At 48.0% G+C, this 71,930-nt stretch overlaps 3 protein-coding genes and 1 long non-coding RNA gene across 5 annotated transcripts; 1 reads left to right on the top strand and 3 right to left on the bottom strand.

Moving 5' to 3' along the window:
* Nucleotides 1-24,509: 24,509 nt before the first annotated feature.
* Nucleotides 24,510-26,037, bottom strand: LOC141026206 (uncharacterized). Its single transcript, XM_073502200.1, has 2 exons — nucleotides 25,276-26,037; nucleotides 24,510-24,569 (listed from the first exon to the last, which is right to left on the bottom strand). The coding sequence occupies exons 1-2, from the start codon at nucleotides 26,035-26,037 to the stop codon at nucleotides 24,510-24,512; spliced, it is 822 nt and encodes a 273-aa protein (XP_073358301.1).
* Nucleotides 26,038-27,448: 1,411 nt separating this feature from the next.
* LOC109742709 (uncharacterized) lies at nucleotides 27,449-31,366 on the top strand. Of its 2 annotated transcripts, XR_002227928.4 has the most exons (5): nucleotides 27,714-27,904; nucleotides 28,664-28,774; nucleotides 28,860-29,034; nucleotides 29,149-29,505; nucleotides 31,153-31,366. It is a non-coding gene; the product is annotated as an uncharacterized lncRNA (long non-coding RNA). The 2 variants fall into 2 exon arrangements; XR_005760825.3 differs by having other exon boundaries at nucleotides 27,449-28,774.
* A 592-nt stretch (nucleotides 31,367-31,958) lies between these two features.
* LOC109742708 (uncharacterized) lies at nucleotides 31,959-33,030 on the bottom strand. The gene has a single exon (XM_020301809.4). The coding sequence runs from the start codon at nucleotides 32,965-32,967 to the stop codon at nucleotides 32,563-32,565; it is 405 nt and encodes a 134-aa protein (XP_020157398.1). The 5' UTR covers nucleotides 32,968-33,030; the 3' UTR covers nucleotides 31,959-32,562.
* A 19,098-nt stretch (nucleotides 33,031-52,128) lies between these two features.
* On the bottom strand, nucleotides 52,129-53,149 carry LOC109742706 (uncharacterized). The gene has a single exon (XM_020301807.4). It carries the CDS (start codon nucleotides 53,138-53,140, stop codon nucleotides 52,343-52,345), a length of 798 nt encoding a protein of 265 aa, XP_020157396.2. The 5' UTR covers nucleotides 53,141-53,149; the 3' UTR covers nucleotides 52,129-52,342.
* Nucleotides 53,150-71,930: the final 18,781 nt, after the last annotated feature.

Here is a 71,930-nt window from a genome sequence, read left to right as displayed (position 1 = left end):
ATAGGCAAATTCATCACTGTAACGTTGGTCAGTACAGTCAAAGATAATATCATCAACATATATTTGGCACACAAACAGTTCACCATCATAAGATTTAGTGAAAAGAGTAGGGTTGAGTGAACCGGGTTTGAAGCCTTTCTTCATGAGGAATTCCTTCAAAGTATCATACCACGCCCGAGCGGCCTGCTTGAGGCCATAGAGGGCCTTATTAAGTCTGAAGACTTTGTCAGGATGCTTTGGATCTTCAAAACCTGGGGATTGAGCAACATATACTTCTTCTTCAAGCTTACCATTGAGGAATGCACTTTTCACATCCATTTGATATAGAGTGATATCATGATGGTTAGCATAAGCAAGTAATATTCGAATAGCCTCAAGTCTAGCAACAGGTGTAAAAGTTTCATCGAAGTCAATTCCTTCAACCTGTGTGTAGCCTTGAGCTACAAGCCGTGCCTTATTCCTCACCACAAGGCCATTTTCATCTTGCTTGTTGTGGTAGATCCACTTTGTGCCAATGATATTGTGCTTCCGAGGATCTGGACGTTTGACCAGTTCCCAGATGTTGTTGAGCTTGAACTGATGTAATTCTTCTTGCATAGCTTGAATCCACTCAGGCTCCAGAAATGCTTCATCTACCTTAGCGGGCTCTGTGATAGAGACAAAAGCAAAGTGCCCACAAAAGTTAGATAAATGTGAAGCTCTTGAGCGTGTGAGAGGACTTGGTGCTTTAATGTCATCGATGATTTTCTCAATCTGCACTTCTTTTGCCACGCGAGGATGAGAGGGTTGTCGTCGTGGAATTTGATCAGTATTTTCTTCAGCACCATTTTCTTCAGCATTTTCTTCAGGTGCATTAGCTCGACGTTCTTCTCGTTCTTGAATGAATTCTTCAGGAGATTCTTCGGTAGGAATGACATCCTCAGTAGCCTTGAACTTGATAGTTTCCTCAGGTGTTGGTTCATCTATCACAGAAGGTAGGAGCTCTCTTTGCGAGCCATTAGTTTCATCGAACCGCACATCTACAGTTTCAACAACCTTGTGAAGAACGTTGTTGAAGACTCTGTAGGTGTGCGAGTCCTTTCCGTAACCAAGCATAAAACCTTCATGTGCTTTCGGTGCAAATTTTGAGTTGTGATGAGGATCTCTAATCCAACATTTAGCACCGAAGACTTTAAAATAACTCACATTGGGTTTCTTGCAGTGAGGAGTTCATAGGCAGTCTTCTTGAAGAATTTGTGAAGATATACTCTGTTGATGATGTGGCATGCAGTATAAATTGCCTCAATCCAGAAGTGACGAGGCGCGTCTTGTACTCATCAAGCATAGTGCGAGCCATCTCAACGAGAGTCCTGTTCTTGCGCTCCACGACGCCATTCTGTTGAGGAGTCTAAGGAGCAGATAACTCATGAGTAATACCAAGTTCATCAAGATAGTCATCAAGACCAGAATTCTTGAACTCAGTTCCATTGTCACTTTTGATGTGCTTGATCTTCACACCAAAGTTGGTTGAAGCCCTCGGGGAAAATCGTTTGAAGACTTCCTACACTTCGTGTTTGTAATTGACAATATGTACCCATGTGTAACGAGAGTAATCATCAACAATAACAAAGCCATATAGAGATGCATCATTTGTAACTGCAGAATAATGGTTAGGACCGAAGAGATCCATATGAAGCAATTCAAATGGTCGAGTGGTAGTCATGATTTTCTTTGCTGGATGTTTGGCCTTGGTCATCTTTCCAGCTTCACAGGCTCCACATAAGTGATCCTTGAGGAATTTGACATTCTCAATGCCGATGACATGCTTCTTCTTCGCAAGCGTGTGCAAATTCCTCATGCCTGCATGACCAAGTCATCGATGCCATAGCCAGCCTTCTGAAGCTTTTGCAAGTAGGCACACGGCTGGTTGTGGTCCTGTAGAGAAATCAACAATATACAAGTATCCTCTCCTAAAGCCTTCGAAGACTTTGGAATTGTCAGCTTCCATGATCACAACACAACGATACTTGCCAAAGACAACAACCATATCAAGATCGCAAAGCATTGAGACAGACATGAGGTTGTATCTTAAGGACTCGACAAACATGACTTTTTCCATGTGTCGATCCTTTGAGATAGCAACCTTACCTAGACCCAATACCTAACTTTTGCCTTTGTCACCGAAGATGATATGCTTCAGATGCGATGGAGATAAGGGAGCATCCATCAATAGATTCTTGTCACCAGTCATGTGATTTGTACATCCACTATCGAGGACCCACTCATGGGCTTTGGGTTGATCATCCTGCAGATGAATTAGTGCAGCTTACGAACTCATATACTTCATCAGTGAAGAATATGACATCAATTCATCAGATCAATTTCATCAAGCAATAGAACAGATAAAGCGGTGTGAGGACGTGAGAAATGAGGGTTCATTTCTTCATGATTAGCCTGCGTCCTTTCAGGCAATTTCAGGTCTCCAGCAAATTCTTCAGACGTTTACGCACGTCTGGAGACCTGACCCTGCAGAAGAGATTAGTTCTTTTTCTTCACCACCCACATCTAAAGGGGTGGCAAAGAGTTCATCACTCTGTGAGCTCCATACGAAAAAGGTGGCATAGAAGCCAGTCCATTTCGTTTCACATGATGGGAGTTAGGATAAGCATATGAATAAGCAGAGAAATTCTTCGAGGACTTATGAACATAATGGTTTGAAGAATAATGCACATATTCATAGCCCTTAGCTCTTCCCTGCGAAACAGAGGGGTTAGCACGATGATGTTCATATGAGGACTTGGATCCTTTTGAGGAATTTGATCCATATGAAGAATTTTATCTGGGGTTCCTATTCTTCACAGGTGGTGTCATGAGGACATTCACCTGAAGACTTTCAAGGCACCGTTTGGGAACCCAGATTTTCTTCATAGGGGAACCGTTCCTGCAGTTAGTGCCAACATATCTAGCAAATACTTCACCATTCTGATTTTTGAACAGTTTATAGTTGGAGTCAAATGACTCATCAGCAGAATGAGGAGAATCACATGTAAAGCCAGATAAATTAGATGGATCAACTGGAGGTCCCTTTGCAGCAACCCATGAGGTTTTGGGGTACTGCTCAGGCTTCCAATAAGTACCATCAGCATTGAGTTTTCTTTCAAAGGCAATACCCTCTTTCCTAGGGTTCCTGTTGAGGATCTGCTTTTTAAACACATCACAAAGAGTCTGATGCCCTTTGAGGCTTTTGTACATGCCTGTCATGTACAATTCCTTCAGCCCTGCATCATCAGTGATACTAGTAATGTCCTCAGATGAGGAATTAGTGATAGCATAGACAGTTGAAGAACTTGTAGCATTAGAAGCATTTGAACATTCAGGTGAAGAATTAGCAGATTCACGTTCAATGCATTTCAAACATGGAGGAACAAATTCTTCCTGAGAAGCGCTGATTTGTTGAGCAAGTAATGAATCGCGCTCCTTCTGAAGATCTCCATAACTCACTCTTAGCTTTTCAAGATCTTGCTTTCTTTGAAGAAATTCATAAGAAAGCTTCTCATGATCAGCTAAGAGAGTGTTATGATGACCTTGAAGGGTGTCAAACTTAGACTGAAGTCTCTGAAGACTCTCAGCCAAAGCTTTCGACTGATCCATTTCTTCACCCAATGTATCATCACTCTTATTTAGCATGTATTGAACTTTTTCCAAAGCTCTTTGTTGTTTAGTGGCAAGGGAAGCAAGTTTGACATAGCTGGGTCCAAACTCATCACCAGATTCATCATCACTGGATTCAGATAGATAGCATTCAGTTACCTTTGCATCTTTTGCCATAAGGCATGGTGTAGAAGATGATGATTCTGGTTCAAATGGAATCTCTTTGAGAGATTCCTTGAAGTCCTCAAACCAAGGATCATGACGGGTTCGATGACCTTCATAGACCTCAGAGAGACGGTCCCAGATAAGCTTCGCATGATCGAGATGCATGATGTTCCTGAACTGATTTTGAGACAGACAGGAGCAGATGACGTCCTTCGCCGTGAGGTTGAGAAGAGTGTACTTGGGAATGTCATCATCTTCCGCCATCTTGCACAGATCGGTCAGACCAATCTTAGTGGCGGTCCATAGCTCGCTGTTCATCGCCATGAGGCGCTTCTTCATCATGGCCTTCCACTTGGGATACTCGTGACCGTCAAACATGGGGCATGACACAGTCTTCATTCCTGTGGTCGACATAACTAAAACTCCATGCGGTTAAACCAAAATCACACAGAACAAGGGAGTACCTTCCTCTGATACCAATTGAAAGTGCGTTATATCGACTAGAGGGGGGTGAATAGGCGATTTTTATGAATTCTTCACTGAGGAATTTGCGGGTGAGGAAATTCCTTAGCGAAGAACTACTTGCAGCGGAATAAGTACTCAAAAGTAAACATAGCAGAATACAAGCATGGTCATCATGATGAAATGAAGACGAGCACAGAGTACAGAAAGCGTAAACACAGGATAGCACAGGATGAAGACAAACAGACTAAAGAAATTGAACTGGGGAAATTGAGAAAGTCTTCAGTCAAAGTCTTCAAACACAGATATGAATAAGTGCACAACACAGTTATGAGGAAATGAAAGAGTTGAGGAAATAGAACCAGTAAGCTTGGTGAAGATAATGATTTGGTAGACCAGTTCCAACTGTTGTCTCAGTTGTACATCTGGTTGGAGCGGCTAGGTATTTAAATCTGAGGACACACAGTCCCGGACACACAGTCCTCTCCGTATTCTCCTTGAGCTAAGGTCACACAGACCTCACCCAATTACTCGTGGTAAGTCTTCAGGTGACTTCCAAACCTTCACAAACTCGGTCACTCGGCAATCCACAATTCCTCTAGGATGCTCTAGACCATGACGCCTAACTGTCTGGAAGAAGCACAGTCTTCAAAGGTAACAAGAGTCGGATCCACGCAGGATCAATCTCTTCAGTGATGCTCAATCACTTTGGGTTTGTAGGTGTTTGGGTTTGGGTTTTCCTCACTTGATGATTTTCGCTCAAAGTCCTCGGAGGATGGGATGCTCTCAAATGACAAGTGTCAGTTTCACTCGGAGCAGCCAACCAGCTAGTGGTTGTAGGGGGCGGCTATTTATAGCCTAGGGAGCAGCCCGACATGATAAGACATAAATGCCCTTCAATAATATGACCGTTAGGTGGGTAGATATGTTGGGACAGCTGGCGCATAGCACAGCAACGGTCGGATATTTGAGGCTCAAATTCCTCAGGGCTATCATGTTCCTCACTGTGTAGGCAATCCGCACTGGCGAATTCCTAACTCCTCAGTCAGAACAAATTCCTCAGAGACCAGAAGAACTTCGTCTCTGTCACTGAAGAATATGACTGAAATGTATGAGATTGCCAATGGCTTCACTCGAAGGGATTGGTAGGTGTAGGATTTTGAGTTGAGCATCACATGGAAACTTTTCCTTAGTATTTCCTCGACCCCCTTTAACAGTACGGTGTTTCCTATGACTCAAAAAAGAGAAAATGAAACTACGAAAACAAAAGTCTTCACACTTCATGTTCCTCGAATGAATACCAAGTCTTCAAGGTCACACCAATTTCTTCACTTTCAAAGTCTTCAGAAAGTCTTCAGAAATCCAAAGTCTTCAGTTGAAGAACTTCATTTTTAGGGGTCGACTTTCTCTGTAAATATCAAACTCCTCATAGACTTATAGGCCTGTGTACACTCATAAACACATTAGTCCCTTAACCTATAAGTCTTCAATACACCAAAATCACTAAGGGGCACTAGATGCACTTACAGCTCTCCAATTTAGCATTCAAAGTAGGAGTACTTTTCCAGTTTCAGTATTCAATAAGCAAAACCAAATCGTAAAATAAAGTAGTATTCAAATTAGCATGCATTCAATTATAAGCAAGACTACATCATCTCTTGCGTCCGTACACCGTCGAATATTATCACTAATACACCTCGAATACTATCATACATATAGCATCGCTAATACAGATAGAACCGTAGCGCCCGACGGGTATCGGCGCGGGCGGTGGACACCCAAAGAAAAGGAACCATCAAAGGATCATAGCTCCAGTGAGATCCCTGAAGAACCTCACATGTATTGTCGAACTTGCCCTCCAACGCAACCATGTAGCGACAAACGTGCTCGTCCTCCTCGCTGACACGGTGACGTACCACCTCCGCGGTGTCCGGAGGCCTCGGCACCGTCACTGGCCCACGTGACCGCCACCAAACAAGGATCGGGTCAACGATGGGCTGCCTCCTCACCAACCTACGCCCCCCCGGAAGGTGGCACCTCCCAATACCAGCCCGGCGGAGCCCAGTCCCGGACATGGCCCCTCTGATCAAGCCGGCCTCCTCCACCGAGTCGACGACGAGGATGCGGGATAGGCATTGTCGACGTCGATGCGGGAATAATTGCTTGAACTAAAAAAATAAACTAGTTCTATTAATTTTCTTGCTAAAAATAAACTACTTCTATATATAGTACAATAAAGTTGTTTTATTAAATCAACTACTTCAACTACTAAGCACTTACTATAACTAAAATAAAGTAGTACTTAGTAAAAATAAACTACTTTGATAGTAAAATAAAGTAGTTTTATTAAATCAACTAGTTCAACTACTAAGAACTTACTATAAATAAAATAAAGTAGTACTTACTAAAAATAAACTACTTCTATAGTAAAATATAGTTCTATTAAATCAACTAGGTCAACTACTAAGCACTAACCTAAAATCAAGTAGTACTTACTAATTTTACTTTTTCCTCTACACTAACCTAAAATGCACTAACCTAAAATCGATATCTACTAACAACCTAAATAAAAAATTAATACATATATGAAAAAAACATATATAAACAAAAAAATGCTATGAACATTATATTCATACATACATAGCCACATCCATTCATCATATAGCTACCACATACATATATACATTATATATATGAAAAAAATGCAATGAACAAAAAAATAATATACATTATATGAAGAAATAAAAGCACTGAACAGAGCCGTGGCGGCGGCGGCTCACATCGGGGGCGGACGGCGAGGGCGACGGCGGGGGCGGCGAGGGCATCGGCGACGGCCACGGTGGGGGGCGCGGGCCGGGGCAGGGGCGTGGCCGACGACGACGGCGTCGGTGGGGGCGAGTCGTGGCGCAGGGGCGCGGCCGGGCGCGCTCAGGGGCGGCAGACGGCGACGGCGTGGGCGGCGGACGGCGTCGGCGTGGGCTCGGGGGCGGCGGACGGCGTCGGCGTGGGCTCGGGAGCACGGGCGATGGCGACGGCGGCGGAGCAGCCTGGAGGCATCGAGGAGGTCGGCGTCGTCGGGGGCAACTGGCGATGAAATTCTGAATTTTTGCCAAGTGTTTCTTACATAGCAAAGGCTTTGGTCCCGGTTCGTCGCACCAACCGGGACCAACGCCCCCTTTAGTCCCGGTTGGTGCCACCAACCGGGACCAAATGTCTCTTTTCAGCAGCCCAAAGGGCGGGAAGCAGAGGCCTTTGGTCCCGGTTGGTGGCACCAACCGGGACTAAAGGGGAGGATTTGGTTCCGGTTGGTTCCTCGAACCGGGACCAAATGTGTGCATTGGTCCCGGTTTGTGGCACCAACCGGGATCAATGTCCTGCGCCTGCCAAAGCCGCGGTGCGGTGGGATGTTTAGTCCCACCTTGCTAGCCGAGGAGTGGCCGGACCTGTTTATAAGCCCTGCCCCGCCATCTCCATTGAACTCCTCTGAACTGCAAGCCTCTGGGCCTAATCTCGCGCTGCTATGCCTGTGGGCCTTCTGCGGGCCTGAATCATGGCCCATGGATGGGTTTGTAGTCGTATTCAGGCCGTGGTGGCCTAGTAGGTGGCATTTTTTTATTTTTTCCCAGTTTTTTCTTTTCTTTTTTGCTTTATTTATTTTATTTTGTTTCTACTTACTACAAAATACTTACTGTTGATATTTTATTTATTTCAGGGAAATTCTTTTTGCTTATAATGTTTTGAGCAGAAAATACTTTGATAATTTTAGGTAAATAAATTTTATTAATGTTATTAAAGTTTATTTTATTTTATTTTATTTTATTTTATTTTGTTTCTACTTATATATTTTATTAAAGTTTATTTTATTTTATTTGGTTTCTACTTACATCATCATTTTTCATCCCTTTCTGACTTCATTTGTTATTTTTCATGCATTTACTGATTATTTTGAGCTATAAGACCCTGAAATTGAAAAGCATTTCAAATGAACTTTGAAAAGGTTGAAAGTTGGCATGGTATCATCATTTCATCCACATAGCATGTGCAAGAAAGTTGAGAGGATTACGGCAAAAACTGGATGCACTTCGTGTACAAAACGGACAATCTCTTTCGAAGTGTCAGGATTTCATTTTTTTAAACTTATTTGAACTCCTGACTTTTTGTGTGTTCAAAATGCACCATTCAAAGCCACATCATTTGTTATTTTTCATGCATTTACTGATTATTTTGAGCTATAAGACCCTGAAATTGAAAAGCATTTCAAATGAACTCTGAAAAGGTTGAAAGTTGGCATGGTATCATCATTTCATCCACATAGCATGTGCAAGAAAGTTGAGAGGGTTACGGCAAAAAGAGGATGCACTTCGTGTACAAAACGGACAATCTCTTTCGAAGTATAAGGATTTCATACGGAAACTCGTCTGTTGCAAAGGGATTTCATTTTTTAAAACTTATTTGAACTCCTTACTTTTTGTGTGTTCAAAATGCACCATTCAAAGCCACATCATCAATTTTCAACCCTTTCTGACTTCATTTGTTATTTTTTATGCATTTACTGATTATTTTGAGCTATAAGACCCTGAAATTGAAAAGCATTTCAAATGAACTCTGAAAAGGTTAAAAGTTGGCATGGTATCATCATTTCACCCACATAACATGTGCAAAAAATTTGAGAGGGTTAGGCAAAAACTGGATGCACTTCGTGTACAAAACGGACAATCTGTTTCGAGATATCAGGGTTTCATACGGAAACTCGTCTGTTACAATAGGCATTTCAAATGAACTACGAAAAGGTTGAAAGTTGGCATGGTATCATCATAATAGTTGTGGAGAGAAAGTCTTCACTTTATCTTCGCTTGTGTCCTTTGCTTATTGTCGGTGTCAAAACCGGCGGATCTCGTAGTAGGGGTCCTAAGCTAGGCGTCTTGTTGCGATGGTAACATGGACACGGGGTTTTACCCAGCTTCGGGCTCTCTTGATGAGATAATACCCTACATGCTGCTTTTGATTATATTCATATGGGTGTAGTACAGAGTACATGTGTCTACCACGAGATTGTAGTAATGAATGAGATTGTCTATTGACTAGCCTGGCCCCGGTTTATATAAGACACCGGAGGCCTAGGGTTTAGGAGAGTCCTTGTCTTGGGCGTCAAGTCTTGTGGAGTCTTCCTTGTATGCGGCAGGGGTTATCCGAACTGGCCCATGAGTATGCGGCCATGGGGTCCTCGGCCCAATCTAACTGATCGGGAGATGACGTGGTGAGTACCCCCTAGTCCAGGACACCGTCACTTATTGCGCCGTAACCAGGGATAATCTTCATCGTTTATCAGGATGCTTGGGTCAGCCTTGACTTTGAAGGGAGAAATTTCATGAAACTTTTCATAATCTTCAAACATGTCTGTCTTGCCCTCCACTCCCACGATGTCCCTTTTTCCTGAAAGAACTATGTGGCGCTTTGGCTCATCGTATGATGTATTCGCTTCCTTATCTTTTCTTTTTCTCGGTTTGGTAGACATGTCCTTCACATAGATAACCTGTGCCACATCATTGGCTAGGACGAACGGTTCGTCAGTGTACCCAAGACTGTTCAGATCCACTGTTGTCATTCCGTACTGTGGGTCTACCTGTACCCCGCCTCCTGACAGATTGACCCATTTGCACTTAAACAAAGGGACCTTAAAATCATGTCCGTAGTCAAGTTCCCATATGTCCACTATGTAACCATAATATGTGTCCTTTCCCCTCTTGGTTGCTGCATCAAAGCGGACATCGCTGTTTTGGTTGGTGCTCTTCTGATCTTGGGCGATCGTGTAAAATGTATTCCCATTTATCTCGTATCCTTTGTAAGTCAATACAGTCGAAGATGGTCCCCTGGACAACGAGAACAGCTCATCACAAACAGTGTTGTCACCTCTGAGACGTGTTTCCAACCAAGTGCTGAAAGTCCTGATGTGTTCACATGTAATCCAGTCGTCGCACTGCTCCGGATGTTTGGAGCGCAGACTGTTCTTGTGTTCATCGACATACGGGGTCACCAAGGTAGAGTTCTGTAGTACTGTGTAGTGTGCTTGAGACCAAGAATGTACGTCCCTGCATATTATTGAGTCCCCTCCAAGCGTGCCTTTTCCAGTCAGTCTCCCCTCATACCTCGATTTAGGGAGACCTATCTTCTTAAGGCCAGGAATGAAGTCAACACAAAACCCAATGACATCCTCTGTTTGATGGACATATTTCTTTAGGACTCCCATGAAACTCTCAAAGGGGTACATATTGTGTAGAAATACGGGGCCCAGAATGACAATCTCGTCAACTAGATGAACTAGGACGTGTGTCATGATATTGAAGAAGGATGGTGGGAACACCAGCTTGAAACTGATAAGACATTGCGCCACATCACTCCTTAGCCTTGGTATGATTTCTGGATCGATCACCTTCTGAGAGATTGCATTGAGGAATGCACATAGCTTCACAATGGCTAATCGGACGTTTTTCGGTAGAAGCCCCCTCAATGCAACCGGAAGCAGTTGCGTCATAATCACGTGGCAGTCATGAGACTTTAGGTTCTGGAACTTTTTCTCTGGCATATTTATTATTCCCTTTATATTCGACGAGAAGCCAGTCGGGACCTTCATACTAAGCAGGCATGCAAAGAAGATTTCATTCCCTTCTTTGGTAAGAGCGTAGCTGGCGGGACCTTCATACTGCTTTGGAGGCATGCTGTCTTTTTCGTGCAAACGTTGCAGGTCCTCCCATGCCTCAGCTGTATCTTTTGTCTTCTCATACACGCCCAAGAAGCCTAGAAGGTGATACGTCTCCAACGTATCTATAATTTTTGATTGTTCCATGCTATTATATTATCTGTTTTGGATGTTTATGGGCTTTATTTTACACTTTTATATTATTTTTGGGACTAACCTATTAACCCAGAGCCCAGTGCCAATTTCAGTTTTTCCCATGTTTTAGTGTTTCGAAGAAAAGGAGTATCAAACGGAGTCCAAACGGAATGAAACCTTCGGAAGAGTTATTTTTGGAACGGAAGCAATCCAGGAGACTTGGAGTGCACATCGGGGAAGCAACGAGGTGGCCACGAGGCAGGGAGGCGCGCCTGCCCCCCTGGGAGCGCCCCCACCCTCGTGGGCCCCTCGTGGCTCCCCTGACCGACTTCTTTCGCCTATATATATCCATATACCCTAAAAACATCGGGGAACATAATAGATCGGGAGTTCCGCCGCCGCAAGCCTCTGTAGCCACCAAAAACCAATCGGGGCCCTGTTCCGGCACCCTGCCGGAGGGGGGATCCCTCACCGGTGGCCATCTTCATCATCCTGGCGCTCTCCATGACGAGGAGGGAGTAGTTCACCCTCGGGGCTGAGGGTATGTACCAGTAGCTATGTGTTTGATCTCTCTCTCTCTCTCTTGTGTTCTTGATTTGGCACGATCTTGATGTATCGCAAGCTTTGCTATTATAGTTGGATATTATGATGTTTCTCCCCCTCTACTCTCTTGTAATGGATTGAGTTTTCCATTTGAAGTTATCTTATCTGATTGAGTCCTTAAGGATTTGAGAACACTTGATGTATGTATTGTCGTGCTTATCTGTGGTGACAATGGGATATCACGTGATCCACTTGATGTATGTTTTGGTGATCAACTTGCGGGTTCCGCTCGTGAACTTATGCATAGGGGTTGGCACACGTTTTCGTCTTGACTCTCCGGTAGAAACTTTGGGGCACTCTTTGAGGTTCTATGTGTTGGTTGAATAGATGAATCTGAGATTGTGTGATGCATATCGTATAATCATACCCACGGATACTTGAGGTGACATTGGAGTATCTAGGTGACATTAGGGTTTTGGTTGATTTGTGTCTTAAGGTGTTATTCTAGTATGAACTCTATGATAGATTGAATGGAAAGAATAGCTTCGTGTTATTTTACTATGGACTCTTGAATAGATCGATCAGAAAGAATAACTTTGAGGCGGTTTCGTACCCACCATAATCTCTTTGTTTGTTCTCCGCTATTAGTGACTTTGGAGTGACTCTTTGTTGCATGTTGAGGGATAGTTATATGGTCCAATTATGTTATTATTGTTGAGAGAACTTGCACTAGTGAAAGTATGAACCTTAGGACTTGTTTCCTAGCATTGCAATACCATTTACGCTCACTTTTATTATTAGTTACCTTGCTTTTTTATATTTTGAGATTACAAAAACCTATATCTACCATCCATATTGCACTTGTATCACCATCTCTTCGCCGAACTAGTGCACCTATACAATTTACCATTGTATTGGGTGTGTTGAGGACACAAGAGACTCTTTGTTATTTGGTTGCAGGGTTGTTTGAGAGAGACCATCTTCATCCTACGCCTCCCACGGATTGATAAACCTTAGGTCATCCACTTGAGGGAAATTTGCTACTGTCCTACAAACCTCTGCACTTGGAGGCCCAACAACGTCTACAAGAAGAAGGTTGTGTAGTAGACATCAGCAGGTTCACGCAAAGGTTCTTCGTCACGTGCATCACGTCGATCGAAGAGCGGGCCTCTAGGTCTTTCCAGTAGGGTAGGTCCCAAAATATAGATTTCTTCTTCCACATGGGTGCGCGTCCCTCAGTGTCATTCGGAACAGCTATTCCGCCGGGACCCTTTCCAAAGATTACGTGTAAATCATTGACCATAGCAAGTACATGATCACCGGTACACATGGCGGGCTTCTTCCGGTGATCTGCCTCGCCTTTGAAATGCTTGCCTTTCTTTTGACATTGATGGTTGGTCGGAAGAAACCGACGATGGCCCAGGTACACATTCTTCCTGCATTTGTCCAGGTATATACTTTCGGTGTCAGCTAAACAGTGCGTGCATGCGTGGTATCCCTTGTTTGTCTGTCCTGAAAGGTTACTGAGAGTGGGCCAATAGTTGATGGTTACAAACAGCAACGCGTGCAGGTTAAATTCCTCATGTTTGTGCTCATCCCACACACATACACCGTTTCCATTCCACAGCTGTAAAAGTTCTTCAACTAATGGCCTTAGGTACACATCAATGTCGTTGCCGGGTTGCTTAGGGCCTTGGATGAGAACTGGCATCATAATGAACTTCCGCTTCATGCACATCCAAGGAGGAAGGTTATACATACATAGTCACGGGCCAGGTGTTGTGATTGCTGCTTTGCTCCCCGAAAGGATTAATGCCATCCGCGCTTAAACCAAACCATACGTTCCTTGGGTCACCTGCAAACTCAGCCCAGTACTTTCTCTCAATTTTTCTCCACTGCGACCCGTCAGCGGGTGCTCTCAACTTCCCGTCTTTCTTACGGTCCTCACTGTGCCATCTCATCAACTTGGCATGCTCTTTGTTTCTGAACAGTCATTTCAACCGTGGTATTATAGGAGCATACCACATCACCTTCGCAGGAACCCTCTTCCTGCGGGGCTCGCCGTCAACATCACCAGGGTCATCTCGTCTGATCTTATACCGCAATGCACCGCATACCGGGCATGCGTTCAAATCCTCGTACGCACCGCGGTAGAGGATGCAGTCATTAGGTCATGCATGTATCTTCTGCACCTCCAATCCAAGAGGGCATACGACCTTCTTTGTTGCGTACGTACTGTCGGGCAATTTGTTATCCTTTGGAAGCTTCTTCTTCAAATTTTTCAGTAGCTTCTCAAATCCTTTGTCAGGCACAACATTCTCTGCCTTCCATTGCAGCAATTCCAGTACGATACCAAGCTTTGTGTTTCCATCTTCGCAATTGGGGTACAACCCTTTTTTGTGATCCTCTAACATGCGATCGAACTTCAGCTTCTCCTTTTGACTTTCGCATTGCGTCCTTGCATCGACAATGACCCGGCGGAGATCATCATCATCGGGCACATCGTCTGGTTCCTCTTGATCTTCAGCAGCTTCCCCCGTTGCAGCATCACCGTATTCAGGGGGCACATAGTTGTCATCGTCCTCTTCTTCTTCATTGTCTTCCATCATAACCCCTATTTTTCCGTGCCTCGTCCAAACATTATAGTGTGGCATGAAACCCTTGTAAAGCAGGTGGGTGTGAAGGATTTTTCGGTCAGAGTAAGACTTCGTATTCCCACATTTAGGACATGGACAACACATAAAACCATTCTGCTTGTTTGCCTCGGCCACTTCGAGAAAATTATGCATGCCCTTAACGTACTCAGAGGTGTGTCTGTCACCGTACATCCATTGTCGGTTCATCTGCGTGCATTATATATAATTATGTGTGTCAAAAGTAAGAAAATTAGACAAGTATCTATGTAAAGTAAGAATTTTTTTCTTTCAGAAAGAAGATAAGAACAAGAGGCTCACCACGGTGGTGCCGGTGACGAGATCGGCGCGGGCGATCGACGGCGGTGAAGACGGGGACGGGGCGTGACGGACCGCTAATATAAACCTAGACAAATCTCGGGAAAAATGGAGCTCGGAGGTCGAGCTTCGAGAGGAGAAAGCTTAACTAGTGTGGCTCGGGCATTTCATCGAACACCTCATGTGCATAGGAGGTGAGCTAGAGCACCCAAATGCCCTCCCCTCGCCGGGCATAAAAAACAGAGCACTGTGAAGTGCTCTACCGCGGCGATGGGGTATATATAGGTAACTTATTTGTCCCGGTTCGTGGCTCGAACCGGGACTAAATCTCCCCCTTCTGTCCCGGTTCTAGTCACGAACCGGGACCAATGGTTGTGGGCTAGGAGCGCGGCCCATTGGTCCCGGTTCGTGCCAAGAACCGGGACAAATGTGTCCAGACGAACCGGGACCAATGCCCACGAGGCCCCGGCCGGCCCCCAGGGCTCATGAGCCGGGACAAATGCCAACCATGGGTCCCGTTTCGTGCAAAACCGGGACTAATGGGCTGGGCAGGCCCGAACCAAAGCCCTGTTTTCTACTAGTGTTGGGGCATCATGCTCCGCCTATGAAAAGATAAAATATGGCGATCTGCCTGAGCGGGAGGAGAAAGAAGGGAAGGATGAGGCAGTAGGGCTATGAGAAAGGATGTCGGGGCACAAAGCGGCAATAAAAAGAGGTGGGGGTGCAAGAAGATTATGCGGAAGGGGGTAGGAAGATTGAGGATGAGTAAGGGAAGACATTCACGCATTGTGCTATTCAATATAGAGACAGATCTTCCCCACGAGTCACCATATCCATCATAGTCATTTTTCATTAGCTCATGATCAAACAATCTCATTATAATAGTTAATTTCATTAGCATGGTTTGTTCAAGAAATTTCCACGGAAATCTGCCGACACTAGTTCCCACGTAGATATCCATTTGATGAAATCACAATGTCAGGACGGTTATGGTGAGAAGAGAGAAAAATATATGTTGTCTTTAATTTTTTTTCTTGAACCATTTTTATTCCCAACCTTATTTCTTTAGCACCAAATGGGATATACATTAAAATGTCAATCATAATGTTAGCACATCAGTGGACGTAGAGGGAGGAGTGCGAAAAGAACAAGGAGGCGATGACATGGAAGGGGAGCGGTGGTGAGAAGACGATGTGGGATGGGGCCCGCGGTAGAAAACTCGATTGTTTGAGTCATTGCCTTTCTTAGCATACATGTGGTTTAAAGGTCCTTATTTTGAAACATGATGTGCTACAAATTGTTTCTCCAAATTAAAAAAAATCACATGGTCATGATATTCCGACGAGAACAAATACTATCTTGTCTCCAATTTATGTGAAACCATTTCAAATAACTTGGTTTCTGTAGCATTGACTACGATGTATATATATGCAACTGACAGCGGCATGTGCTTATAAGTATATATATTGTACTAAAAAATTTTGAACTGGCACTTATTTCAACTTCCAGCGGGGCCCTGGAACTGAAAGGCAGCTGGGAGAATATATCGACACCAACTCAAAGTTAATATTAGAGTATATATTCGGTTTGTATATTTGGTAGTTCAAGTTGTAATCTATCTCTACTATCCTTGGCCCCCAAGTTTTGTATCGTATATAAACAGCCCTTCGAGGCCCTAATACATATACAGAATTCAATAACCTTCATGGTATCCGTCGCCTAGGTTATCTCCTCGACATGGCCTCTCCGCCGGCCCCTCCACCTCTCCCGGCGCGGCCTCTCTTTACCGCGGCTGAGTTCAACGCCGCCAGATCGCCATCCTTCTCTTCTTCCTCCTCCAACCCTAGTTCTCTTACCCACCACCAATACACCCTTCCGCCACCATAAATCTCTCTAGCAGATACAATTGCCGATGTTGCGCCGTTCATACCCATCTCGCTTGATCTCGCTGCCCACAATTACTACCACTGGCGCCATCTCTTCCACATCCACCTTGGTCGCTGCGGTCTACGCCACCATATACATCCATCCTCTGTCCCGCAGCCTGCCAATCCTCGTTGGGTGAAGGACGATCTCACGATCATCCAATGGATTTATACTCGGATCTCAACCGAGCTCTTCAATCTTGTCTCCAATGACGATGCCACCGCAGCCGAGCTTTGGGCCTCTCTTCAACAGTTGTTTCAAGACAATTCCGACGCCCGCATCAACGCTCTCCACACCGAGCTCCGCACCATCACCAAAGGAGACTCCCCGGTCACCGTCTTCTGCCAGCGGATCAAGTCGATCGGTGATGAACTCCGGCAGCTTGGTGATCACGTCGACGACCGTGTCCTCATAAACGCTCTTCTCGTCGGCCTCGGTGAGCAGTTTGAGAAACAGGTGGCCTTCATCCCCATGTTGCGGCCCTACCCTTCCTTCGGCGAGGTTCGCTCTCTCCTTCAGCTCGAGGCTCAGAACCAAGCTCGCAAGGCCACTCGCCCGCAAGTGTTTCACGCCACCACCAAGTCTTCGGCGCCAGCTCCATCCACTCCGTCGCCAGCACCTGCCCAGCCGCCTCCAGGCTGGCGCCCGAGCCCTAACTACCGCGGGAAGAATCCCGTCTATCGGCCGCCCCAGCCTCGCTCCGCCAGCTCTTCAGCGTCGTCGTCATCGTCTACACCGGCATCTACTCCACCGGAATGGCACCCGCAGCAAGATCCCTGGACCGGGTTGGTTCAAGCATGGCCCATGCCTTGGTCTGCTCCGTCTCCTTACGGCGCTCCTCCAGCATACACGGGATCCTGGAGCCCGGGCCATCGTCCTGCCACCGGCTCTCCTGGTCTCCTCAGACCCCGACCGCCGGCTCACGTCTACACCGCCACCACTACACCGACCCCGCCCGGTGCCCCCGTGCTTCCGCCCGGCTACGCCCTGGTTCCCTATGCGCCCGGTGTTCTTTCGGCCCCGTCACCGTACGCATACGGTCAGCATGCACCAATGAACGTGCCTGCCCCTTCTCCTTCGACAACATCGCCAAGCTGGGATCAGGCTGCCTTCATCGCCACCATGAACAATTTCACCCTCAACAACGAAGGTACGGATTGGATTTTCGATTATGGTGCATCCACGCATATGTCTTCAAATATGAAAAAAAAAATCAGCTTGTTTTCCTTCTTCTTTTTCTTCCATTACCATCGGTGATGGTTCCACTATTCCTGTCTCTTGCACAGGTGACTCTTACATCCCCTATTCTTCTAACAATTTTCTTTTACGTAATATTCTTGTAGTCCCATCTTTAATTGCTAATCTTATCTCCGTTCGTCAGTTTACCATCGATAATCAAGTTATTCTTGCCTTTGACCCCTTTGGTTTATCTGTGAAGGATCTGAAAACGGGGGAGGTTCTAGCTTGGTACAATAGCACAGGCGATCTTTATCCTCTTCATGGCGCCCCCACTTCCACTCCTCGCGCCATGCTTGCATCAGTTGATCTATGGCATCGTTGGCTTGGTCATCCTAATAAAGCTACACTATCATCATTACTACAGGAATTTTGTATCCCTAGTTCTAGTGTCTCTCATGATTCCTCTCTTTGTAATGCCTGTCAATGTGGCAAACATGTTAGACTACCTTTTGGTACCTCCTCTACTATTAGTACTTTTCCTTTTGAATTACTACACTGTGATCTATGGACCTCTCCAATTCCTAGTGTTTCTGGTTATAAATACTATCTTGTAATTCTTGATGATTATTCCCATTATGTTTGGACCTTTCCTCTACGAGCCAAGTCCGACGTACACCCAATTTTCCTCAATTTTCGTCAATATATTCTAACCCACTTTGGTCTTCCAATACGCTTTATTCAATGTGACAATGGACGTGAATTTGATAATACTCGCAATCGCACTTTCTTTCTTTCTCACGGCATACTCCTTCGCTTTTCTTGCCCCTATACATCCCCTCAAAACGGTAAAGCAGAACACTCTCTTTGCTCCATCAATGATATTCTTCGCACTTTGCTTATTCAAGCTTCTCTCCCTCCCCGTTTTTGGGTTGAAGCACTACGCACTGCCACACTTCTTCTAAATATTAGACCAACCAAAACATGTCCTCTCTACACTCCTTTTCAATCCCTCTTTCTTTCACATCCCGACTATCTTTCTCTCCGCGTTTTTGGTTGTCTCTGTTTTCCCAACATCACTTCTACGACCTCTCATAAACTAGAGCCTCGATCTTTACCCTGCATCTATCTTGGTCTCTCTGATGATCATAAGGGCTCTCGCTGCTTTGATCCCTCATCCGGTCGTGTCATTATTTCCCGTCACGTCGTCTTTGACGAACACACTTTTCCCTACGCTGCCACAAAATCATCACCTACTCCCCAACCATCCCCTGTCCATTCTTCATCTTCTCTCCTCCCTTGTCTAGCTCCTACCTCTATTGCCGCGGAGCAACAGCCACCACAGCAGCCTCCCATAACTCCACAGCAGCCTTCCGCGCCGCCCACTCCTCCTTCACCATAGCCTTCCGCGCCCCCCACTCCTCCCTTGACGGCAGCTACCTCTCCTCCCACGCCTATCTCCCCTGTTGTCGCTTCTCCTTCTTCCTCCACACCGCCTCTTCCGTCCAATGCTGTTCCTATAATACCTCTAGCCAACGATCATGTCATGTGCACTCGTGGTAAGCGTGGCTTTCACCTCCCTACACGACGTCTTAATCTCATGGCCATTCCCACTGTCTCCCCTATTCCTACCTCTTATAAACGTGCTCTTCTCGATCCTCTCTGGCATTCTGCTATGCGTGATGAGTTTCATGCTCTTCAGCAAAATAACACCTGGACTCTCGTTCCCAAACCACCCGGTGTCAATGTTGTTTCCGGCAAATGGGTTTTCCATCACAAATTTCATGCTGATGGTACTCTTGCTCGTTATAAAGCTCGTTGGGTATGTCGTGGTTTTTCTCACCAACACGGTATTGATTTTGATGAGACCTTTTCTCCGGTTGTAAAACCTAGTACCATTCGTGTTGTTCTCAGTCTTGTTGTCTCCTCCTCTTGGCCGATTCATCAATTAGATGTTAAAAATGCTTTTCTACATGGCACTCTCAATGAAACTGTCTATTGTCAACAACCTTCGGGTTTTGAGAATTCCTCTTCTCCTGATTTTGTTTGTCTTCTTCACAAATCTCTGTACGGTCTTAAACAAGCTCCTCGTACTTGGTTTCATCGCTTCACCACCTTTATTCACACATTAGGTTTTACCTCATCTAAATCCGATTCCTCTCTCTTTATTTTTCGTTCCTCCTCTCATACTCCATATCTTCTCCTATATGTTTACGATATAATTCTCACCGCCTCTTCTGATTCCTTTTTACAACATATTATCTCTTCTCTTAATCGTGAATTTTCCATGACTGATCTTGGTCCTCTTCATCACTTTCTTGGGATCATTGTCTCCCGCACTTCATCTACACTCTTTCTCTCTCAACGCCAGTACCTTCTTGACTTGCTCTCTCGTGCGGGGATGACTGATTGTCAATCCTGTCGTACGCCGGTCGACGTTGGTACCAAGTTGTCGGCCGACGGTAAACCTTTTTCTGATCCTACTCTATATCGCAGTATCACTGGTGCTCTCCAATATGCCACTCTCACTCGTCCTGGTATATCTTATTCTGTTCAACAAGCGTGCTTATATATGCATGATCCCCGTGTTCCTCATTTTTCTCATGTCAAGAGAATACTTCGGTATCTCAAAGGTACTATTGATCATGGTCTTCTTCTTAACTCTTCCTCTCCAACAAGCTTGACAGTTTATTCTGATGCAGACTGGGCGGGTTGTCCAGATACTCGACGATCTACATCCGGCTTTTGTGTTTATTTGGGTGACAATCTTGTTTCTTGGTCTTCTAAAAGGCAGGTTACAGTTTCTAGATCTTCTGCAAAAGCTGAATATAGATCTGTTGCTCATTCTGTGGCCGAGGCGGTGTGGCTCCGTCAGCTTCTGGTTGAGCTCCATCGACCAATTGAGCGTGCAACTATTGTTTATTGTGACAATATTTCTGCAGTCTACATGGCATCCAATCCTGTTCAGCATCGCCGCACAAAACACATCGAGATTGATATTCATTTTGTTCGTGAAAAAGTGGCTCTTGGCGAGGTCCGTGTGCTTCATGTTCCTACCACTGCGCAATTTGCTGATATTTTCACCAAGGGGCTCCCCACTACAGCATTCACTGGCATTCGCTCCAGTCTCAACATCGTTACACCTAATGTTGACACTGCAGGGGGGTATTAGAGTATATATTCGGTTTGTATATTTGGTAGTTCAAGTTGTAATCTATCTCTACTATCCTTGGCCCCCAAGTTTTGTATCTTATATAAACAGCCCTTCGAGGCCCTAATACATATTCAGAATTCAATAATCTTCAGTTAATTAGGATCATGATTGAAATCACGCAAACAATCGGACCGTTCTTCCACTTAGTTCGTAGTATATGCAATCCTCGTAAGAAAAGCGGGGTTTTTTTTGCAGGGAGGAACAGCATACTATTGGCTGTATATAGGTACATGCATCATGATCAGGGCATGTAGGATTTTTTGTTAATTAAGACTAATACATTTGTTTACGGAGAGAGCAAAGTAACCGTGAAAACGAATATGCGTAGTATAGATTGTTTTACATGTACACACACATCAAAAATACAAAATCAATAGATGCATGCCTCTTTTACCCTCTGGGGGGCACTTTCTAGAACATATATTCTGTGACGCACGTTGTGATTAAACCTGCTACCAGACTGCAGTTGATGCTGGATTCTTTGGAGTTCTCGTCCCTGCACTCAACGCTTACCGCAATGCGCAAATAATATCATACATATACGGCTAGTGTCCGAGCCATCCAAAACCCATCCATAGATTAAGCAAGATAATTACATCCACATATGGCTGGTGCCTAATCGATCTAAAACCGTCCACAGATTAAGCTATATGATTAATTCAAAGAAAAACGCCATCAGCAAGACAGCAATGCAGAGTAATTTCATACCGGCTAGAGAGCTTAGCTGTAGAGGTATTACTTTTCCTTTCGTTGTATATATCACAGTCCATTTGATTTGGTCACCAGATGAATTAATTACCACTCTCAATCCTTACGTTGGATTATTCAGTCAAGATTTTGTGTGGAAAATCTGCCGACATTAGTTAATTAATTACTGTCAGGTGAATATATTCTCTCCCACCAAAGATTAAAAATTTAAAATTCGTGCAATTGTAATCAAATTAAAAAAAGTACTCTCTCCGATCTATATTACTTGTCGCTCAAACGGATATATTTAGCACCAAAAGTTGATAGAGATGTTAGGGTACGTACGTGGAGAGTAGTAATCCGGCTGCAGACCAGGAGAATGGTGATCGACCGATCGTGTGCCCATTTTGTCCTAGAAGGCTATGTTGAAGGCAATGCGCGTCACCGTAGGCGACCAGGTCAGTCGAGGGCGAGGCCGTCAACGTAAGACCCAGAGCTGTGGTGCCGCGGATGTACCGAAGAATCCGCTTCACCAGGTTCCAGTGAGTGTCGCGAGGGGCGTGCATGTGGAGACACACCTGCTGGACGGCGTACTGCAAGTCCGGCCGAGTGAGTGTCAAGTACTGGAGAGCGCCGACGATGGAGCGGTAGAACGCTGCATCTGGCGCGGGTGAGCCGTCGAGCGCAGAGACCTTGGCCTTCATGTCGATAGGCGTGGGGACAGGCTTGCAGTTAAGCATGCCTGCCCGCTCGAGAAGGTCCTGTGCATACTGCTGCTGATGAAGAAAGAACCCATCGGCGCGTCGGACCACCTCAATGCCGAGGAAGTAGTGCAACGGGCCGAGGTCCTTAATGGCGAACTCAGCGCTGAGGCGAGCAGTCTGCTGACGAAGGAGCTCGGGCGAGGAAGCCGTCAGGATGATGTCGTCGACGTAGAGGAGCAGGTAAGCGGTCACCGGAGCCTGGTGGTAGACAAACAGCGAGGCGTCGGAGCGAGTAGCCCGGAACCCGAGCTGCTGCAGAAAGCCGGCGATCCGCTGGTACCAGACGCGAGGGGCCTGCTTCAACCCGTACAAAGAGCGTGAGAGCAGGCACACATGGTCAGGCTGAGCCGCGTCGACGAAGCCGGTTGGCTGCTGGCAGAAAACCTGCTCCGAGAGATGGCCATGCAAGAACGCATTCGACACATCCATCTGATGCACCGGCCAGGCGCGAGAGACCGCGAGCTGAAGGACCGCGCGAATCGTGCCCGGTTTGACAACCGGGACGAACGTGTCGGTGAAGTCGACTCCGGCGCATTGCCGAAACCCGCGGACCATGCACCGAGCCTTATAGCGCTCGAGAGACCCGTCAGGGCGAGTCTTATGCCGGAATACCCACTTGCCAGAGATGACGTTGGCATGGGGTGGCCGCGGGACAAGCTGCCAGGTGCGGTTGCGCACCAGCGCGTCAAACTCCTCCTACATCGCCGCGAGCCAATGCGGATCGCGACGGGCAGCTCGAACGGACGACGGGAGAGGTGACGGCGCAGACGTCGAGGCAGCGAGGAGGTACTCATCCGCACAATAACGCGTGCTGGGCCGGTGAATGCCGGCGCGAGCACGGGTGACCATATGGGTGTCCGGGGCGGCCATCGGGGCCGGCGGGGTCGGCGGGGCCGGCAGGGCCGGCGGGGTCGGCGGGGCCGGCAGGGCCGGCGGCACAGCCGGCGAGGCAGGCGGGGCCGGCGACGAGGCGGGCGAAGAGGCCGTCGAGGAGCCAGGGTCAGGCGTGGGAGATGCGCTCGCTGCCCGGGCTACGGACTCAACGGGAGTCGGGGGCGAGGGGTCCGGGTCCGACGTCGCGGACCCAGAGCGGGGCCCAGGCGCGGTGGGGGCGCCGAAGCCAGGGGAGGCCCACGCGCTGCAGGGGGCCCGAAGCCGAGAGGGGGCCCGAGCGCGAGTGAGCGGCCTCCCCGAGGGGCACCGGGAGGCGCGGGTGACGATGGCGAGTCGGCCGGCGGTGGTACCTGGTGAAAAGGAAAAGACCTCTCGTCAAAGTAAACGTGCCGTGAAGTGAAAACTCGGTGGGAAACCGGATCATAGCAACGATAGCCTTTGGTGTTTGGTGGGTATCCGAGAAAGATGCATGCCACGGAACGAGGTGCGAGTTTATGAGGAGTAGTGGAGGCGATGCTAGGATAACAGAGACACCCAAAAACACGAAGATCATCATATGAAGGTGGGCTACCAAAGAGGAGATGGTGTGGTGCAAAGTTCCCACGAGCACGAGTCGGACGAACGTTGATGAGGAGAGAGGCGGTGGAGAGAGCGTCCGGCCAAAACCGGGGCGGGACATTGGCGTGGAAAAGAAGAGTGCGCACACAATCATTGAGGGTGCGAAGGATCCGTTCGGCGCGACCATTTTGTTGCGAGGTATACGGGCAGGTGAGACGAAAAATCATGCCGTGTGTGGCGAGGAGGGTGCGAACCCCGACGTTGTCGAACTCCTTCCCGTTGTCAGTCTGCAAGGCATGAATGGGACGCCCAAACTGTGTGGCGACATAGGAGTAAAAAGTAGTGAGAACGGAGAGTGCATCGGATTTTCTCCGCAGCGGGAAGGTCCACACATTGTGCGAAAAATCATCAAGTATGACAAGATAGTATAAAAAAACCCGTATTACTGGCAACAGGAGATGTCCACAAATCACTATGAATCAACTCAAATGGATACGACGCCACCGATGAGGACGCGCTAAACGGAAGACAGACATGCTTGCCGAGACGACAAGCATGACAAGTATGATCATCGGTTTTATTACACGTGAATGAAAAAGTCCTAAGAATATGACGAAGGGTGGCCAGGTTCGGATGTCCTAGCCGAGCATGCCAAAGGTCCATCGTGGCGGAGAGAGCGACCGGAGCGGATGTGGAAGTGGCAGTGTTCACCGGTAGAGGCCGTCCGGGCTGTCACATCGGTGGAGCACCATTCGGGTACGGGCGTCCTTAACGGAAAAACCCACTTCGTCAAATTCAACAGTTATAGGATTTTCACGTGTAAGAGAACGAACAGAAACAAGATTAGTGACTAACTCAGGTGAAACTAAGACATTAGACATGTGAATAGGTGTAGAGTTAGACGGAAAGGAACCATGACCGACATGAGTAATGGGAAGGGAAGACCCGTCCCCAACAGTGATACGACATGCGGTAGAAACTGGAAATACGGAGTTGAGGTTACCAGGGTTGGAAGTCAGGTGGGTGGTAGCCCCGGGTCCATATACCAGTCGCCGCTTCCGGTGTACGTGTTGGGTGTAGGGGCGGAGTGAAGCGACGCAAGGAGGGCCGGATCCCAAGGGGCCAGCGGGAGTGCGGCGGCCGCGGCCTGAGGGGCGGCGTGGCCAGGTATGGCCGCGGCATAGCCACCCGGGGAGGCGTACGGAGGTGCCGCGACGGAGTAGCCACCCGGGGCGGTGAAGAACGCATGATACGCGCCGGGGCGAGGGCCGAGGATCCCAGCCGGGACGGGCATCGTGTACGCATGGACCACCCCCATCCAAGGGTTGGTCGCGGCGGCCCAGGGGGGCGGGGGCTGCTACTGCGGCTGGCGGGGCGCCCCCCCCCCCCCCCCCGCGTGGTGCTGCTGCTGCTGCTTCTTGCCGCGGCGCCCCCCGCGGTGACGATCAGGGGCAGGGGTGGCGGCTGGTATACGGGCGCCGGTGGCGCCTGGAAGTACGACGCCGGTGGCGGCGGCTGCGGCGCCGTGGGAGGAGCGGCGCGGGAGGTGCCCGCCGCGAGAGCCGTGTGCGTGGCCCGGGACTTCACCATCTTCATCCTCCTCTCCTCCAACCGAAGATAGGCCACGACCCGAGGAAAGGTCGGGTCCGGGAGGAATGTGAGGTTGGAGGCCGCGTTGTCGAACTCCTCGTTCAGACCAGCGGTGAGCGTGCTGAGGAGGAGGTCGTCGGAGACCCGCTCCCCGAGGTCGCGGAGTTCGTCAGCATGTTTCTTAAGGCGCATGCAATAATCGTCAATGGACGAGTCAAGCTGATGGCAGCCAAAAAATTCATGCTGAAGAAACACGCGGCGTTGGAGGGCGTTGTCGGGGAAGAGCCCGTTCAGCTTCGCCCACACCGTCTGCGCATCATCAGTGTCGCAAACGATGGTGTGGAAGATGTCCTTGGAGATGGTTTGGTACAGCCAGCGAGTGATGGTGGCGTCGATGGTCAGCCAGTCGTCGTCCGCGAACATGAGGCCGGAGTCGACGGAGCCATCAACGTGATCGATGAGGTGGTACTCGCGGAAGACGAGGGAGAAGTAGGTTTTCCAGGCGTAGTAGGTGGAGGTGGCGTAGTCAAGAACGACGGGCACGCGGGCGAAGATGTCGAGATCGCGGACGACCTCCACCGGGGGAGGGGCCGGACCTTCGAAAGGATTGGAGGGGAGGGAGGCGGCGGAGTGAGGAGAGGCCATGGGTGCAGCGGCGACCGAGGGGAGAAGTGGCGACGCGGTTGGCGGGGAGATGGGATTGGGTGGGAGGGAGGCGCCATGGAGGGAGGGAGGCGGCGTGGGAGAGGGAGAGGGAGAGGGATGGGGATGGGAAGGCGCGCGCGGCGGCGGGGTGAGGATGCGGCGGCGGCGCAAGGAGATGGCGGCGGCGGCGGCGAGGAACTGCGGCGGCGGCGGCCAGGAGCGGAAGCTAGGGTTGGATCGAAAGGGAAACTGATACCATGTTGAAGGCAATGCAACTCTCGATGTATTGATCGGGTGCACGGTGCACGTATATATGGGTACAAGGCAGCCCTCAGCCTCATCTATACAAAAAAACTAGAGGCGGGGCCGATAGGAAATTATCCTAACAGATACATGCATAAATATGTTCAACAGGCTAGAACTGACAATTTAAAATCTAGCTTGTAGTTTTTCCAGTGGAACCCTTGAAAGTGAGCGGAAGGACCTAGCAAACTAAGCACGCGGTCAATTAATTAAGATGCACCGCAACTATTCCAAAAAAAAAACATGTCGATCGTATGATGAATGCTCTAAGAACTAAAAGATAGTGATTTCGGAAACAAACCAGCAGGTACAAGGTGTGGACGATTCGAGCATCGAAACTTCATGATAATTTGTTTTGCTTTTTGCTTTTCGTAGAGCCGATCAACATTATGGCGGATATTTTCAGAAATATCATGAGGATAATTAGTTAGATCATCTTTATTTCTTATTGAACCATTCTCATTTCCATAGTTTTTGTAGCACAACGATATACATGAACACATGGGCCAAGGAAGCGGCGACCTGGGAGGGGTGCGGTGGCAAGGAGACGTCCGGGCCGGAATGGGGCATGGCTAGAAAATTCAATAGTTTAATGATTGGCCAGTTTTTTGGCATGTGTTATTTCAAAGGTCCGTGCTTTGAACAATACTTGTCTCAGCCAAACTTGTGGCCATATTTGATTTTTTATGCCAAGCAAAGTACTCTAGAAACCAGTTTTACCAAACCAACAACTTAAAACTGGTTTTCCCATAATTCCTCGCAAAACATATCAAGTACTAGCTATCCAGACAGCCACTACTTATCGCACAATCGTTATTATTCAGATGAGAGCGAAAATATATCTTGGTTCGTCTCACATTCCCCTCGAACCGCTTCAAATAACATGGTTTCTTTACCACCGGCTACAATATATGTGTAGCTATCGACTGTGTGTGTACAAATCTTAACAAACAGTGATCCGGCTGGCTAGACATGTGAGTATGACAAATTAATTAGCGCGGGTAACAATCTTTGAATTGACAAATTGTAGTCCTGTAGTTTTTTCGTGGACCCTGATAGGGAGGTGAAGAACTATATATAGACCGAGAAGCTCACTGGAAAAAAAAGCATCTCCATCCCGTGTTATAAGATGATTTTGCCAGAGCACCAACCAGTGTAGAAGCTGTGGCCGATTTGAATCGGACAACACCATATTTGAACAATACTCGTCTCGGTCAAACTTGTGGCCATATTTTACAGCTGAGTGTTTTGCAATTCGTTGACATTCAAATTGTTGTCCGTCCGTTCTTGCGCGGAGATTCGCGCTGTTTTTTGTTTTTCGTCGGGCTTGTTACCGGGTCCGGTTTTTTGTGTGGGTGCAGTTTTCTCTCTGCCCGTTACGGCTGCCCCGGCCTGGTCTGATTTTTGTGTTGTTTTCATTTTCTCCTCTCTGTTTCGATAAGGCTGAGGCGAAGCTCGAGCGGCGGAGCAGAGGAGGAGATTCTCCCTGTCCATGGCGATTTCGTGAACTTCCAGCGCTCGAGCTTCATTTCTGTCCCCTTTCTATTCGCTCCCCGGTGTCGTGGTTGGTTATTCCTCTCTGTCGCTCTGTCGAGTATGATGTTCTGCTTGTGTTTGTTCCATATCTAGGCCAGTTCATGTCACCCTCTCGCCTTCTGATGCAGCCGCTGGTGGGTGTGATTTCTAGGTTTTGTGGTTGTTGTGGTCGTCTCTGGTGGGCTGCTGTTGTAGTTTGTAGATGCAGCGGGGTTTCCCCTTGTTTCTGTAGATGTAGCGTGGGGGTTTCTATAGATGTATCAGTAGCCTGCGGGATTTCTCTTGCTTATGTTCTGCTCATGTGCCTGTACGCGAGGATTATGTAGATTCCTAGGTCTTTCCGTGATGCTACCTGCTCATGTGAAGCTCTTTCTAGTCCCTGATTTCGGCTGCTGATTTTTTGTTGTTAGATGTAGCTGTTTAGTTCCCCTTGGTACATGTTTATGTACTTCTAGAGGCATGATATTTGAGTTTAATTTTAGTGTATTTTGTCTCAACCTTTCAGTGTAATTTACTTAGTATTTCGTCTCTAATTTGTTAGTTGGTTGGTTTGGCTTGACAGTGTCTTTTTTAATGTAATTTCAGTGTAATTTGTCTCAGCTTTGCAGTGTAAGGATTTACTATGTAATTTATCTCAGTATTGCACTGTAATTTGTTTCAGCATTTCAGTGTAAGGATTTACAGTGTAATTTATCTCAGTATTGCAGTGTAATTTGTCCCAGTCTTTCACTGTAATTTACCTGTAATGTTTTCCCGTGTGATTTGTTTGGATCGCTTCTTGTTGTAGCAATCTATTGAGAAATCTTCAGCAAGCAGAGATGGTGATGTTCCCCCTTGCAATGCCTTGCTTTTTGAAATGAATGTGCAGAAATCGTTTGGTGCTCGTTTTGGGTTTGAGGTTTGTGTAGTTTTGGGGATTGTTCTTTGTGCTCTTGCCTTTTATTGCTTGTTGATTATTTTTGTTGTTTTACTGAATTTTTCAGGCTTCCTAGGTAGTTATAGACCTTGTTCAAGCTAGGAACAAAGACAAGCACAAGCTATTTGTTGAATGGTCACAATCCCTTATAATTGATGTTCTAGATTGCTTATCACACTCATCTCTGAATGTCAAATCTGTTCCTACAAGTGAGGTTCATTCTCTTTATAAGTTCTCTTCTGGTTAGTTCCTTCTTGAAGTTATTTTTTTTGTTTCTATTATCTGATTTATGTATTCTTTCTTGTATGATCTTATTTATTTGTTCTTGCGCGCGTTGTTTCTTTGTACTTTTGCAGGTACTAAGTCTATTTTCTATTCACTCTTTCATTGCTGAGAGGAACTTTGAAACTGCTGTTGACAATCCATCTCCTCAAGTCGAGCGGCAAATCCCCAATTTGAGTCCGTGCTTGAGTTCATTTTAGCTACTGCGATACTGGGATCAACATCTTCAGTGTCCTGCAACTTTTAGGGATTTCTTTTAGTTTTTTTTCTGAAATGTTTCTCCTTTTATGTTCTTCAGTTGAAAATTGTTGTGTGTACCTGTTGCAGATTCATGTTGTAGAACAGGTTTGTGTCCCAGGGATTAGATTCTCCTCCACCATCTTCGCTTCGCTGCCTCTTCATGATGCAAGTCTAGCTCCGATGTCTGCAAGGTAGGTTTAATGATTTTTAGTGCGTTTCCTTCACCATTTGTTTGTAATAGTTATTCAGTTGTTGTTTTCCTTACATTGTTATCTCCTGTTGTGATGAAATTGTCCTCTACTTTGCTCCTGTAGTTTTCCTCCTTAGTTTCCCCAATGTTCGTAGATCCATCTCCGGATCGGAATGTACCTTAAGGTTCATCACAAGTTTAATTTTAAGACATTTAGGTATTTTTTGCAGCAGTTAATTGAGATTTTTGATTTTATACCTTGTATATAATGTCGGGATGAAGGAGTGCAGTGAAAGAAAATGATTCTTGCATCATAATTTTGGTTAGCCTTTTACCTTTTTATGTGTTTTAATCATCTTTGCAAAGTTTTAGGTACTGTATCTCACATTTAATATGAGTTCTTTCTGTGTCAATCTCAGTAGATCCTCTTCAGTTACTGTCCTCATCATGCTCCTCTCGTGACACATTTTGAAAAGTAGAATGTCAGTGCTAGCATAATCATCAGCAGCAAAGCTTGTAGAAATAGATGAAAGCAGAATCTCAGTGTTAGCATAATCGCAATCATGCTTGAATGCATTCTGTAGGTTGTATTTTGCGCTTATAGTGTAATAACTAGGTACTTACAGTGTAATTACTTTAGTTTTCTTGAGTTTTTTACATTTGGAAATTGCTAGGTACTTACAGTGTAATTACTTTAGTTTTCTTGATTTACAGTGTAATTATGTGGGTGTTTATAGTGTAATTGTCTTTTGTCTCCATGTTTACACCGTCTTTTGCACTGTAACTTTCTATGATTTACACTGTAATATTCTAGGATTTACTGGGGTTTAATTTGCGCTGTAATTGCAGTGTAATTACACTGTAATTTTCTAGGATTTACAGTGGAAATCCCCTCTAAATTAAAGTAAACTACACCAGTTTTCACTGTAATTTTCTAGGATTTACAATGGAATTTTTACTAGGTACCTTTAGTTTACACTGGAATTTACTAGGTATTTACAGTGTAATTGTCTTTTGTCTCCATGCTTACACCGGTTTTTTCACTGTAACTTTCTATGATTTACACTGTAATTTTCTAGGATTTACTGGGTTTAATTTACACTGTAATTGCAGTGTAATTTCACTGTAATTTCCTAGGATTTACAGTGGAATTTTTACTAGGTGACATGATTTAATTTACACTGGAATTTACTGGGTTTACAGTGTAATCTCTTGTTTACACCGGTTTCTGCACTGTATTCTCTATGATTTACACTGTCATTTGCTAGGATTTACAGACTAGGCACCTACAGTTTAATTTGCTCTGGAATTTACTGGGTATTTAAAGTGTAGTTGCATCTTTTGTCTACATTTTTCACTGGTTTTTGCACTGTAAATTTCTAGGATCCGCACTGTAATTTTCCAGGATTTACTGGCAGTGTAATTACCAGCAGTTACAGTTTGGAATTTATGGTGAATATACACTAGAAATTCTAGGTATTTTGTGTTTTACAAGTATAGTTACATGGGGATTTACACTGGAAATTACTAGGATCCTACACAGTATGTTTTCTGAAATTTTTACTGTCTTTCCCATGGTAATTCCTTGTTGATGTCTCTTTATGCTTTTTCCCAGAATTATAGCTGATGTTGATCTCTCTGTTTGTAGATGAAGCAATTTCTTTGTGATTTGTTCAAGCAAGAGGTGAAGAGGGGTTTGCCCTTTGCGTGCGTTCCACTGTGGGCATGTGATGTGTCGTCCTGGAGATCAGGCGGATGCTGGCCCCTGATTTTCTGGAGGGGTTTGTTGTCCAGGACGAACCGGGTCAAATGTTTAGCCCAACCCGTTTAGGCGTTCTTTTTGTTATCTGTTGATATTTCTGCTATTTACAGGTGCCAGCTGTTGATTGGTGAGGGTATTTGATTGTTTTCGAATTGAAAAACAATCAAATGTCAAATAGACAGCAAATAAAACAAATCAGTTTTAACAAACCAATAACTTAAAACCGGTTTCCTAAAAAACCCTCTTAAAACTCATATTGCAAAACTTATCACAAATACTAGCTACCCAAACAACCACATAGAGTTACGTAATTCGCACAATCGTGATTATTCAGATGATAACGAAAATATATCTTGGATTGTCTCCCATTCCCCTCGAACCGTTTCAAATAACATGGTTTTTTTAGCACCGGCTAAATATATGTGTAGCTATCGACTGTGTGTATACAAACCATACCAAAAAGCGATCCGGCTGGCTAGCCATGTGACTATGAAAAAATAATTCGTGCGGGTAACAATCTTTGAGGCAAAGAAAAAGAAAAGCATCTCCATCCCGTGTTAAAAGATGATTTTGTTCCCCCGAAAAAAAAAGACGATTTTGCGAGAGCATCGACCAGTGTAGAAGCTGTGGACAATTCAAATCGAACAACACCATGAGGCTCATCATGAGCCATCCAACACAAATTTCAGATGGGTTTAGTTGGACCGTTTGATTCGGCACTTGTATGGATGCATTGCCATGGTCTATTTAGCATATGCACTTGTACAGATGGGTTTTGTTAACGGACGAACATTCGCAGCGAAAACAGCAACCAGTATCAATGTTGCATCATTAGTTCAGAGGAAATCTGCGTTAGTCTATGACAAGCTACCTTTTCTTCCATACCCCAGCATCAACATTTTCTCTTGGCAAACACCGTCTCAGGAGGTAACGACTGCTTCTGAACCTGAACTGCTGGCTCATGGCTGTACTGTCTGTTTCTGAATCTTCGTCAGTTCTAGTGCCTCCAAATACCGATTAATAAACCCAAAGGCAGAGACGGGACTCTGAAATCACCAAAACACGAGTAAAAACAGAGTGATTCAAAGTATCCGTTAGCCCAACCAACGATTGCCTGACATCTTGAATCTCAATTAACGCCATTCATGCGCGCTGGAAAAATGCATTCTGTACAGTTACGGACGGGCTCATCAATCGAATTGGTTCTAAAAACTCCAATTCTTCAGGCAACTTCTTTCCTATGTAGTACTAGTACTCTACTATCTTGCTACGGCATGTCGACGCTGTTCGTTTAGCTTACTGGCTGTCGCCGGCCATGGACACGGCGGAGAGCCGGCTGGACCGGGGACGGAACCCGCCCGCGCGCCTCCGGTGCTGCAGCGACTGCTGCGCCGCGGGGGGCGGCGCGAGCGCCCTGCGTGCCCAGTGCCCGCTCCCCATGGGGACGGGCCTGCTGGTGCCGCTGCCGGCGGGGGCCGCCTGCTTGCGCTCCTTGTGGAGGCTGCACCGGAACGAGCCCGGGTGGTTCGTCGGGGAGCACATGCAGGACCGACGGCTCCTGGAGGAGGCGGTGGGAGACGAGACGCTGACGGACTTGCCCGGCGAGCGGGTGGCGAGCTTGACGCGGGTGGGCGAGGCGGAGCGGTAGCTGGGGATCGACAGCACCGGGCCGCTGGGCCGACTCGCGGACGCCGTCGCCATGAGAGATTAGAGTGCGCCGAGGGGAATGTCTGGTTTTGGAGATTTGGGACTTGAGAGTAAACTGAGATGGAGGCGGGTTAGGCAGAATTTATAGAGTCGGGAGGGGTATTCTGGTAAATTCAGGGGTTCGTAACTGAGTTAAGGTCGAGTTAACTAACTAACTGTGGTTAATGGGCATAAAGCAGTGGGCGTCTGTGCCGTGGGCCCGGACGGGTAGCACACCGGAATCGGTTCACAATATTTTAGGACTCTTGCCAACTTGATTTGAATATTTTGAAAAGCTGCGTGCAGGTGCACATCCGACGTTGCTGTCAGAAAACCGGTTCCGGCACGCTGAAAGGACGGACCCAGAAAAAAAGGAACGCTCGGAGCGAGGCAGGTGATGGTCAGGTTGGCACGACTAGGACCTGAACGACGTGACGCGCCAGCAGCCGGACGGCAGCGACCGGACCCCAGCCGTCGGCCATGGGATCGTCCCCGCTTTGCTTGAAACGCGGCCGACCTGTGAACGCTCGACACAGTGGCATCGGCATCAGTCGCCGTAATGGCAGTGTCCATCGATGCTCTCCGAATCTGTTCACTCGCTCCCGCCCATGTACGTTGGTTCGTGGAGTCCGCATGAAGGAAGGGATCATGGAGCCCGCCGGCGATGTGCATGTGATCCGGCCGATTCCGCCGCGAGATAACTGTTGCTACTGCTCTGCGTCCGCTCCCTTCGATTCTGGTCGACCGGACGATCGAACGTGGCCGTCTCTTTCACTGCCGCTCCGGCTCTCTCTTCGTCTTACAGTCTTTTGATCTTCGTTGTTTCACTGTGAACGTCCGTTCCTGGCAACATGCACACTGTTAAACAGAGGTGCATATTCCTCTGTTTTACACGGTGTGCCCAGTGCCCAGTGCCTTTGTAAGTCTGTGGGCATAATCAGTAATCCAGCCAGTGACAACGCAGCAAAGGACAGTCCTGGTGTCGTTCCATTTTTTAACTCAGATGCAGATCTAGTGCTAAAAAAGAAGCACTGTTCATGTCACGGCCCGGCACATGCGCGAGGACACTACATCACGACGCCGCGCGCAACGGCTACACCGGACGTAGGCACATGCATGGTCGACCTCGCGCCACAGACTGGGAGGCTGCGCGTGGCAACGGCCGGCCACACGCACATGGTCGACCTCGCTGCGTGCCAAGGCAAGGATTGGGAGGGCGCGTGGCGACGGCCGGCCACACGCACATGGTCGACCTCGCTGCGTGCCAAGGCAAGGATTGGGAGGGTGCGTGGCGACGGCCGGCCACGGCAGCTGGCGCACGCAGCGCTCTGGGGCGGGCGCTACTAGGGTTCATTTTGTTTACGTTTTCTGGCCACACCTTGTCGTTTGGATTCCGAACAGCTTGCTTAACCGTGCCGACCCGGCCTACTGTTGCCTGGCTCCATGCGCTGCACCACTCACGGCGGTTGACACATACATACCTTGATCACATGGCCTGCTGTTTTGATAGACAATTCCAAAATTTAGATTCGTTTTGTGTAGAACGTTGATCGATCTCCAATCATATCGAACTTGGTGGTGGATCTCCATTTCGTGCCGCGTATTCTTGTACGTATTCTTCGTTTGATCGCGCACAAAATATGTATATATGGTTGTGTCCAGTTTTGAAGAAATCATAAAAATAATATGGGTCTTTCTAGGCTGATGTCCACGCTGTTTTGTGGTCTATTTTTTTCCTAGTTTTTTTTTGTTTCTTGTTGTTGCATTATATATTTGTGGGAGCTTAGATGTGACACCTTTAAAAAACATCTATATGTGAATTAGATAAACTGAAATAATATAGCATCATGTGCTCGGTTTCCAAGTTGATCGTGGAACAAGACCTCGAAAACAAAAGTTGAACGTGGGAAATCCTAAAAGAGAAGAACTAGATTAGTGCACCGGTCCGGGATTAGACCTGAGATGCAATCCGAACACGATGCCGCACTTGGAAGCATCCCGTTGATACGTTTCCAAAGAGGAAGATCTTTGTTAGCCCTTTCCGGCCAAAACATGCGCCTCATGTGTCAAATGGGTCTAAGCCTGGCCCGACCCGATCTCGATGTAGCGTGATCTCCTGAGCCACTGGGTCTGCCACAAGTGAAGCAAGCAAGATCAGACCCCGTCCGCTTGATCAGCACAGCACGGAAAGGCTAGGTTTGGTAACGACGGGGTAGTCGTGCATGAAAGGCACGTAGACACTGGCGTGTGCGGTCAAGCCACCGGCCGGCCAGTGCGGGCGTGCACGTACATGTGGCACGGAACGGGAGGTTTTGACGGCGACGTCGTTCGGTTGGCTGGTTTTTTTTTTTCGAAACGGAGACATAAGATTTACCTCATCTATTAAATAAGGAGAGAATAGAGTTTAGATTTTTACAGGACACCCCATACAAGCGACATGACAATTACTCACACACAATGATAGTCCCTAGCTTCTTGGCGCCGGCAGTAACCCATAACTTTGCCTCACCAATGATGGTTTGGAGGAGAATAGGCGATGGCGCAAATTTTTGCCGAAATACCCTAGCATTTCGCTCGTTCCCAAATGGTCCAAGAGGTGAGCATGACAAGAGAGGACATGGCATGCCAATTCGGGTTTCGGTCATCGGTACGCTTGACCCACCACTCCTTGACGGATTCATCAAGATGCCAATCGGGAATGTTGACGTGAGGTAGCCCAAGCTTCTCGATGATAGATCTCCAAAGCCTAAGAGTGTAACGACACTTGAAGAAGAGGTGTGGCCCCGTTTCTTGCTCTCTGTTGCATAGTGGACAAAGACCACAATTGACCCAACCACGCTTCTCCAGACGATCGGCGGTCCAAATTCGGTCTTGCAGGGCAAGCCACGCAAAGAATTTAACCTTAGGGGGTGCCCAAGCCTTCCAAACCATACGGTCCATGGGAGAGAGAGTCAATCCAAGGAACAGAGCCTTGTACGCAGTGGCCGCCGAGTAGATCCCATCGTTCGCGTGCTTCCAAGTAATGTCGTCTTCGGCTTGGTCGTCAAGGGGGAAGTCATGAACAAGCATCCAAAGAGTGAAGAATTCGCTAATGTGGCGAATGGAGATAACAGTGTTTGGATTGATTTTGAGAATCCATGCATTCTCATTGAGGGCTTCACGCACCTTTCAATTCTTTCTCCTTGATGCCTCGTAGATTAATGGAGCAATATCCATGGGTTTCCGCCCAAATAGCCAAGGGGAGTCCCAGAATGGTGTTTTTGCACCGTCACCCACAGTGATAGTTGTAGAGGCGTAGAAGAACTCGAGGTCCTCGGCGGTGCAAGGGTTACCAAACCCCACCCAAGGCTTGTGGGGCTCCTTCCATTCATACCACAGCCAACGAAGACGTAAAGCCCGCGAAAAAATTTCGGTGTTGAGTACCCCCAGGCCACCATATTCCTTTGGCCTACAGACTATTTTCCAATTGACTTTGCACTTGGCTCCCGTTGTCTTATCCGCACCGGACCATAGGAACGACCTCTCCAACTTATTTAGGTTGCTGAGCGTACTTGGCGGCACAATGAGAGGCGTGATTGAGTAGATCGCTTGGGATGAAATGACCGATTTGACAAGTGGCGTGCGGCCGATGGTAGTGATATTTTGGCCATCCCAAGTGGCCAATTCGCTCGCCGCCTTGTCCTCAAGATATTGGAAATCCACCTTTCTGAGCTGCCAAACAGAGAGAGGCAAGCCAAGATACTTCACCGGGAAAGTAGCACGAGTTGCAGGCAAGCACTGAAGAGTGTGCCCAAGATTAAGATGACTACATCGAATTGGCACAACGGAGCTTTTCTGAAAGTTGGTGCATAGACCTGTCACTTCACCAAAGCCTCTCAAGATGGAAGCAAGATTGTCAACGTCCCTTTTGATAGGAGCCAGAAAAACAGCAGCATCATCCGCATATATGGAGGTTCTCACCGTAGGCCCCCGCCCACGTATCTTGTGAAGAAGGCCTTTCCGGGTTGCCAAATCCAGAATCTTATGCAGCGGATCAATCGTGATGACGAAAAGCAGGGGGGAAATGGGGTCCCCCTGCCGAAACCCCTTCCCATGCTTAATGGGAGGGCCGGGGATGCCATTTAAGAGAACACGAGACGATGACGAGGATAAGAGTGCGGCAATCCAAGCCCGGAACCTATCCGGGAAACCCAAACGCTGAAGGAGATCTAACATGTAGCCCCACTTGACGGAGTCAAAAGCCTTTCTTATGTCCAGCTTGAAAAGGAATGACGGGGTCTTGCACTTGTGTAAGCGCCTAGCAAAATTACGCACGCACATGAAGTTGTCATGTATGCTACGCCTCTTTATGAATGCACTTTGGGCGTTGGAGACAAGGCAGTCCATGTATGGAGCCAGCCGGAGCGAAAGGACCTTGGCAATTATTCTTGCGATGGCGTGGATGAGACTTATAGGTCTGTAATCAGAGATGCCTTCCGCACCCTCCTTTTTGGGCAATAGCACAACATTGGCGGAATTCAACCAATGCAGGTTGGAGGTGTGGAGAGAGTCAAAACACTGGATGACTCTCATGACCGAAAGCTTGATGATGCCCCAACACTTCTTGAAGAAGATCCCTGTGAAGCCATCCGGACCGGGCGCCTTATCACTAGGCATCTCCTTTATGGCCCCCCAAACCTCATCTTCCGTGATGGTGTTGCCCAGGTCGTGCAAGTCATGGGTCTCTATTCGAAGCTCCTCCCAGTTGAAGTCTTTGTTGCTACTGCATCCTGTACCCATGATCTCTGTGAAGTGGGAATGTATGATCTTCTCTTTTTCCTTGTGTTCGGTCACCCACCCATGCACATATTTGATCCGGTGAATGTGATTTTTCCTCCTTCTGGCATTGATGCGTCGGTGGAAGAATTTTGTGTTTGCATCCCCATGCTTCAAATTTGCCAACCGAGCACATTGACTCTTCCTAGACCTCTCAAGTACCGCCAAGCTAATCACCCTCCGCTTGAGTCTCGTGCGCAAGTCTCGCTCCTCTGGAGAGAGAGCCCTTGCCTCTTGCGCGATGTCGAGGTGGAGAATCACAAGCAGGGCCGCATGGAGCTAAACCTTAGCCTTGGAGAACAAGTTCTTGCTCCACTCAGATAGTCGGATCGCAGTTTTTTTAGCTTATGGTACAGCACTTGATACGGCTCCGAGTGCCCGACTCGCTCGTCCCAGGCCTTTTGCACTACCTCCGAGAAGCCAGGCAAAGAAGCCCAGGAGTTTTCAAACTTGAAGGATCGAGGCCTTCTGGGCCCTTTATCATCAGCAAGCAGCAGGGGGCAATGGTCGGAAAGTGAAGATGACAGAGCATGTAGGACATGGGTGCTGAAGGTCATATCCCACTCCGCATTACAGAAGGAGTCAAGCTTGCAGAGAGTTGGGTTGTCCCGCTCGTTGCTCCAGGTGAAGCGCCGATTCTGGAGGTGAATTTCCTTGAGCTCACAAGATTGTAACACAGCCCGAAAGCGATTGATCCTACGCCGGTTGAAGATTCTCTTGTTTTAGTCGCGTGCACGGCAAATTTGGTTGAAATCCCCAAGGGCCAGCCATGCAGTCCCATTAGGAGGCTTGTGGGAGATAAGCTCGGCAAAAAACGCATCTTTGCAGGCGTGGTTAGTTGGCCCATAAACGGAGGTGACCCTAAAACAGACGTCAGTCGCACGGGCACGAACCGTACCAGAGAGGCAATAGGTCGATGCAGTGATATCGGAGATGTCGAGGACCGTGTCATCCCAAAGTAGCAGAATCCCTCCCCTAGTCCCCAGAGCCGGGCGTTGCGCAAAGCCTTGAAGCCTATTACTGTTGGGGAACGTAGTAATTTCAAAAAAATTCCTACGCACACGCAAGATCATGGTGATGCATAGCAACGAGAGGGGAGAGTGTTGTCCACGTACCCTCGTAGACCGATAGCGGAAGCGTTATCACAACGCGGTTGATGTAGTCGTACGTCTTCACGATCCGACCGATCAAGTACCGAACGTACGGCACCTCCGAGTTCTACACACGTTCAGCTCGATGATGTCCCTCGAACTCCGATCCAGCCGAGTGTTGAGGGAGAGTTTCATCAGCACGACAGCGTGGTGACGATGATGATGTTCCACCGACGCAGGGCTTCGCCTAAGCTCCGCAACGGTATTATCGAGGTGTAATATGGTGGAGGGGGGCACCGCACACGGCTAAGAGATCTGAAGGATCAATTGTTGTGTCTATGGGGTGCCCCCTGCCCCCGTATATAAAGGAGCAAGGAGGAGGCAGCCGGCCAAGGGAAGAGGCGCGCCAAAGGGGGGAGTCCTACTCCCACCGGGAGTAGGACTCCTCCTTTCCTTGTGGGAGTAGGAGAAGGGAAGGGGGAAGGAGAAAAAAGGAAGGGTGCGCCCCCCTTCCCTAGTCCAATTCGGACCAGACCATGGGGAGGGGTGCGGCCACCTTTTGAGGCCTTTCTCTCCTTTCCCGTATGGCCCATTAAGGCCCAATACGAATTCCCGTAACTCTCCGGTACTCCCAAAAATACCCGAATCACTCGGAACCTTTCCGAAGTCCGAATATAGTCGTCCAATATATCGATTTTTACGTCTCGACCATTTCGAGACTCCTCGTCATATCCCCGATCTCATCCGGGACTCCGAACTCCTTCGGTACATCAAAACTCAATAAAACTATCATCGTAACGTTAAGCGTGCGGACCCTACGGGTTCGAGAACTATGTAGACATGACCGAGACACGTCTCCGGTCAATAACCAATAGCGGGACCTGGATGCCCATATTGGCTCCCACATATTCTACGAAGATCTTTATCGGTCAGACCGCATAACAACATACGTTGTTCCCTTTGTCACCGGTATGTTACTTGCCCGAGATTTGATCGTCGGTATCTCGATACCTAGTTCAATCTCGTTACCGGCAAGTCTCTTTACTCGTTCCGTAACACATCATCCCGCAACTAACTCATTAGTCACAATGCTTGCAAGGCTTATAGTGATGTGCATTACCGAGTGGGCCCAGAGATACCCCTCGGACAATTGGAGTGACAAATCCTAATCTCGAAATATGCCAACCCAACAAGTACCTTTGGAGACACCTGTAGAGCACCTTTATAATCACCCATTTACGTTGTGACGTTTGGTAGCACACAAAGTGTTACTCCGGTAAACGGGAGTTGCATAATCTCATAGTCATAGGAACATGTATAAGTCATGAAGAAAGCAATAGCAACATAGTAAACGATCGAGTGCTAAGCTAACGGAATGGGTCAAGTCAATCACGTCATTCTCCTAATGAGGTGATCCCGTTAATCAAATGACAACTCATGTCTATGGCTAGGAAACATAACCATCTTTGATTAACGAGCTAGTCAAGTAGAGGCATACTAGTGACACTCTGTTTGTCTATGTATTCACACATGTATTATGTTTCCGGTTAATACAATTCTAGCATGAATAATAAACATTTATCATGATATAAGGAAATATATAATACTTTATTATTGCCTCTAGGGCATATTTCCTTCAGTCTCCCACTTGCACTAGAGTCAATAATCTAGTTCACTTCGCCATGTGATTAACATCAATAATTCACATCACCATGTGATTAACACCCATAGTTCACATCTCTATGTGACCAACACTCAAAGGGTTTAATAGAGTCAATAATCTAGTTCACATCGTTATGTGATTAACACCCAAAGAGTACTAAGGTGTGATCATGTTTGATTGTGAGATAATTTTAGTTAATGGGTCTGTCACATTCAGATCCGTAAGGATTTTGCAAATTTCTATGTCTACAATGCTCTGCACGGAGCTACTCTAGCTAATTGCTCCCACTTTCAATATGTATCTAGACCGAGACTTAGAGTCATCTAGATTTAGTGTCAAAACTTGCATCGACGTAACCCTTTACGACGAACCTTTTGTCACTTCCATAATCGAGAAACATTTCCTTATTCCACTAAGGATAATTTTGACCGCTGTCCAGTGATCTACTCCTAGATCACTATTGTACTCCCTTGCCAATATCCGTGTAGGGTATACAATAGATCTGGTACACAGCATGGCATACTTTATAGAACCTATGGCCAAGGCATAGGGAATGACTTTCATTATCTTTCTATCTTTTGCCGTGGTCGGACTTTGAGTCTTTACTCAATTTCACACCTTGTAACACAGGCAAGAACTCTTTCTTTGACTCTTCTATTTTGAACTACTTCAAAATCTTGTTAAGGTACGTACTCATTGAAAAAACTTATCAAGCGTCTTGATCTATCTCTATAGAACTTGATGCTCAATATGTAAGCAGCTTCACCGAGGTCTTTCTTTTGAAAAACTCCTTTCAAACACTCCTTTATGCTTTGCAGAATAATTCTACATTATTTCCGATCAACAATATGTCATTGACATATACTTATCAGAAATGCTGTAGTGCTCCCACTCACTTTCTTGTAAATACAGGCTTCACCGCAAGTCTGTATAACACTATATCCTTTGATCAACTTATCAAAGTATATATTCCAACTCCGAGATGCTCGCACCAGTCCATAGATGGATCGCTGGAGCTTGCATATTTTGTTAGCACCTTTAGGATTGACAAAACCTTCTGGTTGCATCATATACAACTCTTCTTTAATAAATCCATTAAGGAATGTAGTTTTGTTTATCCATTTGCCAGATTTCATAAAATGCGGCAATTGCTAACATGATTCAGACAGAGTTAAGCATAGATACGAGTGAGAAACTCTCATCGTAGTCAACACCTTGAACTTGTCGAAAACCTTTTTGCGACAATTCTAGCTTTGTAGATAGTGATACTACTATCAGCGTCCGTCTTCCTCTTGATGATCCATTTATTCTCAATTGCTTGCCGATCATCGAGCAAGTTAACCAAAGTCCACACTTTGTTCTCATACATGGATCTCATCTCAGATTTCATGGCCTCAAGCCATTTTGCGGAATTTGGGCTCACCATCGCTTCTTCATAGTTCGTAGGTTTGTCATGGTCTAGTAACATAACTTCCAGAACAGGATTACCGTACCACTCTGGTGCGGATCTTACTCTGGTTGATCTACGAGGTTCAGTAATAACTTGATCTGAAGTTTCATGATCATCATCATTAACTTCCTCACTAATTGGTGTAGGTGTCTCAGAAACTGGTTTCTGTGATGAACTACTTTCCAATAAGGGAGCAGGTATAGTTACCTCATCAAGTTCTACTTTCCTCCCACTCACTTCTTTCGAGAGAAACTCCTTCTCTAGAAAGGATCATACTAAGCAACGAATGTCTTGCCTTCGGATCTGTGATAGAAGGTGTACCCAACTGTCTCCTTTGGGTATCCTATGAAGACACATTTCTCCGATTTGGGTTTGAGCTTATCAGGATGAAACTTTTTCACATAAGCATTGCAACCCCAAACTTTAAGAAACGACAACTTTGGTTTCTTGCCAAACCACAGTTCATAAGGCGTCGTCTCAACGGATTTTGATGGTGCCCTATTTAACGTGAATGTAGTTGTCTCTAATGCACAACCCCAAAAGGATAGTGGTAGATCGGTAAGAGACATCATATATTGCACCATATCTAATAAAGTACGGTTACAATGTTCGGACACACCATTAGACTGTGGTGTTCCAGGTGGCATGAATTTGTGAAACTATTCCACATTGTTTTAATTGAAGACCAAACTCGTAACTCAAATATTTGTCTCCGCGATCAGATCATAGAAACTTTATTTTCTTGTTACGATGATTTTCTACTTCACTCTGAAATTATATGAACTTTTCAAATGTTTCAGACTTCTGTTTCATTAAGTAGATATACCCATATCTGCTCAAATCATCTGTGAAGGTCAGAAAATAATGATACCTGCTACGAGCCTCAATATTCATCGGGCCACATACATCTGTATGTATGATTTCCAACAAATCTGTTGCTCTCTCCATAGTTCCGGAGAACGGCGTTTTTAGTCATCTTGCCCATGAGGCATGGTTCGCAAGCATCAAGTGATTCATAATCAAGTGATTCCAAAATCCCATCAGTATGGAGTTTCTTCACGCGCTTTACACCAATATGACCTAAACGGCAGTGCCACAAATAAGTTGCACTATCATTATTAACTTTGCATCTTTTGGCTTCAATATTATGAATATGTGCATCACTACGATCGAGATCCAACAAACCAATTTCGTTGGTGTGTATGACCATAGAAGGTTTTTTATTCATGTAAACAGAACAACAATTGTTCTCTAACTTAAATGAATAACCGTATTGCAATAAACATGATCAAATCATATTCATCCTCAACGCAAACACCAAATAACACTTATTTAGTTTCAACACTAATCCCGAAAGTACAGGGAGTGTGCGATGATGATCATATCAATCTTGGAACTACTTCCAACACACATCGTCACCTCGCCTTTTACTAGTCTCTGTTTATTCTGCAACTCCCGTTTCGAGTTACTACTCTTAGCAACTGAACCAGTATAAAATACCGAGGGGTTGCTATAAACACTAGTAAAGTACACATCAATAACATGTATATCCAATATACCTTTGTTCACTTTGCCATCCTTCTTATCCACCAAATAGTTGGGGTAGTTCCGCTTCCAGTGACCAGTCCCTTTGCAGTAGAAGCACTTAGTCTCAGGCTTAGGACCAGACTTAGGCTTCTTCACTTGAGCAGCAACTTGCTTGCCGTTCTTCTTGAAGTTCCCCTTTGGTCCCTTTGCCCTTTTCTTGAAACTAGTGGTCTCGTCAACTATCAACACTTGATGTTTTTCTTGATTTCTACCTTCGTCGATTTCAGCATCACGAAGAGCTCGGGAATTACTTTCGTCATCCCTTGCATACTATAGTTCATCACGAAGTTCTACGAACTTGGTGATGGTGACTAGAGAATTATGTCAATCACTATTTTATCTGGAAGATAAACTCCCACTTGATTCAAGCGATTGTAGTACCCAAACAATCTGAGCACATGCTCACTAGTTGAGCGATTCTCCTCCATCTTTTAGCTATAGAACTTGTTGGAGATTTCATATCTCTCAACTCGGGTATTTGCTTGAAATATTAACTTCAACTCCTGGAACATCTCATATAGTCCATGACGTTCAAAACGTCTTTGAAGTCCCGATTCTAAGCCGTTAAGCATGGTGCACTAAACTATCAAGTAGTCATCTTATTGAGCTAGCCAAACGTTCATAACATCTGTATCTGCTCCTGCAATAGGTCTGTCACCTAGCGGTGCATCAAGGACATAATTTTTCTGTGCAGCAATGAGGATAATTCTTAGATCACGGATCCAATCCGCATCTTTGCTACTAACATCTTTCAACATAATTTTTCTCTAGGAACATATCAAAAATAAACACAGGGAAGCAACAACGCGAGCTATTGATCTACAACATAATTTGCAAAATACTATCAGGACTAAGTTCATGATAAATTTAAGTTCAATTAATCATATTACTTAAGAACTCCCACTTAGATAGACATCCCTCTAATCCTCTAAGTGATCACGTGATCCATATCAACTAAACCATGTCCGATCATCACGTGAGATGGAGTAGTTTCAATGGTGAACATCACTATGTTGATCATATCTACTATATGACTCACGCTCGACCTTTCGGTCTCCGTGTTCCGAGGCCATATCTGCATATGCTAGGCTCGTCAAGTTTAACCTGAGTATTCCGCGTGTGCAACTGTTTTGCACCCGTTGTATTTGAACGTAGAGCCTATCACACCCGATCATCACGTGGTGTCTCAACACGAAGAACTTTCGCAACGGTGCATACTCAGGGAGAACACTTATACTTTGATAATTTAGTGAAGGATCATCTTATAATGCTACCGTCAAACAAAGCAAGATAAGATGCATAAAGGATTAACATCACATGCAATCAATATAAGTGATATGATATGGCCATCATCATCTTGTGCTTGTGATCTCCATCTCAGAAGCACCGTGCTTGTGATCTCCATCTCTGAAGCACCGTCATGATCACCATCGTCACCGGCGCGACACCTTGATCTCCATTGTAGCATCGTTGTCGTCTCGCCAACTTATTGCTTTTACGACTATCGCTACCGCTTAGTGATAAAGTAAAACTATTACATGGCGATTGCATCTCATACAATAAAGCGACAACCATATGGCTCCTGCCAGTTGCCGATAACTCGGTTACAAAACATGATCATCTCATACAACACATTATATCACATCATGTCTTGACCATATCACATCACAACATGCCCTGCAAAAACAAGTTAGACGTCCTCTACTTCGTTGTTGCATATTTTACGTGGCTGCTACGGGCTTAGCAAGAACCGTTCTTACCTACGCATCAAAACCACAACGATAGTTTGTCAAGTTGGTGCTGTTTTAACCTTCGCAAGGACCGGGCGTAGCCACACTCGGTTCAACTAAAGTGAGAGAGACAGACACCCGCCGGTCACCTTTAAGCAACGAGTGCTCGCAACGGTGAAACCAGTCTCGCGTAAGCGTACGCGTAATGTCGGTCCGGGCCGCTTCACCTCACAATACCGCTGAACCAAAGTATGACATGCTGGTAAGCAGTATGACTTATATCGCCCACAACTCATTTGTGTTCTACTCGTGCATAGCATCAACGCATAAAACCAGGCTCGGATGCCACTGTTGGGGAACGTAGTAATTTCAAAAATTTCCTACGCACACGCAAGATCATGGTGATGCATAGCAACGAGAGGGGAGAGTGTTGTCCACGTACCCTCGTAGACCGACAGCGGAAGCGTCATCACAACGCGGTTGATGTAGTCGTACGTCTTCACGATCCGACCGATCAAGTACCGAACGTACGGCACCTCCGAGTTCTACACACGTTCGGCTCGATGACGTCCCTCGAACTCCGATCCAGCCGAGTGTTGAGGGAGAGTTTCGTCAGCACAACGGCGTGGTGACGATGATGATGTTCCACCGACGCAGGGCTTCGCCTAAGCTCCGCAACGGTATTATCGAGGTGTAATATGGTGGAGGGGGGCACCGCACATGGCTAAGAGATCTCAAGGATCAATTGTTGTGTCTATGGGGTGCCCCCCTGCCCCCGTATATAAAGGAGCAAGGAGGAGGCAGCCGGCCAAGGGAAGAGGCGCGCCAAAGGGGGGAGTAGGACTCCTCCTTTCCTTGTGGGAGTAGGAGAAGGGAAGGGGGAAGGAGAAAGAAGGAAGGGTGCGCCCCCCTTCCCTAGTCCAATTCGGACCAGACCATGGGGAGGGGTGCGGCCACCTTTTGAGGCCTTTCTCTCCTTTCCCGTATGGCCCATTAAGGCCCAATACGAATTCCCGTAACTCTCCAGTACTCCAAAAAATACCCGAATCACTCGGAACATTTCCGAAGTCCGAATATAGTCGTCCAATATATCGATCTTTACGTCTCGGCCATTCCGAGACTCCTCGTCATGTCCCCGATCTCATCCGGGACTCCGAACTCCTTCGGTACATCAACATACATAAACTCATAATAAAACTGTCATCGTAACTTTAAGCGTGCGGACCCTACGGGTTCGAGAACTATGTAGACATGACCGAGACACGTCTCCGGTCAATAACCAATAGCGGGACCTGGATGCCCATATTGGCTCCCACATATTCTACGAAGATCTTTATCGGTCAGACCGCATAACAACATACGTTGTTCCCTTTGTCATCAGTATGTTACTTGCCCGAGATTCGATCGTCGGTATCTCGATACCTAGTTCAATCTCGTTACCGGCAAGTCTCTTTACTCGTTCCGTAACACATCATCCCGCAACTAACTTATTAGTCACAGTGCTTGCAAGGCTTATAGTGATGTGCATTACCGAGTGGGCCCAGAGATACCTCTCCGACAATCGGAGTGACAAATCCTAATCTCGAAATACGCCAACCCAACAAGTACCTTTGGAGACACCTGTAGAGCACCTTTATAATCACCCATTTACGTTGTGACGTTTGGTAGCACACAAAGTGTTCCTCCGGTAAATGGGAGTTGCATAATCTCATAGTCAGAGGAACATGTATAAGTCATGAAGAAAGCAATAGCAACATACTAAACGATCGGGTGCTAAGCTAACGGAATGGGTCAAGTCAATCACGTCATTCTCCTAATGAGGTGATCTCGTTAATCAAATGACAACTTATGTCTATGGCTAGGAAACATAACCATCTTTGATTAACGAACTAGTCAAGTAGAGGCATACTAGTGACACTCTGTTTGTCTATGTATTCACACATGTATTATGTTTCCGGTTAATACAATTCTAGCATGAATAATAAACATTTATCATGATATAAGGAAATAAATAATAACTTTATTATTGCCTCTAGGGCATATTTCCTTCAGAGCCCTCCCTTCCTAGATATGTGCACACCAGCCAACGTCTTCCGGCGAGCTGTGGGAGGCCGTGGGGGTGGTGATGGAGGCGTGGCAAAAATGCTCTGCTGCCTCACCTCGAAGAGAGGCTCCAGGAGATCTTCAGTGGCCTTGGCTTGCGCACCATGCACCGGTGAGGGGGTGCGCTGCAGGGGGCCGTCGCAAGCCAGCGGCGGCGTAGGAGATGTCTGAAACCCCGGCGGCCTGGAAGGCGAGAGCAGAGGCCTTTGAAGCGAAACTGGCGAGCACAGCTGGAGCAACGGCTGGTTGGGCGCCTCTTGCAGCAGAGGAGAGCGTGAAGCTTCAGCACGCCTTGAAACGGGGCTGGGCGGCAACACCGAGGTTGGGGAGAGCGGGGGCGACACTGGCGGGGTTCGCTCATCCTGAGAACGGCGCCTGGCGGAGCGCGGCGAGATCTGCCGCACCGGGCTACGGCCACGACCATCAGTCAGCACCGGCCTCTGAATGGCCGGCAGCTCCAGGGCGCGCGCAGCCACACCGCTGCCCGACCCAGAGCCGCGCAGAACAGCAGGAGCAGCGCCAGCCGAAGAAGGGGCCAGCGCGCTGCTAGGAACGCCTCCATCACGCCGACGGCCACCGACGCGCTCTCTGGTGCGGTCCTGGCCCTCGTCGCGCTGGCGATCGCGCGCATTGCGGGAGGGCGTGCGACGCACCCCCGCGCCCCAGCCCTCCCGAGCACGGCCACCATCTCGACCCCGTTGGCCGTCGCGGTCATCGTCATCATCACGCCTGTCAGGGCGCCGAGCGGCACCACCCTGTGGCTGCTGACGCTCCCTTGGGATGTAGGTGCCATCGACCCTCTTGCGGTACCAAGTGAACTCGTGGACTTCCGGCGGAGGTGGGTTGTCGTCGTCGTCGCGCGCCTTGGTGTGGTCTTCATGGAGGTCAAGATGAATGAGGACGCGATGCCGAAGCCCACGGCGCCCCCGACGGCGGTGACCACGCGCAGGGAGTGTGAGCCACTTGACCTTGGGGATGGTGTTGGGGTCGGCCGTCCACGCCCAGAGCGCCATGTCCCTCGTGTCTTCCTTCTTCAGAGAGCGCTGCTCGATGTAGTCGAGGGAGCAGCCACGGCCGATGAGAAAGGTGGCGACGTAGTTGTTCCATCCGTGTAGTGGGACGCCCTCCAAGCATAGGCGAACATGGTGTAGCTGGTCCTCGTTGTCGGCGTGCGCCTCGAGCCGCCACTCCCTCACATAGATGAGGTAGCCAGCGCCAGGAAGATGGCCAAGGGAGACCGCCAGGGCGCAGTGGTGCTGGTACATGAAGCGGACGAAGAACTGCTCGGGGTAGTGCTTGACGACTTCGACATCAGTCTGGCGCGCCCCCAAGGCCTTTGCCAGCTCGGAGGCCACCTGCTGGCAGGAGACGTCCTGCCTGGCGCCTTCTAGCCAGGCAACTGCCCCGTTGGTGGAGAGGAGAGCAGACTCAGCCTGCATCTCAGGCGTTGCAGGGACGACGACGTAGTCCTCCTCCGGACGGAGCGACGCATCACCGAGGCGGAGCATCGTGGCCGGAGAGGTTGCAGTAGGCAGCAGAGGATTCTCCCAGCCACGACCAGAGCGAGGAGCTGCTACTTGGACAGCAACAGCGGCAGGCCGAGGGAGAGGGGGTGGAGGCACTCCGGGGGAGTCCAACAAGCTTAATGGCTTCCACTGGTTCTTGCAACCACGAGATTTATGGCCATTCTGGAGGCAGCGTGAATAGCGCAGCGGGTCACGGCACGCCTCAGCCCTATGCCCACGGTGGAGACACCTACAGCACCGGCCTAGGAGCCATCGGGGGATGGGCGCCGGCTTGAATGCCGGGGCGGCCAAAGCCGGACTGCGCGGGCCTTTACGCGACGCGACGAGCTGCCAGCCTCCGGTCACCTCAGCCTCGCGCCCCGCGTCGAACCGTATCGCCTGCATAGAAGGCGCACCAGAGGTAGGAGGGATGGAGGCGGCCAGCTGCTCCGCACCCGAGCAGTTAATGCCTCCACCGACCGGAACTTCAAGGCGCGCGGCATGCGCAGGAGGAGGGGCTTGAGCCGACCCAACCGCAGCCCGGACCAACGCCACGGGCGGCTGCGAGTCAGGGACAAACTCCACGGAAGCCAAGACACCGTCCTGGTCGTAGCTCGTTGAAACTGGATCTGGCCGTGGCAGGGAGGATGAACGCAGGAGAGGAAAAGATCTCCGCAGCAGCGCGACCGCCCCTGGACGACCAACCGGAGGCGGAGGCAGGGGCATGAACCAGGAGGCGAATCCGTGGTCGGCGCAGGGGGGAGCCACCACCGCCGCCGGCGGCGCGGGGACGGGCGTGGGAGGGGAGCGCGTGGGAGGCATCGATAGTCTAATATTGTGGCTACGTCGGTTGGCCGGTTGCATTGCTGCCGGTTCCGGCAAGAGCCAAACGGAGCACCACGTGCCGGACCGAACTGGCCGGTCGGCGAGGCAGTTATCCCGTCCCGGTCACCATGCATGGGCGGCAACCAGTGAGAGCCATGCACGGTCATTGAGCAATTTTTTGTTGCACAGAGATAGAGGCCGGCGCCCGGCTGTCGATTGATCGGGAACAGCCGAACAGTTACCCATGGTGCCGTGCTGCCATTTTTTGAAGTCGACCTCATAATTATTCACCCTTTCATATTTTATGTACACTCGTGCCTGCGTTATTTGGCCTCTCTTGTAGTGCGGGTAGTTTAGAAAGCGGTCGGGTTGTCAAAGCTGGCCGACGATTTATTTACTGCTGTTCGTGCCGACCATGAGCCGGTGAAACCTGCATTCCAAGCATGTGTGCACGCTAATGACACGACAGCTATGTAAATCACAAAAAATTACCACCAAACGACATATACTGAACCTGACACCAGCCACGTACACCCACATGTACGATTAATTAACTAGTTTTTCGTCGGCGAGGCGCAGGGAAATTAGCGTTTGTCGCGCTTCCTGTCGCCGGGATCGCACTGCAGATATCTGATTTCAGGTGGGAGGCAGAATAGCGATGGGTCGACATGTAAATTGAGATAAAATTTCCGCATGCACCCGCCGTTCCTGCAGATATCTGATTTCAGTTTCATCTAGAAAGTTTCCCGCAAAAAAAATATCTTCTAGAAAGACCAGGTATACAAAGCTTGCATATCCTCCCGATATTAAGCAACTACACATGGTAATCTCCATGATCAGCCACAACAATTAATTAGCTTTCCGAGGAGCTAGCAAAACTTTTAGGAGAAATATAATGAATTTATGAGGAGAAAAGATTCACTGTCAACAAGCGAGCAATGCATACCCTAACCCTATGCTATGTATACCTGTGTCCACCCCGACTGAAATCTTGCACATTTTTTTCATGAAACATTTACCCTAGTGCTACTTCCGAAACAGTTTTCCTTGATCGTAGACGCACAAAGTCAGAAGTTCGGACCTCAACTCACTCGGTTGACATTGCCCCGCCTACGGGTTATTAGCCATTCCAGATCATCACTCATCATGTTCTAGTAGCTAAATAAATTGTCCGGTCCCCAAGTCCAACACCCTGCGCCCGAGGGAAACTGAATTTATGTTGCAAACTCTGAACTTAGAACTAGTGCAGAGAGGCGGCGTTGCATGTCAAAAGAACACGACGGGGACATGCCAGTGCACACCACTGCCAAGTCAATTTCCAGCCCCCGATCTCCCAGCAAAATCTTATCATAGTATCTGCAGAAAATTCTACGACTGATTGCCCAGTACAAGTGGCACTGAACCTCTCCAGGTTACGTGCCAAGCAGATAGATCTCAGAATAACTCGATCGTGCCCTCGCGCTTGGGCAATCATGTCGTGTCAGTGGCAAGAGAGACCGACCTTCCATCGAATCCTTCGAGAGCGTCGATCAAGTCCATTTGTGCGTCCGCGCGCGCGACCGAGTTCGGCCTCCGGCGGTGCATGTCGCGATCGAGTTATTCCGACGGGTTGTGCGTTCTGTTGACCTTCTCGGCCGTCGTCGTTCCAGAGCTTCTACTTTGGGTCTGCGAATGCCCGTCTGATTTTTAACGAGTTTGTTGGGGGTACCAACTGGATCGTCAGATATTCAACGAGTTCGTTATATGTATTTCACTCCCAGCAACTCCACTTGGGTTTGGCTTGTCGGCTATTCGACCCATATGCCGGCTGTTCATACAAAAGCAGCCAGTTTTGAGCAGAAAAAAATAGCTAATGATTAATTCGTGTTTTTGAGGTTTTGTCAGTATTCCGTTCGTTCATCTAAAAAGGGCGCTGCACTTGAAAGAGAGACAAGAAGCTGGCCAGCTGTGCGCGCCCACCGATCTTCCAACATCTTCATCTTCTTCCTCAAGTCGAGAAGTTGGAGGGGGGATTCCAACTGCTACGTCGTCCCTGGCGCCAACAGTAAAATACCACGGATCCACAGTTCCACACACACAGTACATCGGTTCAGCCTCACTTCGTTGATCACTGGGACTGGGATCATAAAATTTTACATACATAAACCTCGTCGGAATCGAGGGATTGCTCTGGTGCTCCAAGTTACAGGCCTGATCCGTTCGGCCGGGGGCACTCACGAGTACCGCGTGACAGGAGCAAGCGACAGCGAGACGCCAGTGATCTCTTGCAGAGCTTATCCAAAACCGAAACAGGAGCGAGACGCACCCACACTCCAGAAACTGAAACAGAAGCAAAAAGTTGTTGCGGCAAATCATCCATGATCCATGAATGGATAAGCCTCCCGTCACGGGACAGATCAGATGCATGTATCAGTCTCCAATTTGTCACTCATGATTATCCATATCCAAAACCAGATGGAGTTGTACACAGCAGAACAGAGTGGACGAAAGGCTCACTCTATCTACGAGCTAGCTAATTGGCCAAGCCGGAACCCAGAATTGGGTCTGAAACTCCAATTGTTGCTGGAATTTTTTACTATCTACTTTATCTTGCTATGGCATGTCGACGTTGGTTGGTTTGTCTACTGGTGGTTGTCGCCGGAGCGGTCGCCGGCCATGGACACAGCGGAGAGCCGGCTCGGCCGGGGGCGGGACCCGCCCACGCGCCTCCGGTGCTGCAGCGACTGCTGCGCCGCGGGGGACGGCGCGAGCGCCCTGCGTGCCCAGTGCCCGCTCTCCATGGGGACGAGCCGCACCAGCGCGCTGCCCGTCTGCTTCGAGCCGGCGCTGCCGATGGACGGCGGGGAGCCGGGCTTGCTATTGCAAGATGGTGCCGCCTGCTTGCGCTCCTTGTGGAGGCCGCATCGGAAAGAGCCCGGGTGGTTCGTCGGGGAGCACATGCAGGACCGACGGCTCTTGCTGGCGACAGCGCCAGCAGGGGCAGAGGAGGAGGACGAGACGCTGACGGACTTGCCCGGCGAGCGTGTGGCGCCACCGGCGGGGAGCTTGACGCGGGTGGGCGAGGCGGAGCGGTAGCTGGGGATCGACAGGACCGGCCCGCTGAGCCTACTCGCAGTCGCCGTGGCCATGAGAGAACACTTGGATCGAGGAGTGCGAGCGTTGGAATCGGGTCGGAATGGAGATTTCGCTGCTGGTTTGGGGGAGTTCGAGTAAACTGAAAGGACCGCGGGCTGGGCGCACTTTATAGAGTTGGAGGGGTATTCTGGGGAGAAATGGGTTTTTTCTTTTTTTTTGCATGGGGGAGAAATGGGGCTCGGGCATAAAGCAGTGGGCGTCTGAGCTGGGCCTAGACAGCAGCTCACCGGAATTGGTCCTGGGTTCAAGGTAGGTAGGTCCACCCCCAATATTATAGGACTCATGCCAACTTTTTTATGAATATCTTTTACTCAAAAATAAATCTTTTGAATATCAGTGTCAAAATCTGGTCAATTAGTAACTATAGCATCGTGCGATTATGCAGGTACAAAAATATACTCCATCTGAACTGAAACGTGTGGAGTATTAACTAGTCATCTTAAAAAAGTAATGTCAAAAAATTGCTAAAAAAACTACTGTTAATTTAGTGACGATTTCTCATCAGCAGAAAGAAAAACATAGTACCTAAGATTTCTGCACCAACGAATTGGAACATACGGTTGTTTCCGTGTGAGACGCGCTGATCCAGACAGTAATTTTTTGTCTGGAGAAAACGTCTAACCGAAGCATAAGCATTGATGGAACTTTGGGTACTGTGCGTAGCCCAGGTGCCGCCCATCGATTGTGGCAGGACGACGGAAAAAAATGTTGCTGTCAGTAAACCGTTTCCGGCACACAGAATGGACGGTGCCAGAAAAAAGGATGTCATCTCGGAACGTTCAGACCCAGGCAGGTGACGGTCCGGTTGGCACGACTAGGACCTCATCGACGTGACGCGGCAGCCGCCGGCCGTGGGATCGCCTCAGCTCCGCATGAAACGCGGCGGACCTCTGAATGTTGGACACAGTGGCATGGGCGGCATCTCGGTCGCCGTAATGGCAGTGTCCATCAGCACCAAACCTGTTTACTCGCGCTCATGTACGCTGGTTCGTGGAGTCCGCGCGAAGGAAGGGATCATGGAGCCCGCCGGCGATGTGTACGTGAAGGATCGCATGCACGAGCGCGTCGTGATCCGGCCGGTTCCACCGCGATAAGATGCTCCCATCGCTGTTACTAGTGCTAGTACTAGTACTACTCTGCGTCTGGCCACTCACAGTAAATGTGTGCTTTTTAACCGAAGTGTTGGTGGCATCACTGCTCAGGTAACTGCGGCAGCACACAGCTAGCCTAGCACGGACGGGCGAACGGGGACAGGACCCAAGCGAGCGAGAACACCATACGCGCGGCACGCCGCGCGCAATGGCTATGGCTGGAGCGGTCAGGGGTGACGAGTGACGACGATGACGGCCAGCGGGGCAGCTGGCAGCGCACCGGGGGCTACTCCTACTAGGGTTCCTTTTTGTTTTTGTTTCTGGCAACACCTTGTTGATCGTTTGGATCTGGAACAGCTAATCGTTGTTGAGCTCTGCCCGTATAGACGCCGGTCTACGAATTGCTGCATTTCTCCAGTAGACTCGCATAAGAGAATCTACAGACGGCCCTCTCAAGCACGTCTCAAACGCCGGACTAGCCATCCGGTCACTGACTTACAAAAAGACGATCCGATTCTCTTAAACGTCTGAACTAATCGATCGGCACCCTTCACATCCAACCCAAATGTAAGGCAGATATGAGGCGATCCGGGCGCGCCCGGACGTGTTCACCACGTCCGCCCGGCCCACTACTGGCCCACCCCGACCCCACAAAATCCCCTTTCGGAGCAAACCCTAGGCTCACTTCACTCCGCTCCCCGACACACTCCTTTTCCCAGTCCGTCCAATCCCGAGCGCTAGCGACCATGTCCAGCACCGGCAGCCACTTGGACGGCAACTCCGGAGACGAGGACGAGCTGGCGGTCCGTATCGTGCTCGAGCGCTCGTGGGTCGATACAGGCGGCAACTCCGGATCAGGTGTGACGTCACTTGTCGCCTGTCGCTACAGCGTCAACGCCGGCGCCGGGGCCGGCCCTTCCCGTCCCGTGTGCGGATTTGCGAGGGCTGCCCAATCGGCGGCGCCCGCTCGACGGCCTCCTCCACCTCCGGCCGCTGCTTCCCGCGGGCAGCGGTGGGTTCTAGTGCCCGTTCCGCCGGCGCCGCGGATACGGACTCCGGAGTCGGAGGCACGCACCGCCTGCCACGAGAGGCTGACGGCAAGGGAGATGGGGGGCGCATCCGACGCGGCTGCGCAGTCCGCCCGCCGCCGTTGCGTGATGCCGGTGCCCGACGAGGAGGAGCGTCTCCTCTAGTGGGTGTACCATCGGTCACTTACCACGGCGGAGACGGACGCCCGGTGTCTCCAGAGGATCAACGCCAAGCACCTCAAGCTCGGCATTGAGCAGTCCAAGGGAGCTGGAATTCTGGACCTGAAAAAACTATGTCAGAGATACCTATTCTGCACATCTTCAAATGAGCTGAAATTTTACGAAGAATTATTTTAGAATACATAATAAATATTGGAGAAAAGAACTACCAGAGGGGGGCTGCCACGTGCCCACAAGACACCAGGGCGCGCCTGGCGCGCCCTGGTTGGTGGTGGGCAGCCAGCCCACCTCCGGTGCCCATCTTCTGGTATATAAGGTCTTTTGACCTAGAAAAAAAAAGGAAAGGACTTTCGGGATGTAGCGACGCCGCCTCGAGGCGGAACTTGGGCAGGAGCACTTATGCCCTCCAGCGGAGCGATTTCGCCGGGGGAACTTCCCTCCCGGAGGAGGAAATCGAAGCCATCGTCATAACCAACAACCCTCTCCTCTTTGGGAGGTTAATCTTTGTCAACATCTTCAACATCATCATCTCATCTCAAACTCTAGTTTATCTCTTGTGTTCAATCTTTGTATCGGAATCTCATATTGGTACCCGTGGGTGACTAGTAGTGTTAATTACATCTTGTAGTTGATGCTAGATGGTTTATTTGATGGAAGAGTATATGTTTAGATCCATTATGCTATTTAATATCCCTCTGATCTTGAGCATGAATCTTATTTGTGAGTAGTTATCCTTGTTCTTGAGGCCACGGAAGAAGTCATGTTGGAAGTAATCATGTGAATTTGATACGTGTTCGATATTTTGATGATATGTATGTTGTGATTCTCTTAGTGATGTTATGTGAACGTTGACTACATGACACTTTATCATCTTTGGGTCTAAGGGAATGCATTGTGGAGTAGTTATTAGATGATGGGTTGCTAGAGTGACAGAAGCTTAAACCCTAGTTTATGCGCTATTCCGTAAGGGACTGATTTTGGATCCATATGTTTAGTGATATGGTTAGATTGTTATCTTAATTCTACTTTCGTAGTTGCGGACACTTGCGGGGGGATTAATCATAAGTGAGAGGCTTGTTCAAGTAAGAACAACACCCAATCACCGGTCCACCCACATATCAAATTATCAAAGTAGCGAACGCGAATCAAAACAACATGATGAAAATGACTAGATGAAATTCCGTGTGCCCTCAAGAACGCTTTGCTTATTATAAAAGACCGTTCCAGCTTGTCCTTTGCTACAAAAAGGATTGAGCTACCTTGCTGCACTTAATTTACCATTACTTGTCCGTTACAAGTTATTTTATTATCAAACTACTTGTTACCGACAATTTCAGTGCTTACAGAAATTACCTTGTTGAAAACTGCTTGTCATTTCCTTCTGCTCCTTGTTGGGTTCGACACTCTTACTTATCGAAATGACTACGATTGATCCCTTATACTTGTGGGTCCGTACTATCTGCGGACGCACTCCAGACGCGTCCGCGGGCGTATAAGGTGTCGGATTTGGCAAGTTTGGTTGTAGATGCTCTAAGGGCACTTATATGTTCGCGTCTGTAAAGCTCTAATTGTGCCAGCACCAGCGGTGGAGCTATGTGTTGTTCTGAGGGGGCCCACTGCCCCCCCCCCCCCCCCCCCTAGTCCTTGCATATTTACTGAAGGAATTTTTTAGAGGATTAAATTATGAAGAGTACAGTCATTTTGGCCCCCCAAAGCTGCATATTTTCTCTTTGGCCCCCCTTCGATTCTCCTCAAGCTCCACCAATGGCCAGGACCATCTTGGAATGAATTCTACTACTATAGCTAATAACTATGCACTTGGAAGAAGATCAAGATCCTGTAGCGCGCGCATCAGTGATCCTGCTGGAATCGATCGGCGGCAGATTGCGGCCTCGACGGCGCAGCAGACTGCACGCGCCTCAGCTGCCTCGCACGTAGAGTAGGGAGGGGGAAAGCGGTGCGGTTTTGTCCCCGGGCGAGCCTTCGAGCGGAGAGTTCCTCATGGCCGTGCCGCCGCCATCCACGGGTGAGCCGCCGCACTTCTTGAAGGGCATGGACATGTTCGGATATGCATCATGCATTGGGTGTCGTCCCTTTGCTCCTGACGAACGAGTCGTTCCCTTGGCGCACGAAGCAGGAGCGCAGCTGCACGGTGCCACCGGCGGACTTGGAGCGGAGGAGGGAGAGCCTGGCCATGGCGGAGAGCATGCAACCGGTGCAAACAGCGGCCAGGAGGTCGGAGCGGCACTGGTAGAGGCCGGCCACGGAGTTGTCACGAAACGCACATCAAATGTTTAATAAAATGTCTAAGAAAATTGAGACGGACGTTTATAGGCAGCGTTAGATTGCATGCTTCCGTACTACTAACCGGATGTAAAAATGAACATATATCGAAGATATTTGCGGGTCTTCTTTGAAGATGCCCTAATTGCAGCAACATTTTTTTTTCAATCGAAATCATGTAATTGTAGAGCTTGTGCTTAAAGTTTCAGATTATTCGATCGGTTGATAACGTGCATATGTATACGACTGCGTCCGATTTTGGAGGAGAAATAATAGTAGATACGAAGGAGTAGTGCAGTATCATGTGCCAAATATATTCCTTGACTGATAGTGGAACAAAATATTTAAAATGACGAGCTAGATTAGTGCATGGGTCTGGCCGGCCGGGAATTTGGGATCGATTCGACCTGAAATGAAGTGCAGCCGGAACAATACGGGTGGAATGCATTTCGGTGATGCTGATCTTATCGATACGTTTCGAAAGAGGAAGATCTTGTTAGCCTTTTTCGTCCAAAGCATGCGCCGCACGTGTCAAATTGGGCTAAGCCCGGCCCGACCAAATCTTGATGTAGCGTGATCTCGTGAGGTACGGAGAGCAACTAGTTAACAAGCGCTCCTTCGGGAGCCTCGCAACGATCAGCAACACTTGGCGCGCTCTCAGCCATTCGCCACGTGTCGCGCACTAGACGCTTCCTTCGGATTTTTTATTTTTTTTCGCATGCGTTTTCTGCTTTTTAAACGGTTTTATTTCTGGATTTTTCAACATTTTGGTTTTCCCCCGGTCTTCCTTAGCTTTTCCTCAAAAAAAATTTTGCGCAAAAAAACGCGTTTCTTTTTTCTTTCGCGAGAGGCACGGTTGTGCTTTCGCGGGAGTCACAGCCATGCCTCTCGGAAAGGGAAAAACAAAACGTGTTTTCTGTTTTTTTTTCTTTCGCGAGAGTCACGGTTTTGCTTCCGCGAGAGGCACGGTTGTGCTTTCGCGAGAGTCACGGCCGTGCCTCTCGGAAAGGGAAAAAAATACGCGTTTTCTGTTTTTTTTTCTTTCGCGAGAATCACTGTTTTGCTTTCGCGAGAGGCACGGTTGTGCTTTCGCGAGAGTAACGGCCGTGCCTCTCGGAAACGGAAAAAAAAACGTGTTTTCTGTTTTTTCCCTTTCACGAGAGTTACGGTTTTGCTTCCACGAGAGGTACGATTGTGATTTCACGAGAGGCACGGACGTGCCTCTTTCGGAAAGGAAAAAGAACCGTGCTCCCGGTTCGGTTTTTTTGCCCGGTTTTTTGTCCGTTTTTTTTATGAAAAAAAGTTCGTCAAAACCTATCAACATGGGATCTAGTTTTGAAGATCTTGACGCGAGGAATCCGATGGGAAAATGGTTCGAGATTTGGACGCACGGTTTAAGAGATAAAACATTTTAAATAAACGGACTACGAAAAAAGGGAAAACTCTCAGGTTGCGACAAGTGGCGCGCTGCATGTGCGCCACTTGTCGCGACCTGGAAAAGTGGAGTGTTCTTTGCAACGAGTACTTCTTAATTAGTGATTTCGTGAGGTTCGCGCATGCAATCGATCGGAAATCATGCCTATCCCAGCCGGCCCAATCACAACTCACAAGTGAAGCAAGCAAGATCAGACGCTGTTGGACCCTAATCAGCACGGAGAAGCTTACTAGGTTTGGCAACAACGGGCGCAGCGCAGCGAGGCCACCGGCCAAAGGTGCGCTACGTTTACGTACGTGTGCGTGTGGCATGCAACTGAAAGTTTCCACTGTGAGGTCACTCGATGATCCTGTACGAGTTTCGGTCGGTTGGCCGTTGCATTACCCCGGATCCGGGCAAGAGCCACACGGAGCAACACGCGTCGGAACGAACTGATCGGTCGGCGAGGCGGTTAATCCATCATCCTCAGCTCCTACTCTGCTAGCTCTGGCTACACACGCCCAAAGAGATGCAACGTCAGTTAAACTCTTGAATCAATCTGAAATCTGAAATGCCTGACACGCTGGCTACAAATAGCACGGATTTTTTTTGCATGATAATACGTGTCTCATTCATATCATAAAGAACAAAGTACAAGTCACGTAAAGATCGACATGATAAAACCGAAAAGATAGCAGAGCATCTCTGAGCTTGACACCAACGTCCGTCACCTGCCTCCGGCACCACCACAGCAGCCACCGAAGAAAAAAATGACGAATCACCTCCTCACCCGAGCTCGACGCGGCTCCATCGCTGATATGCAGCTTACATGTACCATGCTGTATTATATAGCAATATATACGGTTTGAGCAAATTTTGTTCATATTTTTTCATGTTCAACAAAGAAAGAGACTTTAATACCGATCGTTCTTCAGCTAGCTCTCTCTTTTGCGGTCGACATATGTTGGGACATCAACTAGGTTCATTTTAGCAAAATGTCTGGATTTTTAATTCAGGGCGACGGCGACATGGATCCACGACACAGCAACGACGCGGCGAGGCGAGAGGAAATTAGGCATGTAGATCAGTTGGGCAAGTAGGCGGGAGACAGATAAATGAAAAAATAGCGATAGGTCGACATGTAAACTGTGATGAAATTTTCAGATGCGTTCAAGTTTCTGTTTATGTAAATTCTTCTAGAAAGACCGAGTATACAAAACCTACAAAGTCATGTCCGGACGGCAACTCTTTTGACATTGCCCTGCGTACAGGCTAGCCATTACATACAGGTCAGCATCCCAAGGCCCTGGCTAATTGTTGTTGTGTGTTCAAGTCCGAGACATGCGTCCGAGGCAAACGGTATACTCTGAACTAGAGTGTGCAGAAGCAGCACCACAAGTCAAAGCGAGCAGGACGGGGACATATGCAAGTGCACACAACCAAGAAGTCAATTTCCAAGCCAGATCTTATCAGAGCATCTGGAAAAACCATCAATAATCCACGACGAATTGAATCTTCCAGCCCCGCTTTGTGCGATGCAATTGTCCAACGGCATGCACCATCAGTCGTTCATGGCCGCTATGCCTCCGGCACGTGTATATTTGGCTCTCCCCCGGCGGCGGCGGCCCTCTTGCTTGGTACATTGCCTTCCGCGCAGGCTGTTTACCTGCGCTTTGCTGACTAGATGAACTTTTTCCACCGGCTTATTATTGCCAGTTGCGCTCGCGTCCTACCTGGACCAACAAAGCTCTGGTCCATTTTGAGACGGTGGAAAAACGTACACCGGTACGTAGCCGTCGATTGCGTGGAAGTTAAGGCAGCACTGAACTTCTCCAGGTTCTGGCCCGAGTGACTCGAGCGTGCCCTGGTGCACGGGGTAAGTCGTGTCGTGTCGAGGCAAGAGAGGCCGACCTTCCTTAAGAGCGCTGAGTCCATTTGTGCGTCCACGCCCGCGACCGGGTCCTGCCTTTGATGGTGCTCGGGGCGGGCATATATGCATATATGTCGCGATGGAGTTATTACGATGGGTCGTGCGTTCTGTTGACCTGCTCGGCCGTCGCCAACGCTGACGTTCCAGAGCTTCTTCCTCTGGTTAGCAAAAAGCGAGTGTCCGTCTGATATTCCCGTAATGGTATTTGTGTTCGTCCATCTTCAAAAAATCATAATGTACATCGTCGGGCAGGTAATCTTCACGATTGCTATAACCGGGCACCATTCTCGGATCATTAGCGACGATGTCGCTAGACACCTTGAGTGGTGCACGATTGGTTCGCTTGTTCGCCGAGCTGGGCAATTTTTTCCCAGCTCGTCGTTCTTTTAACCTTTGATCACTGACAGTACTTCCCGACCGCTCCGCTTCGACAAATTTCTTTGCAATAGTGCGCTCATAGTTGCCTTTCGGCGGAGACTTTGGTGGTTTTGTCAGGGCAGCCAGAGTGCGCTTTGCTTTCACCGGATCTACCTTCTCCTCCGGAGGTGGATGTTTCTTTGCTTTCACCCCTTCAAAGAAGTTCGTCACTTCGGCTCGCACAATCTTCGTGGTTTCCTCCTCGGTCCTCTCGTATGGTAACTTCTCTGGAGTCTTCAGAGAAGGACCGAATCTGTATTGCCTCCCGCCTCTGGCTGTACTGCTAGACGCCGGCAGAGCAAACGGAGCGACTACGGCTGTCTTCTTTCCTTGCTTACGAGGCGGAGGAGAAAGACTACGACGCGCCGGAGCAGCCGGAGCGGCGGCGGGTCTCTTCCGCCCTTGCTGACGAGGCGGAGAAGGAGGAGGCTGGCTGCTCGGGCGCGCCGGCGCAGGCGGAGAAGGAGGCGGAGTGCCGCCACGCGCCGGAGAAGGAGGCTGAGTGCCCTGATCACTCGCCGGAGGATGAGGCGGAGTGCCGCCACGCGCCGGAGAAGGAGGCTGAGTGCCCTGATCACTTGCCGGAGGAGGAGGCGGAGTGCCCTTACTCGCCGGAGGAGGAGGCGGAGTGCCCTTACTCGCCGGAGGCGTCCAGTTCGGAAGGTTGATGAGCTCCTTCCGCCATAGGCATGAAGTCTTCAGAGCAGAACCCAGCCGAGTCTCCCCTTCACCGGTAGGGTGGTCAAGCTGGAGGTCCTCAAATGTCTCCGTTATTTCGTCCACCGTCACCCTAGCATATCCTTCTGGAATCGGACGACAGTGAAAAGTTGCGCCGGGTTCAGGAGGTCGAACAGAGCCGACAGCCGCCTTGACTTTGAAGTTCTGCCATTGCGTCATAAGGTGGCAATGTTGAGACTCTGTGATAGCATCCACGGGGTAGCTAGCAGGAGCCGTCAAGACATGCTCCGGCTGAAGCATCTCGGTCAAAGCCACACTGCTTCTCCGCTGAGATGGCGGGGTAGCTTCGGGGGTAGTTTTGGCAGGTCGCTTGCTGCGAGCTACGTCTCGTTCCTCTAGCGCTTGAACCCTTTCGTGCAGCTTCCGAATTTGGGTCTGCTCTATTTTTTTCCTCCTCTCCTGGCATTTGTAACCGCCTGTGTCCGAAAAACCAGCCTTCCACGGAACGAAGCCTGGCGTGCCTCGTGTCCGTCCAGGGTGCTCAGGATTCCCGAGGGCCATTGTGAGCTCGTCGTTCTCTCTGTCTGGAACGAACGTCCCTTGCTGCACTGCATCGATATAGTGCTAAAGCCTCTTGACTGGTATTATCATTTGCTCGTCCGTCCAAACGCACTTTCCTGATATAGGGTCCAAGGTTCCGCCAGCCCCGAAGAACCAAATCCGGCAACGGTCTGGCCAGTTCATTGTCTCTGGTTCGATCCCTTTATCAAGCAGATCATTCTCAGTCTTGGCCCACTTAGGCCGGGCTTTGAGGTAGCCACCTGACCCCGTGCGATGGTGAAGCTTCTTCTTCGCAGTATTTTTCTTGTTTGTCGCTGACATCTTCTTACTCTTTTCCGATGTCTTGTGGGCCACAAATGCGGGCCAGTGATCTCTGATCTTCTCATATTTGCCGATGAATTCTGGTGTCTCTTCTTTGTCGACAAACGTTTTCAGCTCATTCTTCCACCTCCTGAATAGGTTTGCCATCTTCTTAAGAGCATGAGACTTGATTAATTGCTCTTTAACTGGCTTGTCCGGATCCTCCTCTGGCGGTAGGGTGAAATTTGCCTTCAGCTCAATCCAAAGATCATCTTTCTGCATATCATTGACATAAGACACCTCAAGGTCTTCCTTCTTAGGCTTATACCATTGGTGGATGCTGATTGGGATCTTGTCCCTAACAAGAACCCCGCACTGAGCAGCAAATGCTTCCTTTGTCTGGATGGGTTCAATCGGTTGGCCCTCGCGCGCGATTGCTGTGATCTCAAACCTTTCATCCGAGCGCAACTTTCTCTTCGGGCCTCTTCTCTTTACCGAAGTTGTGCTCGATCTGGAGGGCTAGAAAAAAGAAGAAAGACGAGAGTTAATTAATATGTGTACATACCAAAACAATGAATGCATCAATTAGCTAGTCAGCACAGGCTTAACTAATATATTAACTGGCCAGACTCTGTTCGGTCACCGGAGCCGTCACCACGGGCTCCTTCTTGCACCAGCATTGGGTCACCGAAGCCATCATAATCATGTCTTTCCTCCTCCACTCTTCGATCACCGTAGCCTGCTTCTTCACCCTGTTCTTCTAGACCATAATTGTCGTTAAGATACGATAAGACATCACCTCCGGCTAAGATTATGTCCCCCAACACCTCTTCTGCTTCCTCGTCTCGTCCGTGCTCCATTGTTTCTGCAAATATTACAATATGGCAATTATTACACAAACATGACAGCAGGTGGACATATTAGTGCAAACGTAGACCTACCTTATTCCGGGTTTGGGGTGGCCTCGGCAACGCTTCAAGGGTAGGGCGCGGCGGGAGGGGGTAGGAGACCGACGTCGTGTTTTTCTAGGGTTTGGGTGTCCTTGAGAGTTTTGGTCGAGCGAGAGGGTCGGGGGGTGCTCCCGTGGTATAAGTTATCACGGTCGAAGTTATCTGGGAGGGGTTTATATCGACAACGACGACATACATACATGGGAAAATAATGTTATCGGGGAAGGGGTAGGTCGAACCCCCCCTCGTGTTGAAGTTATCGGGACACGAGGTATATCGACAACGACATATCCGATAAAAAATAAGAAGACGAAGAAGAAATAAAAAGAGGAGAAGATGATATTAATAGAGGAGAAGATTGAAGAAAAAAAAAGAAAAAAAAGAGAAGAAGAAGAAAGGAATAGAGGAGAAGAGAGGAGAAGAAGAGAAAATAGAATATAGAAAATAGAATATTCTATTTTCTCTTCTTCTCCTCTATTCCTTTCTTCTTCTCCTCTTTTTTCTCTTCTTTTTTCTTCTTCTTATTAATTTCTCATCTTCTTCCTCTCCTCTTCTTCTCCTTTCTTCTTCTTCTTATTTTCCTTTTTCCTTTTTCCTCTCGTTCTTTTTCTTCTTCTTCCTTCTTCTTCCTTCTTCTTCCTTCTATTCCTTCTTCCTAAATATATATAATTTTCTAAAAATGAAACTAACCTAAAATGTATTAAATCAGAGAACATATATAGATAAAACTTTTCTAAAAATCTAACTTTTGCATATATGTATTTTTAAAACATCATTACAATTGAAAAAATACATACATACATACAAAAACATGTAAAAAAATACATACATACATATATGAACATACATAAAAAAATACATATATCTAAAAAATACATACATACATACATACATACATACATATATGGAAATCTAAAAACATGTAAAAAATATAGCACGGCGACGGGGCCGGCAGAGGCGCGGTGCTCACAGAGGGAGGAGCGCGCGGCGTCGGGGCAAGCAGGGGCGCGGGGAGTGGCGCGGAGACGGCGTCGGGGCAGGAGCGGCGCGCGGCGGGGCAGGGGCGACGCGCGTCGGGGCAGGGATGGCGCGCGGCGACGGCGGGGCGGGTCGGGGCGCGGCAGAGGCACGGCGAGGGCGCGCGGCGTGGTTGGGGGGCAGGGGCGACGGCGGCGTGGTCGGGGGCGCGGCAGAGGCACGGCGAGCTCGGGCAGCCTGGCGGCGTTGGAGGAGGAATCGAAGAACTGACGAAATTTTCATAAGTGCTGGCTTATATAGCAAACCCATTGGTACCGGTTGGTGGCACAAACCGGTACCAATGCCACCTTTAGTCCCGGTTGGTGTCACCAACCGACACCAACCGGGACCAAAGGCCTCTTTTCAGCAGCCCAAAGGGCGGGAAGCGGTGGCCTTTGGTCCCGGTTGGTGGCACCAACCGGGACTAAAGGGGGGGCATTGGTACCGGTTAGTGCCGTGAACCGGTACCAATGCACCCCTTTAGTATCGGTTGGTGCCACCAACCGGGACCAAAGGCCTTGTGCTGCTGCGCCCGCGTCGAAAGTTTAGTCCCACCTCGCTAGTTGAGAGGGGCGCGCAGTGGTTTATAAGCCCCACTGCCGCTCCCCTCTCGAGCTCCTCTCCATTGCAGGCTTACGGGCCTAATTGTCACTGCTATGCCTGATGGGCCTACTGGGCCTTCTGCGGGCCTGAATCCTGGCCCATCTATGGGTTTCTAGTCGTATTCAGGCCGTCGTGGCCCAGTAGGTGGCATATTTTTTATTTTTTGCCTGTTTTTTTTTTGCTTTATTTATTTTGTTTTGTTTCTACTTACAACAAAAAACTTATTTATTTTATTTTATTTTGTTTCTAATTACTTATTTATTTTACTTTATGATAATTATTTTTGCTATTAAAGTTTCTAACAAAAAAAGTTCTTTATGAAAGTTCTTTTTGCTTTCAATGATTTTAAACAGAAAATACTTCGATAATTTTAGTTGCATCAATTTTATATAATTTTAGTTTCAATAATACTAGAGGCTGCTTATAATGTTTTGAACAGAAAATACTTTGATAATTTTAGTTTCATAAATTTTATTTATGTTATTAAAGTTTATTTTGTTTTGTTTCTACTTATATATTTTATTAAAGTTTATATTATTTTGTTTCTAATTACTTATTTATTTTATTTGTTTTTTTTCATGCACCATTTTTCATGCATTTACTGATTATTTTGAGCTATAAGACCCTAAAATTGAAAAGCATTTCAAATGAACTCTGAAAAGGTTGAAAGTTGGCATGGTATCATCATTTCATCCACTTAGCATGTGCAAGAAAATTGAGAGGGTTACGGCAAAAACTGGATGCACTTCGTGTACAAAACGGACAATCTCTTTCAAAGTATCAGGATTTCATACGGAAACGCATCTGTTACAAAGGGATTTCATTTTTTTTAAACTTATTTGAACTCCTGACTTTTTGGGTGTTCAAAATGCACCATTCAAAGCCACATCATCAATTTTCAACCCTTTCTGACTTCATTTGTTATTTTTAATGCATTTATTGATTATTTTGAGCTATAAGACCCTGAAATTGAAAAGCATTTCTAATGAACTCTGAAAAGGTTGAAAGTTGGCATGGTATCATCATTTCATCCACATAGCATGTGCAAGAAAGTTGAGAGGGTTACGGCAAAAACTGGATGCACTTCATGTAGAAAACGGACAATGGTATCATACTCGTCTGTTACAAAGTTGGCATGGTATCATCATAATAGTTGCGGGAGAAAGTCTTCACTTTTTCTTCGCTTGTGTCATTTGCTTATCGCGCCGTAACCATGGATAATCTTCATCGTTTATCAGGATGCTTGGGTCAGCCTTGACTTTGAAGGGAGGAATTTCATGAAACTTTTCATAATCATCAGACATGTCTGTCTTGCCCTCCACTCCCACGATGTCCCTTTTTCCTGAAAGAACTATGTGGCACTTTGGCTCATCGTATGATGTATTCGCTTCCTTATCTTTTCTTTTTCTCGGTTTGGTAGACATGTCCTTCACATAGATAACCTGTGCCACATCATTGGCTAGGACGAACGGTTCGTCAGTGTACCCAAGATTTTTCAGATCCACTGTTGTCATTCCGTACTGTGGGTCTACCTGTACCCCGCCTCCTGACAGATTGACCCATTTGCACTTAAACAAAGGGACGTTAAAATCATGTCCGTAGTCAAGTTCCCATATGTCCACTATGTAACCATAATATGTGTCCTTTCCCCTCTCGGTTGCTGCATCAAAGCGGACACCTCTGTTTTGGTTGGTGCTTTTTTGATCTTGGGCGATCGTGTAAAATGTATTCCCATTTATCTCGTATCCTTTGTAAGTCAATACAGTCAAAGATGGTCCCCTGGACAACGAGTACAGCTCATCACAAACAGTGTTGTCACCTCTGAGACGTGTTTCCAACCAACTGCTGAAAGTCCTGATATGTTCACATGTAATCCAGTCGTCGCACTGCTCCGGGTGTTTGAAGCGCAGACTGTTCTTGTGTTCATCGACATACGGGGTCACCAAGGTAGAGTTCTGTAGAACTGTGTAGTGTGCTTGAGACCAAGAATGCCCGTCCCTGCATATTATTGAGTCCGCTCCTAGCGTGCCTTTTCCAGTCAGTCTCCCCTCATACCGCGATTTAGGGAGACCTATCTTCTTAAGGCCAAGAATGAAGTCAACACAAAACCCAATGACATCCTCTGTTTGATGGCCCATGGAGATGCTTCCTTCTGGCCTAGCGCGGTTACGGACATATTTCTTTAGGACTCCCATGAACCTCTCAAAGGGGAACATATTGTGTAGAAATACGGGCCCCAGAATGACAATCTCGTCGACTAGATGAACTAGGACGTGCGTCATGATATTGAAGAAGGATGGTGGGAACACCAGCTCGAAACTGACAAGACATTGCGCCACATCACTCCTTAGCCTTGGTATAATTTCTGGATCGATCACCTTCTGAGAGATTGCATTGAGGAATGCACATAGCTTCACAATGGCTAATCGGACATTTTCCGGTAGAAGCCCCCTCAATGCAACCGGAAGCAGTTACGTCATAATCACGTGACAGTCATGAGACTTTAGGTTCTGAAACTTTTTCTCTGGCATATTTATTATTCCCTTTATATTCGACGAGAAGCCAGTCGGGACCTTCATACTGAGCAGGCATTCAAAAAAGATTTTTTTCTCTTCTTTCGTAAGAGCGTAGCTGGCAGGACCTTCATACTGCTTCGGAGGCATGCCGTCTTTTTCGTGCAAACGTTGCAGGTCCTCCCGTGCCTCAGGTGTATCTTTTGTCTTCCCATACACGCCCAAGAAGCCTAGCAGGTTCACGCAAAGGTTCTTCGTCACGTGGATCACGTCGATTGAAAAGCGGACCTCTAGGTCTTTCCAGTAGGGTAGGTCCCAAAATATAGATTTCTTCTTCCACATGGGTGCGTGTCCCTCAGCGTCATTAGGAACAGCTAGTCCGCTGGGACCCTTTCCAAAGATTACGTGTAAATCATTGACCATAGCAAGTACGTGATCACCGGTACGCATGGCGGGCTTCTTCCGATGATCTGCCTCGCCTTTGAAATGCTTGCCTTTCTTTCGACATTGATGGTTGGTCGGAAGAAATCGACGATGGCCCAGGTACACATTCTTCCTGCATTTGTCCAGGTATATACTTTCAGTGTCATCTAAACAGTGCGTGCATGCATGGTATCCCTTGTTTGTCTATCCTGAAAGGTTACTGAGAGCGGGCCAATCGTTGATGGTTACAAACAGCAACGCGTGCAGGTTAAATTCCTCCTGTTTGTGCTCATCCCACGTACGTACACCGTTTCCATCCCACAGCTGTAAAAGTTCTTCAACTAATGGCCTTAGGTACACATCAATGTCATTGCCGGGTTGCTTAGGGCCTTGGATGAGAACTAGCATCATAATGAACTTCCGCTTCATGCACATCCAAGGAGGAAGGTTATACATACATAGAGTCGCGGGCCAGGTGCTGTGATTGCTGCTCTGCTCCCCGAAAGGATTAATGCCATCCGCGCTTAAACCAAACCATATGTTTCTTGGGTCACCTGCAAACTCAGCCCAGTACTTTCTCTCGGTTTTTCTCCACTGCGACCCGTCAGCGGGTGCTCTCAACTTCCCGTCTTTCTTACGGTCCTCACTGTGCCATCGCATCAACTTGGCATGCTCTTCGTTTCTGAACAGACGTTTCAACCGTGGTATTATAGGAGCATACCACATCACCTTCGCAGGAACCCTCTTCCTGGGGGGCTCGCCGTCAACATCACCAGGGTCATCTCGTCTGATCTTATACCGCAATGCACCGCATACCGGGCATGCGTTCAGATCTTTGTACGCACCGCGGTAGAGGATGCAGTCATTAGGGCATGCATGTATCTTCTGCACCTCCAATCCTAGAGAGCATACGACCTTCTTTGCTGCGTATGTACTGTCGGGCAATTCGTTATCCTTTGAAAGCTTCTTCTTCAATATTTTCAATAGCTTCTCAAATCCTTTGCCAGGCACAGCATTCTCTGTCTTCCACTACAGCAATTCCAGTACGGTACCGAGCTTTGTGTTACCATCTTCGCAATTGGGGTACAACCCTTTTTTGTGATCCCCTACCATGTGATCGAACTTCAGCTTCTCCTTTTGACTTTCGCATTGCATCCTTGCATCGACAATGACCCGGCAGAGATCATCATCATCGGGCACTGGTTCCTCTTGATCTTCAGCAGCTTCCCCCCTTGCAGTATCATTGGGCACATCGTCTGGTTCCTCTTGATCTTCAGCAGCTTCCCCCGTTGCAGCATCACCGTAGTCAGGGGGCACATAGTTGTCATCGTCCTCTTCTTCTTCGTCGTCTTCCATCATAACCCATATTTCTCCGTGCCTCGTCCAAACATTATAGTGTGGCATGAAACCCTTGTAAAGCAGGTGGGTGTGAAGGATTTTCCGGTCAGAGTAAGACTTTGTATTACCACATTTAGGGCATGGACAACACATAAAACCATTCTACTTGTTTGCCTCAGCCACTTCGAGCAATCATGCACGCCCTTAATGTACTCGGAGGTGTGTCTGTCACCGTACATCCATTGCCGGTTCATCTGCGTGCATTATATATAATTAAGTGTGTCAAAAACCATTACAGAACATCATGAATAGATAATTAAGTGACCAAATTAATAGAAGTTCATCATCACATTAAAACCAAAGTACATACATAGTTCTCATCTAACAACATATAGCTCTCCGGAGCATCTAATTAATTAAACCATACATTGAAACTATGTAAAACATTTCAATGCGAAAACAAATGTGATCATAATCGCAACCAAGGTAACAATTGATCCAACGGCATAATGATACCAAGCCTCGGTATGAATGGCATATTTTCTAATCTTTCTAATCTTCAAGCGCATTGCATCCATCTTGATCTTGTAATCATCGACGACATCCGCAACATGCAACTCCAATATCATCTTCTCCTCCTAATTTTTTTTCCTTCAAGAAATTGTTTTCTTCTTCAACTAAACCTCTCGACAATAGGGTCGGTTGGAATTTCCAGTTCACATACCTCCTAGATAAATAAAATCTATGTCACGTTGGTCGGCATAATTTTCATAAACAATTAATGAACCAATAGTTATAAAGATAATATATACCACATCCGAATTATAGACAGGACGAGGGCCGACGGGGGCGGATATCAAAACCATCGCACTATATAATAACAAGCAATAAAATAGTAAGAAAATTAGACAAGTATCTATCTAAAGTAAGAATTTTTTCTTCCAGAAAGAAGATAAGAACAAGAGGCTCACCACGGTGGTGCCGGCGACGAGATCGGCGCGGGCGATCGACGGCGGTGAAGACGGGAATGGGACGTGACGGGCCGCTAAACCTAGACAAATCTCGAGGAAAATGGAGCTTTGAGGTCGAGCTTCGAGACGAGAAAGTTTAACTAGTGTGGCTCGGGCATTTCATCGAACACCTCATGTGCATAGGAGGTGAGGTAGAGCACCACAAAGCCCTCCCCTCGCCGGCCAGAGAAAAACAGAGCACTGGAGTGCTCTGCTCGCGGGCGAGGGGTATATATAGGCACCTCATTGGTCCCGGTTCGTGGTATGAACCGGGACTAAAGGGCAGCCTGTGGTCCCAGTTCAAGCCACCAACCGGGACCAATGGTGGTGGGCCAGGAGCGAGGGCCATTGGTCCCGGTTCGTCCCACCAACCGGGACCAATGGTGGTGGTCCAGGAGCGAGGCCCATTGGTCCAGGTTCGTCCCATCAACCGGGACCAAAGGAGCCAGACGAACCGGGACCAAAGCCCCCACGAGGCCCGGCAGGCCCCTGGCCTCACGAACCGGGACCAGTGCCCCATGGGTCCCGGTTCTGGACTGAACCGGGACTAATGGGCTGACCCGGCCTGAACCGAAGCCCTCTTTTCTACTAGTGTGGCAAGGAGGCATATGGTGTGTGTGTGCGCGTGAACATACCTACATGCAAGGCCTAGTTTTCCGTCAAAAAAAAAGAATTGTTGGGTTTTAACGGAAAATTGCTATAAAAAAATCTCGAATATGCACGAGAGTGCGTATCAGATACATCGAAGAGAGGGGAAGAACCCTCCGCGGTTTAGTTACAACGAGAGATTACAAGGCGTTACGCCGCCGTCCACCTCCTATGATCTAACCTGATTACTCGCCATGCGCCCGCTTCAGCGTCCCCACAAAGAACATATCCAAATCTTCTCGTAGCAGTCCCTTACTCTCGCTCGCAGTCCGGTGTAGAACCTGCGGGAGGTAGGCCGTCGCTTCGTCGAAGACTATGGCATTCCGGTGCTTCCGTATATAGCTCTCACATGGCAAGGAGGCATATGGTCCGTAGATGCCCATGCATACCCTGTCTAGCGCACCAGTCCGGCAGTGCCTCCTCCACTTGCGGTGGACTGTGCGGAATGCCTAGGGCCGTGAACACCTTGGCCCACGCTTCCCTCACAAGAACACACTCAATGAGCAGATGGCCAATCGTCTCGTCGTGTTGATCACAAAAAGGGCGGTCTTGGTGCGGCGGCCAGGCCGACTTGGCCGCATAGGCCGACTTGGCAGAGAATGCGCCATCCTTCTCCCAGGACCAGGTGATGCGGTCACCATGCTGATTGTCCAGCTGGAATGTCGCGACCGTGGGCCAGATGCCCAAGTA

This window comes from Aegilops tauschii, chromosome 6 (assembly GCF_002575655.3).
Source record: "Aegilops tauschii subsp. strangulata cultivar AL8/78 chromosome 6, Aet v6.0, whole genome shotgun sequence".
NCBI lineage: Eukaryota > Viridiplantae > Streptophyta > Magnoliopsida > Poales > Poaceae > Aegilops > Aegilops tauschii.
The sequence above is the reverse complement of the archived record's forward strand: the minus strand, read 5'-3'. Positions and strand labels throughout refer to the sequence as shown.

Coding starts and splice junctions, on each gene's coding strand:
- LOC109742708 (XM_020301809.4), bottom strand. CDS start 32,967: ATGGCGACGGCGTCCGCGAGTCGGCCCAGCGGCCCGGTGCTGTCGATC.
- LOC141026206 (XM_073502200.1), bottom strand. CDS start 26,037: ATGGCCTCTCCTCACTCCGCCGCCTCCCTCCCCTCCAATCCTTTCGAA. Junction 24,570..25,275: donor TCCAGGCGCCACCGGCGCCC/GTATACCAGCCG, acceptor TTTTCCGTTAAG/GACGCCCGTACCCGAATGGT.
- LOC109742706 (XM_020301807.4), bottom strand. CDS start 53,140: ATGAGTCCTATAATATTGGGGGTGGACCTACCTACCTTGAACCCAGGA.